At 39.8% G+C, this 72,089-nt stretch overlaps 1 protein-coding gene across 1 annotated transcript; it reads right to left on the bottom strand.

Moving 5' to 3' along the window:
• Positions 1-14,974: 14,974 nt before the first annotated feature.
• On the bottom strand, positions 14,975-71,220 carry STMN2 (stathmin 2). The gene is made up of 5 exons (XM_043484103.1): positions 70,833-71,220; positions 41,798-41,893; positions 36,944-37,116; positions 25,471-25,662; positions 14,975-16,325 (listed from the first exon to the last, which is right to left on the bottom strand). Exons 1-5 carry the CDS (start codon positions 70,849-70,851, stop codon positions 16,266-16,268), a joined length of 540 nt encoding a protein of 179 aa, XP_043340038.1. The 5' UTR covers positions 70,852-71,220; the 3' UTR covers positions 14,975-16,265.
• Between the last annotated feature and the right edge of the window lie 869 nt (positions 71,221-72,089).

The following is a 72,089-nucleotide window of genomic DNA, read 5'->3' as shown; positions in this document are numbered from 1 at the left end:
ATTGTAATTAAGAAATAATTTTTGAAATATGTCTATTCAAAGTGTTACCCTAGATTCATAACACAACAATCTGTTCTGATACATTATGTGCAGACCTGCCCAATGTCTGAAAAATCAGTTTGTTAATCCCTTGAGATTACTTTTGCTTCTGAGTTTTGTTTTGTTTTTTTACCCTCCAGAATTTAAAATGTCATTAGTCAGGTTTCTTCACTGAACTGTGAAAGGAGGAAATGAATCAAATCACTCCCTTTGTTTTATCCATTTTCTTTCATTTTTTCTCACTCCACAAGTGTTTTTGGGCTTCTGTTATAAACCAGGCACTCTATTAAATGTTGGGGAGAGAGAGTTATGGTATTTTCCAGAAACTAAAGAAACTAAGATTGTCACTTAGATTATAGGGTTGTAATGATAAGAGATGAAAGCAGTGAGACCAAAAGTTTGTAAATTATACTAGGGCATTTGGAATAACTTAAAGGCAATGAGACACCACCAAAATATTTTAAGTGGAGAAGTGACCCAATCATATCAATTTTATGGATTTCCACCTTGACTGTAGTACGTAGAACAGACTAGAGGTGGGTAAGATTTTTTCTTTGCAAAAAATGTCCTATTCTTACACTTTTTTTCTTGCTCTTCTCTTGCATTTGCGCTTAGACCATTTTACAAAGGTCTTCCTAGGTGGCTGACCCCTGAGTGGGGAAGATCCCCTGGCAGAGGAAATGGCAACCTATTCCAGTATTCTCACCTAGAAAAGCCCAAGGATAGAGGAGCCTGGCAAGCTACAGTCCATAAGGTCGTAAAGAGTTGGACACGGCTGAGTGACTGAGCATGCGCACACACCATTTTACAAAATTGAAACCCTAGACAAAAGAATAAAAACTAGTTTAACAAGAAGGTTGCATGTGATTTTGTAATAGACTTTCTATAATAGGCATTCTACAATCGCTCATGTTGTCAATGCAGGAGACACGAGCTCTCCCCCTGGGTTGGAAAGATCCTTTGGGGAAGGAAATGGCAACTTGCTCCACTATTCTTACCTGGATAATCTCATGGACAGAAGAGCCTGGAAGGCTACAGTCTGTGGGGTCACAAAAGAGTTTTCATGACTTACCGACTAAACAACAACAACAACAACAACAACAATAAATTTTTCCACTCCTTTTGAAATAATATATAACTAGGTTTGATTTATAGCTCTGGACTAGAAATGATGTTTCTTTCTTCCATAACCATCAATTTCATATTAATGTAGCAACATTAAAAGTTTCCCAGAGAGGTATTACTCAAATGTTAAACTCCAGGGGAAAACTTTGAGTCATTTTGTTGCTCCTTATTATTTTTAATACTGTATAATTTAGTAATTAACTGTTCATCTCCCAGTATATAATAAAAAGGGCTTATAGGCAGAATATTGTGGCTACATGAGTGTTTGTTAATGAGTAAATAAATAAATTACTGACAGAAAATTATTGACAACTGCTTTAATTTATAAGTGGTTCTTATTGTTGGGTTAAATGTTGTGTTCCTTCAACAGATTGCTTATTTTACTAATATGTTTGGGCTTTGTGGCTGCAATAATTGTGAGTGGAAATATATTTATTTATACCCTATTCTATACAACAGACTGTTCAAAAATGGGAAAGGAGTATGTCAAGACTGTATACTGTCACCCTGCTTATGTAACTTATATTCAGAATACATCATGCAAAATGCTGGGCTGGATGAAGTACAAGCTGGAATCAAGATTGCTGGGAGAAATATTGATAACCTCAGACTTCCCTGATGGCTCAGTTGGTAAAGCATCTGCCTACAATGCAAGAGACCCAGGTTCAATCCCTGAATTGGGAAGATCTCCTGGAGAAGGAAATGGCAACCCACTCCAGTATTCTCACCTGGAAAATCCCATAGATGGAGGAGCCTGGTAGGCTACAGTCCATAGGGTCGCAAAGAGTCGGACATGACTGAGAGACTTCTTTCTTTTTTCTTTCTTTCAGATATGCAGATGACACCACGCTTATGACAGAAATCAAAGAGGAACTAAAGAGCCTCTCGATGAAGGTGAAAGAGAAGAGTGAAAAAGCTGGCTTGAAACTCAACATTCAAAAAACTAAGATCAAGACATCCAGTTACATCACTTCATGGCAAATAGATGGGGAAGCAGTGGAAACAGTGACAGACTTTATCTTCTTGGGCTCCAAAGTCACTGCAGATGGTGACTGAAGCCATGAAATTAAAAGACACTTGCTCCTTGTAAGAAAAGCTGTGATCAACCTAGACAACATATTAGAAAGCAGAGACATTACTTTGCCAGCAAAGGTCCATCTAGTCAAAGCTATGGTTTTTCCAGTCATCATGTATGGATGTGAGAGTTGGACCATAAAGAAAGCTGAGCACCAAAGAATTGATGTTTTTGAACTGTGGTGTTGGAGAAGACTCTTGAGGGTCCCTTGGACAGCAAGGAGATCAGACAAGTCAATCCTAAAGGAAATCAATTCTGAGTATTCATTGGAAGAACAGATGCTGAAACTGAAGTTCCAGCACTTTGGCCACCTGATGTGAAGAACTAACTCATTAGAAAAGACCCTGATGCTGGGAAAGACTGAAGACAGGAGGAGAAGGGGATGTCAGAGGATGAGATGGTTGGATGGCATCACTGACTCGATGGATGTGAGGTTGAGCAAGATCCAGGGGTTGGTGATGGACAGGGAAGACTGGCATGCTGCAGTCCATGGGATTGCAGAGTCAGACATGACTGAGCAACTCAACTGAACTGATACCCTACTCTGTCCCCAAAATCACCATAGATATTTGTACATGTAAATATGGCTTCCCAGGTGGCTCAGTGGATAAAGAATCCACCTGCAATGCAAGAGACATGGGTTCGATCCCTAGGTCAGGAAGATCCCCTGGAGGAGGGCATGGCTACCCACTCCAGTATTCTTGTCTGGAGAATCTCATGGATAGAGGAGCCTGGTGGTCTATAGCCCATGGGGTCAGAAAGAGTCGGACGTGACTGAGCATGCATGTGTATGTAAATATAATCCTTCATTGCAGGCAGAGAGGTGTTTCAAAACTAAATCTATAATAGAACTTATATAACAATCAAAGTGGTTCAGGTGTAACTATAGAATGTTTATCAAATAGCTCTTTGTGATGAATTTAATATAAAGTTCATGATAGAAAAATTTGCATTTCAGTTACTTCTAGATAAACATAACCAAAGTAACTAATACTTTTAAATAGTATATACTACTTCCTAGAGGTTAGGTTTCCCTGGTGGCTCAGATGGTAAAGAACCTGCCTGCATTGCAAGAGACCTGAGTTTGGTCCCTGGGTCAGGAAGATGATCCCCTGGAAAAGGGAATGGCTACCCACTCTAGTGTTCTAGCCTGGAGAACTCTATGGACAGAGGAACCTGGAGGGCTGCAGTCCATGGGGTCATGAAGAGTCAGACATGGCTGAGCAACTAACACTTTTACTTCACTTTGAAGTTGCTAATCCTTTTTAATTTTCATGATACCTTAATGAGGTTGGTACTATTATCATTCTCCAAATTAAATCTGAATAAATAGAGAGAGACGGGTTAAGCTGCTTGCTGTAGGTTGTAGGTTTTGAGACTGGTACAGAACACCAAGGGAGTAATAGTGAGAAGTAGATCTGTCCAGGGACTGATCCCTGGGGGGGCTCCAACACCTAGACGTTGGGTAGAAGCAGAGGGTCCCACAAAGAAGATGGAGAAGCAGCAACACTGAGATAAGAGGAAAGCCAAAATAACTCAGGGGGGCAAATGCCAAGTGAAGAAAGATGTCATGGTGGAGAGAGTCATCAGTTATGTCAAGTAATAGGTCAGATAAGAAGAGGGTTGAGTATTTACCATTTTGCATCTGACACCTGGAGATCACTGATAACCTGACCAGAACAGTGTAGATGTAGTTGAATGGAGGTAAAAGCCTTATTGGAGAAGGTTCATGAGAGAAGAGGAGACACAGGGTAGTGAGGGGACCCTTAGGAATTTTGCTGCAAGAGGGAAATGTCAATAGCTAGTGGGAAAAAATCAATAAAAATTATTTTTTAGTGGGAGAAATAATAGGCCATTTGAATGTTGAAACTGTAGAAAGAAGAACATGATGAACTAGGAGGGAGAGGAGAGAATACCTGGAGCAATCTCTCTGAGCTGGTGAGAGGAGGTGGGATCTAGAGCACAGATGGAAGGGCTGCCTTTGAACAGCTCACCTGTAGTAACAGACAGGACGGCCGAGCAGAAGTGTGGAAGGTGGAGTGAGGTGTTAGTGGGAGTGTGTGGAAATGATCGTATAATTATTTCATCTGCTCAGTGAAGGAGACTTATAAGCTAAGTGTGAGGACAGGTAAGAGGAGGTATTTGAATTTTCAGGTGGTTTGAGAGAGTATAAGAACAATAAACTACTGTGCTTAAAACAGATAGCTAGTAGGAACTTGCTGAATAGCACAGGTTGCTCATTTTGGTGCTCTGTGTTGACCTAGATGGGTGGGATGGTGGGGGGGATGGGTAGGAGGGAGGTCCAAGAGAGAAGGGAGATATATATATATATATATATATATGCATGTGTGCATGTGAAGTAGCTTCAAGTCATGTCTGGCTCTTCGTGACCCTATGAACTATAGCCCGTCAGGCTCTTCTGTCCATGGAATTCTCCAGGCAAGAATACTAGAGTGGGTTGCCATGTCCTTTTCCAGGGGATCTTTCCAACCCTGGGATTGAACCTGACTTTCCTGTGTCTCCTGCATTGGCAAGCAGATTCTTTACCACTAGGGCCACCTGGAAAGCCCAGATATATGTATAGTTGATTCAGTTTGTTGTAAGGCAGAAGGTAACACAACATTGTAAAGCAATTATACTCCAATTAAAAAAAAAGAATAAAGCAGGAGAAATAAAGTGTTATTTCTGGGGAAAATTAAGGGCTCACTTGGGGTTCGTGTTCATGAATTTAAAGAAAGACCAGTGAGAATAGCTGTGTGGTATCTACAGCTGTGTTCATCTACATGGGTCCAAGCATGGACTAGATAGAATTAATTTAGCTAGCATGTGAGTCTGGCCAACTGAGGACAACATATTAAGGGAGGGAGTTGTAGGGAGGTGTAAGGTAGAGATTACAATAATTGTCCATGGAAAATAAGCTGGTAAGGAGGGAAGGGATGATTAAGGAAGATAAGGAACATGGAAAGGTTCCATCAAGGATCTGGAGTCTCAGAGTGAGTGAAAGATAGGAGTTCAGGTACCAAAGGGATTTGACTGGAAAGATAGGAGGTGGTGATCAAAGAGTGGGATGGTAGAATGGAGATAATGAGGGGATTATGATTATTGATGATAACTGATAATAATATGATTATTGATGAGGTCTAGGAAATATCCAGTAGACTGAGTGACTGAGGAGCAAGATCACTAGAGGAGGGGAGGTCAAGGACCTCAGCAGAATGTGGGAAGTTCATCCGGAAGGATATTACCATTAACACAGAAGTAGAGTTGAAGAGAGCAACAGTGATCCAGGAAATGAGGGAAACGCCACCTGGGGGTTAGTAGTGAACCCTAGCAATGAAGATAAGAGGTTAAATAGTCTGGTGACATGAGATGCAAGGGGGCTTCCCAGGTGGCGATGGTGGTAAAGAACCCGCCTGCCAGTGCAGGAGACAGAAGAGACCCAGGTTTGATCCCTGCGTAGAGGGCATGGAAACCTTCTCCAGTATTCTTGCCTGGAGAATCCCATGGACAAAGGAGTCTGGCAGGCTACAGTCCATTGGGTCTCAAAGAGTCAGACACAGCTGAAGTGATTTAGCACGCATGCCCATGAGATGCAAGTGTGGGTGTTTTAGGGAGGAGTTAGAATGATCAGAAAGTGGAAAACAAGAGCACAGTCCTTGAGAAGCCTACAGGGGAAGCAGAATCCTCAGGGGAGAGAGGGAAAGACATTGTTTCCACTGGGACTTTCCACTGGGAAAGACATTGTTTACTTGGGGAATTTAAAGCTTAAATGGAGACAATGCTCCTACAGTACTCAGCACAGAAACGCCAGGGATTTTTTTTCTTTTTCTTTTTGTTACCAAACCCTGAGAACTGTGCCGGTGCTGGACTTTCCCATTTTGGAAGAGAGTTCAGTTCAGTTAGACTCCATTTCCTCAGGAACAAATGGTAGCTTCAGGCTTCAGAGCGCGGGATGAGCTGCTGACCGAAGTGGCATGATTAGCAAACAGAATCAAAAGCCTACGTGGTGTGACCTGTTGGGACCAGTGTTGGTTTCATTGGTGCCAGTTGCTAAAAGTGTTACCATTAAACTCCTATCAAGGGGTTGCCTCTGAGTGATTTTATTCTGTTTTTCCTCTGTGTGCGTGCTAAGTCCCTTCAGTGAAGTCCGACTCTTTGCGAACCTATGGACTGTAGTCCACCAGGTTCCTCTGTCTATGGGGATTCTCCAGGCAAGAATACTGGAGTGGGTTGCCATGCCTGCCTCCAGGGAATCTTCCAGATCCAGGAATCAAACCCTAGTCTCTTATGTCTCCTGCATTGGCAGGAGGGGTCTTTACCACTTGCACCATCTGGTGTTTAAAAGTTTTCCCTTTTCTGCAGAGGTTTATTTTTCTGATCATCTAAAATGGTCTTTTGTATACCTAAAGCTTAATTTCATACTCAAATAATTTGAAACCAAGAAGAAACTGTTGGACCATGGAGGAAGGAAAGAAGATGGGAGCTCATATTAAGTGCTGACCTATGCCAAGCATTGTGGTAAGGATTTTCCACATTTGAATTCTTTGATTCATGTGTTCATTCATTCATTAACTCACCAAAAGTGTGTGTGTGTGTGTGTTTGTGTGTATGTGTATCGAATCCTTGCTAAATACTAGGGATTCAGCAATAAAATAGACAGAGATTCTCCTCCTTGGAGGAGCGTATGGTTAAATGAGAGAAACAGCTAAGCAAACAGAAATTATAATGGGACATATGTTATTAATAATTAAAGAATATTCAGTAAGCACTAGATACACTGTAAAGATCCTTTACATTGGTTCATTTAATCTTGTCAGCAGTCTTCTCAGACGCTATGTTAATCATCTCATAATAATGCTGTTATAAACCATTTCAAACCTCAGTGGCTCATGACCATAAATATTTACTTCTCTTGCATTTTTTTTTTTTTTCTGCTTTAGACTATTGGTCAGCTGGACTTAGCTCCAGGCTTCTGACAGGATTCTGGTCTGCTCATGTGTCTCCGTGTTCTCCCTTTTATAGCAATTCTTCCAGGACATATTGAAGCCCTCACTCACGGCAAATCCATCAGCACTCCACTGGTCAAGGTCTGAGGCATGGTCAAGCCCAGCATCAGTGGGTGGGGATGTCTTCTGCCTCCTCCAGTGAGAGTTCCTGCAGTCACCAGGTGAAAGTGAAGAGTTGAGGACAGTGATTCGATCAAGTGTAGGTGCTGACTATTGTATCATCCCCAGCTTACCGGTGAGGACATTTAAAGTAAAGAACTTAAGCAACTTGCCCAGGATAAGCGAGCTAGGAACCTTAACCCTTGGATCCCATACCCTTGACCACTACACTATTTTGCACAGGCTACTTGGGGAGGGCATAGGGGAGGTGGCTTACCAGCCTGTAGAGGTATAAAGTGTTTAAGGAGGATCTGTAGGAAAGGAAGGGCCTGGAGCTGATCCTGAGTAGGATATGGCCTGACTGGCAGTTTCTATCCGGTTTAGCAGTGAGCGGGGTATAGGTAGTGGTTAAAGCAGTTTCACTGGAGAGGTGAGAGCAGAAGGCAGGTGGGTGGGTTAAATGGTACATGGGAGGTGTCGAAAGAGAAACAGGCTCTGGAAGCTTGGCTAAGGTGGGTAGGAAAAAAAAATAAAACAACAGGATGGGAATAAGATAGAAGATTAGCATTTAGGTTTTTTCCTTCAGAGACCTGAAAGTTAGTAGAGAGGTCCTGTTGGATTATGGTTTGATCTCTAGAATATCCATCACACCCTTGCCCTTCTGTATAAGATGGTCCTGCTGGATGGTGGGAGGTGAGGAGAGAGGAGTTGAATGTCACTCACAAAAAGAGGGAGAGGGAATGATTTCAATGAGTGTGTGTGCTTTTGCACGTAACATGTAGTCTCCCTTAGTGTCTGTCTTGTACTGAATCAATACATTTATTTAATTGGCATTAAATACAATAAATATGAGGTAACATGTATATTGCAAGCAGATTTGAAAAGACTTTCTTGAAGTCCCCATTGCTTGAAATGGAATCCTACACAATATTCCAAGCTCATGGTAGATTAGTAAAACTTACTCCTTCCTTTCACATACAAAAGGGTCTGCTGAAGCCTCAGTCATGGAACTATGTGGGTTCAGTTCAGTTCAGTTGCTCAGTCGTGTCCAACTCTTTGCGATCCCATGGACTGCAGCATGCCAGGCCTCCCTGTCATCATCAACTCCCGGAGTTTACTCAAACTCATGTCCATTGAGTTGGTGATACCATCCAACCATCTCATCTTCTGTCGTCCCCTTCTCCTCTTGCCTTCAATCTTGCCCAGCATCAGGGTTTTTTCAAATGAGTCAGTTCTTCACATCAAGTGGCCAAAGTACTGGAGTTTCAGCTTCAGCGTCAGTCCTTCCAATGAACATTCGGGACTGATTTCCTTTAGGATAGACTGGTTGGATCTCCTTGCAGTCCAAGGGACCCTCAAGAGTCTTCTCCAATACCACCTCAAAAGCGTCAATTCTTCCGTGCTCAGCTTTCTTCATAGTCCAAGTCTCACATCCACACATGACTACTGGAAAAACCACAGCTTTGACTAAATGGATCTTTGTTGGCAACGTAATGTCTCTACTTTTTAATATGCTGTCTAGGTTTGTCATAACTTTTCTTCTAAGGATCAAGTGTCTTTTAATTTCATGGCTGTAGTCACCATCTGCAGTGATTTTGGAGCCCCTCCAAACTAAAGTCTGTCACTGTTTCCACTGTTTCCCCATCTATTTGCCATGAAGGGATGGGACCAGATGCCACAATCTTAATTTTCTGAATATTGAGTTTTAAGCCAACTTTTTCATTCTCCTCTTTCATTTTCATCAAGAGGCTCTTCACTCCTTCTTCACAAGGGTGAAGGTGGTGTCATCTGCCATAAAGGTGGTGTCATCTGCATATCTGAGGTTATTGATATTTCTCCTGGCAATCTTGATTCCAGCTTGTGCTTCATCTAGTCCAGCATTTCGCATGATGTACTCTGCATATAGGTTAAATAAGCAGGGTGACAATATACAGCCTTAACATACTCCTTTCCCGATTTGGAACCAATCTGTTGTTCCATGTGGGTTAGGAAATTATAACTTTTAGAGGTAGTTGGTATATGCATGCATATGAAGCTTTTTGCATGCCAGAATTCATACAAGGATTTTTTTAATTGGAGTGTAATTGCTTTACAATGCTGTGTATCATACAAGGTTTTGAACTTTTACTTTGTTATCTTTTAAAACAATGCAGGTGACTACAGCTCAAAATAAACCAATGAAGAAATTCAATTTGCCTTTCAGTATTTGAGATAAATAGTTCAGTAGGTTAGGTCAGGTTTGCTTCCCAATATCACAGCTTTAATTGGTTTCTTTGACATTTAGGATTCAAATGAATTGAAAATATGTGAGTGACTTGAAAGTAGTTGAAACATCCAATTTTGGACCAGGGATGATGTGCCTGGCTAAGAGATGCGTTATGTGATTGTGAAAAGAATTTCAATTCATTACTATTTATTAGTGAATAACAAGTAATCTCAAAGTTAAAGGGTCATAAAATAAAAAGAGCTCATCCCATTCCTGATATGTGTCTCTCACAGATGGGAGCTGTGCTCTGCTTTATCTTCTTCCAGGTCACCATAGGAGGGGGAAACCAGGCATGGTGAATCGTGACTTTAATTTTAAGGTTTCTGCCTGGAATAGGCACAAGTTACTCCAGCACATATTACAATGAGCAGAGCAAGTCACACAACCACACCTCACTAGAAGTGTCAGGGAAGTGGAATCAATCCCAGAAGGAAAGAAGCCAAAAAGATTTAGTGAATAGCACTAATGACAAACAAATGGAAGGTATCCTACTTGTCATTAGCACTATTCTCTGATTCTGACTGTGGTCTGGACTGCAGGTGGCCATGGCCTCTGCTCACCCCTCCTGATTCTCTTTCCATCTTTCTGCACTCTGCTCAGCTCCAGAGGCTGACTTCTACGCAGTGCATCTCCTGGGCTCTCTTGCCCTCTGGTTTCTCATTAGATTTGACCACTGCAAGTCTTTGGCTACAGTTTGAAGAGTTAAGAGAAGAAAGATGCCGAGATATCTGTTCTATGGATCCTTCCTTGCTGGGCTGCATTTGTTAGAGGCTGAATTCTTCTCTTCAAGGTCAAAGGCCCTAATCAGACAGGCTTCTTCTATAGCTACAACTGTCTCTAGTCTTCGGATGGAAATGGCTTCTCTCTGGTGGTACACCCAAGGTCCTTCACCACCCTTTGTTGATTTCTTTTAATCTGTCCACATCCTCATAAAAAGAGAATCTTCACTAAATATATGTCATTTACCCTTTATAGTATGTTGTTTCTTGCTAGGGGGTATGATCAGTAAAAGTGTAATGACTCTTGGATCTACAGTTTTGGTGGGCTGCAGGCTGGCTAAGAGCTGCTCAGATTCCACTGAGGGTGGAATGCCCCAAGGAGAATGAAGGAACAGGAAGATCTGCTTAGGTGACAGAGCAGAGCCATGGACTGGGAAGCTCCTCTCTGGGAGCAAGGTAGAAGCAAGGAGTGTTCCCTATCCTCAAGGACAGAGGAGCCTCTCAATGACTGGTCAATAGCACACCAGAATTTCTATCATCAGTGAATGCCATGTGTTCCCTATTGTTTCCCCTTTGAACAAGCTTGTTTATTATTGATTATCTGTCCCCATTTCACCATTGTATATTGACTGTGTTAGGGGAGATAAGCTGTCTTTTTAATTTATTTGTCTCTGGTCAAGAGGACTCATGTCCACATCTGTTGGAGAGGGTCCTGTGCATCACAATGGACATTGAGCTTGATGTCATGGCCAAATGTGACTTAGGGATTTTACATCTTAGGGACAGAGTGAATGTGTTTACATGAAGGGAGAAGAGTGAACCTGCTACTTGGTGACCAGTAGGGTGATAGTCATTGGTGCTGGCTTTCCTTCTGAGCTTATGATGGAATGACACTTTCTTGCTCTTTGGCATTAAATGTGGTTGTATCACTTACTTGGTAGAGCAAATGGTAAAGAGTGTACCTGCCAATGCAGGAGACACAAGAGATGAAGGCTCGATCCTTGGGTTGGGAAGATCCCCGGAGAAGGAGATGGCAGCCTGTTTCAGTATTTCTTGCCAGGAAAATTCCATGAACAGAGGAGCCTGGTGGTTTACAGTCCATGGGGTTGAAAAGTCAGACACGACTGAGCACTCACATGCCACACCATCACTTACTTTGATCAATAACTTGTTCTACTTCTGGGTGGAAGCTTTAAGAGAACCAGTGTGTGAGTTGACATGTTTAAGTAACATTCCAGATATGGGTCACCCCACAGGTCTTTGGCCCCAGAGTGAGGAATACAGCAGAGAAGCGTCCTCCATGACCTACGTTGAATTTGTACAATTGGAGTAGGAAATAAATCTTTGTGGTTTTATTTCACTGAGATTTGAAGGATTTTTTTTTTTTTTATCACAGCTCAGTCTAGCCTCTGCAGACTCATGTTGTAGGGAAGATGATTCTAGACAGAGTACAGTCTATGCATGGAGGCCAGAAATTGCATGTCATTGGTATGCCAGGATGAATAATTTGGTGTCTTAGGAGAGTAACGTACTTGAGAAAAGAAAGGAATGGTGAGAACACTTTAATGACACTTACAGAAATGCAGATTTTATCCTGATGATAAAGGGGAGGAGGTAGTGGATTATGGGAGAGATTTGATCAGAGTGTAGAGGAGGCTATAGATTGGAGCAAAAGAGACTTATTAGTTGGTTGCTTTAAGAGTCTAATAGTATCCAGGTTAGGGCAGTGGTCATGGAAGTCGAAGCGCAAGGAAAGAGGAGCAACTTGGAGGTCAGTCAGTGCTACTTGATCATTTGGAGGTGTGTGGTGGGGACAGTGAAAAGTCGAAGATGATCTGAGATGATTTGGGGGAGCTTGGGGATGTTAGTTTTGCTTTAGCATCCATGTTTGCCTTAGTAGTTTTCAGCAAATTGCCTGATTAGAAATCAAGGACGATTGTTTTGTCTTATCCTGGGAATGATCCTTTAATTGCTAAAGTCAAGGGTGGCATGTCTCCCCCTTCTCATTCTCTCCTTCAGTGGGAGGAGTGGTGGCAGGGGTGGAGTATGATGATCAGCACACTTTTACCTTTGCCTTCTCTGAAATGTTGTAAAGTCTGATGCGCCTGATCCAGGGAGGAGAATCACATTTACCAGTCCTCTACTGTTTCACACATTATTGAGATTAGAAGAGATGCGAGGAGGGTGAACCTTCAAATCAATGGGATTATGTGAGTTTTCTTTAAAGAACATTTCAAAGTTGTATGCACAATTTAAATGTAGTCCTGAGGAAATCAAGACGCCATGAAAAAAAAATCTGTAAGTGTACTCAGGCAAATAAACTGTGCGTATTTCACAAAATGGCACCATCTCTAGAAAGAGCTCTTAGTTCATCTCTTAAAGGGACAGGAGCATCTTCAGGTGTTTCAGTGTGTGTTAGTAGCTCAGTCATGTCCAATTATTAGCGATCTCATGGACTGTAGCCTTCCAGGCTCCTCTGTCCATGGGGATTCTCCAGGCAAGATGGGAGTGGGTTGCCATGCCCTCCTCCAGGGGATCTTCTCGACCCAGGGATTGAACCTGGGTCTCCTGCATTACAGGCATATTCTTTACTGTCTGAGACACCATGGAACCCTACTGAAACCATATGCTGTATGAGAGAAACAAGACCATTGGTTCCCTGACCTCACTTGTCTCTTAACCCTACTCCAGCCCCTAGGTGCCTTCTTTCTCGTTTTAGTATTTTGCAAGTGTAGTTGTTCATTTTTTCTTCTTCTTGGATTCCTTTGTGTTCCACTCCCACTTTTTTGAATGGGATCGAATGTTTCATTTCATGGCCACCCCACTCCCCAATGGAACATGCCCTGACCGAAATAGATGCTCTGTGTGGCTGCCACCAAGAATCTCCACTCCCTAGGTCCATTTCATTGTTTGTCTTGGGCTTCTCAAGTGGGTGTGCAGAAAGGAGCATTAGTGTCACCTGGGACCGTGAGAGAGTGCACATCCCCAGGCTTCTACAGATTCCAGTAATCAGAAGCTCACCTGTTTTTCTTTTAAACAAACCCTCCAGATAGGACTCTGAAGCATAAATGAAGCTGAAATGAGGACCACTGGTCTAGGGAAGTCCACAGAAATAACCTGTCTGCTCTGCTGTGGTGAGATTTGGGGATGGTCTGCTGATGAGCTATTTACTAGTAAGGAGTTTAATTGTGAGAAGTGGATGTTGGGACCTGGAGCAAAATCACTATCCCTCTCAGGGCCTTAGTTTCTTCATCTTAGAGACTAGGCAGCAGGCTGGCTGGCAGCTCCAGTTTAGGCACCACAGAGGAGCACCAGGAGTTTGTTGATCATTTCTAATATTTCAGAAAGCTTCAGAGAACTGATGGGATTATGCTTTCCCTCAATATGTTTCGAGGACTGAGCACTTCTGGGCTAAAACAAGTCATGAGACTATGAGCTTCTCGCAGTGATTTGTTTTCATATTCCTAGGGCTTAATCATAGGCTCTGGCCCAGTGGAAGCCCTTCAAGTAATGTTTTCCAAACTGAAATAAAAATCACTGTGAGAACTCACAGATACAGAGAACAAATGAGTGCTTGCTGGAGGGGAGGAAGTTGGGGGTGTGTGAAATAGGTGAAGAGGACTAAGAGGTACAAACCTCTAGTTATAAAACAAATAAACCACAAGGATGTAACATATAGCACAAAGAATGCAATCAATAATACTGTAATAACTTTGTATGGGGACAGATGGTTACTAGACTTTTCGTGGTGATCATTTTATAATGTATGCAAATGTCAAGCCTTTATGTAGTACACCTGAAACTAACATACTATTGTAGATCAAACTGTATTTTATTTTTTTAATTTATTTCTTTTTTAGATCAAACTGTATTTTAATTAAAAAAATAGTAAATAAATAAGGGAAAAGTATCACTGTGAAAATACAGCTTATTTTCTGTTCATCAGAAGCTCTGATTGATTTCAAAGGAAGGTCATGGAATTCATGTTTTTAAGGATGCGTATCAATGGTTGCAGTATTAGATTCCCACAAATAAAGGATATTCAAGATAGGGACCAGCTGGCCTCCACCTTAAACTTGGCTTGCTATCACTCCTATGGATGAGAGCCCAGTTTGCTTATTCATAAGTCTGTGTGGTTTCAGTTATTTATGATTTTCTGCTGAAACTGGATGTGGTTCCTTTGGTCCTGCAGGATCCATCTGGGTCACTGACAGGCCCCCTGCTGTGTCCGTGTGTGCAGTGTTTATTGGCAGTGCAAAATTAAGCAGGATGGCAGGGAAATTGCATCTTAACAGGCTGCGGAAGGTGTCCAGTGGCTGCGTGGGAGAATGTGAGGCTGTTCCAGGACCCTTCCAAGCGCTTTGAGAGACTTACTGGTCTGAAACCGTGGTGTCTCCTTCAATCTTGACTGTTTGCAAGGGGAACAGATTGAAAACTTCTCCCGCTGTGTTGGGCTGTCAGAAGGAGAGAGAAAAGTGACGCTTCCTGCTGCTTTAGAAGGGAAGTGAATCAGCAGGGGCCCTGGTTTCCTCCAAACTCTAATTATTGTCTGTTTCTGAGACTGTCTAATCCAACAGCCACACTTGTAAAATCTGAACTCCAGGGTCAGACACACAGAGGGGCAAGAGAACAGACCAAACCTGTATTAGTTCACAGAACTCCAATTCTTTATTAATCACAGCTTGCTCACAATGACATACAGGAAAATAGCACTAATGAAGAGTAAATATGCAGGCAGCAACCTTCAGGAGTTGGGAGTTGGGGGAGAAACGACTTCAAAACTGCGATAGGTACTCACGGTGGGTATTTGGTGATTCTCTTAGTTGGCACAAACGCCCTGCCTAGCCCCCTCGACTGCATCAGCCCTCACAGATGGAGTAAATTTTTTTTTTTAATAGGCAGGATTGCCTCACACTGGGGAAGAAAGACCAGCTTAAGTGAAAATCCGCAGTGTTTTTGATTGTGTTTGTGTGTGTGTTTGAATGCAACAACCAGCTCACAGTTTCCAAGTGGAAAAATATTCAGTAGCATCATGTACTTGTACTATAGGTAAGAGCTTAAAATGAACATCATCAATCATGGCATCCACAAATAAGCCACCTGACACATTAATTCATTCCATCAAAAGAACTTAAACTAGAGAATTAAGCCCACTTCATGAAAAGCGATTTCACGGCTGCTTGAACCATTTGGGTTGGGATCTGTGTTCAGCGCTTTAAAAGGTTCAGCTTTTTGCTTCTACCCAGATTGATCTCAGAGCTGTCTTTTTCATCCATCCCTTTCTAAAGCCAAAGCACATTTGTAGCACATAATCCAGTAGAAGCAGAAGTAAATGCTATGAGTAGTGGTGTTACTTAGCCTGGTTTTGTAGTTTCTAGGCAGTTAGTAGATTATGAGCGAACAAACGTGGTGGTTTGTGTGGAGTTATAATACCCGTGATCTAAGTATGGCCTCAGTCAAGTCCAAAGATTACCAAGCTGTCTAGGTCATTAGGCAATGGTGGGTTTCTAGCACCAAAGACTGTCTACTGACCTCATTTCTCTGTTGGAATGTAAAGGGCAGGGAATGGAGTCAGACGTGGGGAGCTTCCAAAAGAACAGACCTAGCAAATTCATTTGAGTGGAAAGACACATCGAAAGCCTGTTACAGGGCATGTACGCTTATGAAATAACTTGCATAATGCAATACTTGTATTTTTTAACAAAAATGTAAGTATTTACAAAATAAGATCCAAGGTATTTTTTAAACATCAAGCAAAACATTCTGCAAAGAGACCGCATTGATTTTTTTTTTTTATTTTTGATTCTGTTTTTTGTTTTTTATAATGAGTTCTTTTTAAACCATGTCATACATTTCCCATACTGATATCGCATGATCCATTATAATATAGGCAGGGGGATTTACTAATGGTGGGGCGTGCCATACCCTCCGTCGCTTCAGCCAGACAGTTCGACCTGCAGCTCCTTGTTCCTGCGCACCTCCGCCGCATGCCTCTCCTGGAAAACATCAGAGGGAGGGGAGACGTCACGCGCCTCGCCGGGTCCACAGAGAAGGAGAGCCCGCCCACTAATTTACATACTCTGCGCTTGACCGAAAGTAGCGCCTCCTCCCGCAACCTCAGCTCCTTCCCATTTAGTGTCTACCTTTAGGAGACAACGTCCTCATTTCACAAGAAAGTAAAACATGGAACCCAGTAAGCATCTTGTCACAGAAGATCATGGAAGACTAATGGTGTCTATAAAACACTATCCATGTATTTGATTAAAATAGTGATCAAAAGATCACATGATTAAGACAATTTTCTTTTTCATTTTTTTCTTTTTTGATTGAGAGAATTTTGACTCTCAGGACTGTCTAAATCTAGAGAACAGCAATAAAATACCATACTGTCTCCTCTGTCTTTTGAAAAATTTGCCATTGTATTTGATTAAAATAATGACAAAACGATCATATGGTTAAGAGAATTTTGACTATTAGGGCTACTGTATAAATCATCAGAATAGCAATAAAATAGCACACTGTTTTCTCTATTATTTTTGACGGTCTTTTTCCTTTTCTCTAACACTTTAAGGGATTTATAATTGACAATGGACACTTTGGGAAGATGAGATGTAGGAAGAAGACCCTATGTATGCTTCCTAAATTCTTAACTTCTAATCAGTCTTTCAAAACTTGAGTCCTCCAAATGATCTCTCCAACCTTACCCTCTACCCTTTTCCTACACCTACTTGATCTCTTAGTTTAATGGAATTGTCATGAGATTTTCAATTGTTGAGATTCCTAGTCTTTCATCTCCATCCGTCAGGAGAAGACTCTTTAAATCCCTGTAGTGGTTGTCTCTTTCTTCATGAAGATTTTCATGAGACTGAAAACTATCTCACTTCTCATTTGTAAATGTGCATAAATCTTCTCTTTCATGGGGCAGCCATTTTATTCTAACGTGTACTTTGGGCATTGCTGCTGGCAGGCCAGGGCTAGCAAATGCTAGCAAATTTGCTAGCATTGCTGCTAAGGCCAGGGCTGTACTTTTTCAGTTTTGTTCCATCTGCAGGGCCCAGCAGAGTGTTTTGCATATAGTATATGATCAATGAATGTTTGTTTACATGAGAAACTGAGCTACTAAACTTATTAAACTTTCTGAGGAGGGAGTTGATAGGCAATGCTATTTTTAGTGGAATGCTATTTTTAGTACATCATTCTTCTGAGCACATGATTTTGCCTATTATTGTTTATTTTCTAAGTTATGTCTGACTCTTTTGGGACCCTGAGGACTGTAGCCCACCAGGCTCCTCTGTCCATGAGATTTTCCAGGCAAGAATACTGGAGTGCATTGCCATTTCCTTCTCCAGGGAATCTTCTTGAAACAGGGATTGAACCCACATTTCCTGCATTGGCAGGGGGATTCTTTATCACTGAGCCACTGGGGAAGCCCCTTGTGCATTATAGGGGCTAACTAAGTGTTGGTAGGTATAACTAATATTCTAAACAGAAAAATAAATGGTGATAATAATTAGTATTTTTCAATTTTAATTTAGCCCCTTGCCTATTATAGGAGCTAAATGTTTATTAAATTAAAATTTAAAATGATAATTATTATTATTATTTATTTTCTATTTAGAATATTATTTATATTGCTATTTCCCCCCTGTAGCTCCAGAAATTTCTTGTAGCTCTACAAATTCCTTTAGTTTAGGGATTTAGTTGACCAGCCATAAAGTAAATCTTATCATTAAGCTCTATTGATCTCAAGAAGTCTTTGCTTATAGATTCTTTCTAATACTCAGCATTTACTAGTCACTTAACATGTACCAGTTCTGTATAAGCACAGATTTTACCTGTATTAATTCCCTTGATTGTCACAACAATCCTGTGATGGAGACTATTATGGCTCCCATTGTACAGATGAAGAAATTGAGGCACAAAAAGACTAAGTCACTTGCCCAAGATCACATAACCAACAAGCATCAGAGCTGAGACTTAAACTCAGAGAGCCTGGCTCTGCAGCCAACCCCACCCCTCAAGCACTGCTATGTAGTCTTAGTGTGAGTGCACAGAGAAAATTTCATAAGTTTTGTGGAAAAAATGTGTCTTTTCAAATGTAGGTTCTGGGAGAAAAGGCATATATATAGCCATACACTTCCTTCAAAAATAGAGAATTACAGTAAGCAGCAAGTTGATTCTAGAGAAAGAGTTTAAAAGCAATTTTATGTAATTGGTTTAAATGAGCTTTTTGTCTGCATTCAAAAGCCATGAAGAGAAGGGTTGAAAAAAGCATGCATAAAGAAATCATATCCTGTTTGGAAATGTCACAGGGGAATTAGCATGGATGCAGCTGACTCTTCCTTCTTTTTGTTTTGCTCTGATGAGGAAAAAGATGCTGTAAAATCTTTTTCTCATGCAGGAAGAAACTAATTAGTAAGAGCTCAGTTCTGACAAAAATTGAGAAAAAGCCCAGACCATCACTATGCTAGGAAAAAAACCAGCTTCAAGTCTAAAGATTCAGGTAAACCCAAATCTACAATATAACAGGAAAGATTATAATTAGTATTATTAGGCTACTTTGGAGCACACTTCTTACTCAACTTAAAAAATTAGTTGTAAAGAAATAGATTTTGCCATAGGAGAGAACAAATATAATCTGTGAACTGAAAAAATAAAAACAGGAAATTTAAATGCTGTGCCCCGAGGAAAAATATTGTTTATTTTCAGGTATTTTAGTAAGTCTGTTATTTGAAAATTTTATATTCAAATCATCAAATATATACTTAAAATTGTAATGCAATTCCATGTAAAAATAAGGGAGAATCAAATAGACATATGCAGTGGGCTTGTCATTTTCAGCATAGTCTGTTTTTTCAATCAGCAAAATGTTGGTAATTGTCTACAAGACCTTCTAGAACTAACACCCCCAAAAGATGTCCTTTTCATCATAGGGGACTGGAATGCAAAAGTAGGAAGTCAAGAGATACCTGGAGTAACAGGCAAATTTGGTCTTGGAGTACAAAATGAAGCAGGGCAAAGGCCAACAGAGTTTTGCCAAGAGAATGCACTGGTCATAGCAAACACCCTCTTCCAATAGCACAAGAGAAGACTCTACACATGAACATGACCAGATGTTCAATACCAAAATCAGATTGATTATATTCTTTGTAGCTAAAGATGGAGAAGCTCTATACAATCAGCAGGAACAAGACCAGGAGCTGACTGTGGCTCAGATCACGAACTCCTTATTGCCAAATTCAGACTTAAACTGAAGAAAGTAGGGAAAACCATTAGACCATTCAGGTATGACCTAAATCAAATCCCTTATGATTATACAGTGCAAGTGACAAATAGATTCAGGGGATTAGATCTGATAAAGATTTCTGTCATTATACAGGAGGCAGTAATCAAGACTATCCCCAAGAAAAAGAAATGCAAAAAGGCAAAATGGTTGCTGAGGAAGCCTTACAAATAGCTGAGAAAAGAAGAGAAGCTAAAGGCAAAGGAGAAAAGGAAAGATATACCCATTTGGTAATTGTCAGAAGACCTTAAATCAGAGGTTACTTAAGCAACTGTGATACTCTGAGAAAGCTCATCAAAAGGTCAAGTCTATTCTTTGATAATATTCATTTCATTATTGAGCTTGTCATACTTGCGAGGCATTGTCAGACACACTGGGTTAGACAGACTGAAACAGATCTAAAATTACAATGTTCTCTGCAGTTTATCCCCTCCCTCCCATCAATATAATAGTGTTTTACCATGGAATGCAACTATTCCTTTGATATGAAAAATGTGTAAAAGGTAGTTTTAGGAAAAATTCTGATTCTGTGGAGAAAATGTGATTAGAGAGATTTCTGTACTGGAAGCTAAGAAATGTGAGGTTTGGGGGTTTTTTTTTGGTTGTTCTTTTTTTTTTTAACCTTTTAATATCCCCCTTCCTTTCTAGTTATCAAATTTAAACAAGCACTTGAACTAGATGACCTAGTGTATCAATTAGAATCCATGAAATCCTATTATGTGAATATTTAACTGCAAGACGAGATATCATCAGAATCCTCCTCTTTAATAATAACTAAGAGGGGTCAGGAGTGAGTCAGGAGGGAAGGAAAGTATTTTCATTCTTGAAGATGATGCTGATCATGGGAGCACTATAACCTTCCAATGCTGCTACCAGTCTGCTTACTGTGCAGAGTTGGCACAAGTTAGTTTTAACTTAGCATAAACGTTCGGAGTCAGAGAGACTTGGTCAGACTCCGATGTCCTTAGCTTTGTGATCTTGACTAAATGGCTTGATTTCTCTAAGGACCGGGTTCCTTAGATGTGAAATGGGGATGATTACAGGATTTCCTTCTGGAATTAAATTCCATAGTATTTGCCAAATACCTGACTTACGATGAGAAATCAATGAAGGATAGTTTTAATCCTCTTTTTCCTTTCATGATTCATTTATCAGACATATTCCGTAGGAAATAGTTACAGAGATGTCACTTGTGAGTCAGAATGACAACCCCCCCCCCACCAAAACCCAAATATCAGATAAGAAGGATGAAAGGTTACAATAAATGGAAATTGATAATGGTTGAAATCTCTACCTAAACAGTTATCTGTTATCAAAATTATCTCTGAGATAAAAAATCAAAGAATCTTACTCTCTTAAAAAACTTTTTATCTTTTTAAACTAAGTCATATTAGTAACACCGTTATCACTAAAATAGTAACTATAATGCTTTCATTTGACCTTTCATCCATTGTTAGAGGTGAAAGTATCAATTATATTGAAACAGTGTTTCATTTCTGTACTTTGTGGTTGAATAAGGTATAGTAGTTGTCAAGGAAGTCTGTTTTCTTTTCTTTTTTTTTTCTTTCACTTTTTTCTTTTTTTTCTTTCACTCCTAAACACCTAAAACTCCTTCAGTATTTGTTACAAAGTTTCAGGCTGGGAGGTCTTGGCATTGGCTAGTGAATGACTCAGTAAAATTTTGAAACCAAGACGTTTTACAAATTGGCTTAAGAGAAGATTTCAACAAGATTCATTAGAAATCCTCTTAAATGACCTGCTAGGTTAGTTAGTATTCCCCATTCACTTTATGTTCCTCATCCTATCTCCTAAATCTAGCTATCATCTACATTGTGTTGTTTGGTTGCTAAGTCATGTCTGACTCTTTTGCAACCCCATGGACTGTAGCCTGTCAGGCTCCTCTGTCCATGGGATTTCCCAGGCAAGAATACTGAAGTGGGTTGCTATTTCCTTTCTAGGAGATCTTCCAGATCCATGGGTTGAACCCACATCTCCTCCATTGCAGGCAGATTCTTTACCGCTGAGCCATCAGGGAAGCTTAATGAATATATGTATTGTTAAAATGATTAGACCTGCCTTAACTGATTTTTCATGATTAACTATTCACTTAAGTTCCTGGTTGGGTTTGATAACAAAGCTGCTACTACTCATGATGCCCAATGTGTCAAACACTGAACTTTCTGAGGGATATAGTCTAGTGCATGAGGGGAAGAAAGAAGTGTTGGGTGAGGGAAAAAGAGTCTCTTATCCTCTCTGCATGGTGTTCCCCCTCCCCCTCTTTTTTAGAAATAGAAATTCAAAGAATAAGAACATTTTCAATTTCACCTCAGTGTTTGTCCTAATCCCCAGGTAACATTATTGTGCCCCGGGCATGACTGTTTATATCAATTTGAGTGACAAAAACATATCAGCCTACTGTAAGTCTTTGTGGCACAGATATCTTTTTGTCCACAGCCTCCTCATTTAACTCTTTTCTGTGTAAGTGGGAGTGTTAAGATGTAGTGCTAAGGAAAGAGAAATGGAAACTTAGAAGGCGAGTAACATTCAAAACTGTACTGAGCACAAAGCTAATATGTGTCATAATATGTGTTTGGTAAATGTAGCATCATTACAACTACATTTATTATCATTAGTAATGATAATGATTAATGATTAATAGTCATGAGGATAAGTTCTCATACAGGAGATAGTGGAAATTGTGGGAGGCAGGAGGAATCCTGGGAAAAAAACGAGAGAAGAGGGACCATGAGCTAAATTATGTATGCATGCATTGATGTGTATGTATGTATTCAAAAATATTTGTGCAGTTCTTCCTCTGTGTCAAGCAACAGTCTAGGTGCTGTGTGTTCAGTGGTGAACCATATAGACACAGTATTTCCCTACATATTACTTACATGTTGGTGATTTTATATTTTTATGGTTGCTCATTTATTCAGTAAACAAATAGTAATATATGTTAAAAAAAGTGTAACATTATTCTTTGAAGGAAGAAAGAACACTTTTATGGAACAAAGATGAAAATATTTCAAGATAACTTATGACAACAAAATAAAACATTTAAGAAGCCTTTAACTCAGAGTTTCTTAACTCTGGCTAAATGCAAGTGTCTACTTTGTTGTTCAGACACTAAGTCATGTCTGACTCTTTGCGACCCCATGGATTGCAGCATGCCAGGCTGGCTTCCCTTTCCCTGTCTCCCAGAGTTTGCTCATGTCCACTGAGTTGGTGATGCCATCCAACCAGTGTCTCCTGGTAAGCTTTGAAAATAATGCTGATCTCTGGGTTCTGCCCCAGATGATTACATCAGAAGCTCTCATTTAAAAGAGCTCTTCAGGAGGTTCTAAGGTGCAGCTGGAACTGCTTTTGTTTTAGGCTTTCAGCTAAAGGCTTTGAGGGGCTTCCCTAGTGGTAAATAATCCTCCTGACAATGCAGGAGACGCAAGAGACGTGAGTTGGATCCCTTGCTCAGGAAGATCCCCTGGAGAAGGAAATGGAAACCCACTCCAGTATTCTTGCCTGGAAAATCCCATGGACAGAGGAGCCTGGCGGCCTACAGTCCATGGAGTTGCAAAGAGTCGGACACAACTGAGCGACTGAACATGAGCTTTATAAAGGCTCTGAGCGAACGTGGCCGGGACTCTGAGAGGCTGTGGGAATCCATGAGCGAATGACACGGAGGACACCATTGTAGTCACCACTGAGGGGCAGGTTCTGTTCATATACTCAGTTCAGTTCACTAAGGAGGAGGGGGCTGAAGGCTGGGTGGGAGGCAGATTGTTGCAAAACCTCATGTGGAATTTCATCACGTCTCTTGGCTAATTGGTAGGGCCAGGGAAGACTGTCAAAACGGTGGGCAATTAAAATGTATAAAAGGCACTTAGTGTGGTCACTTCATGACAACTTACTAAGAGGTGCCATTTCAGTAATGACCATCTTTTGATGTGGGAGATTCCAGAAGAGCTTATGTTATATTGGCAGTTTCATACAGTTTCAGTATTATTATTGACTCTCTTTTTAATTCTAACTTCACTGTAGTAATTTCATTCAGACAAAAGGCTAGCTTTTGGCCATAATGAAAGTAGTTTTAGTATATACAAACATATATACCATATACAAACAAAAAACAGTGTATTTAAAATACATCAAATGGAAGTAAGTTTGGTATTCTCTAAGGAGTATCTCCACTTTACTGAGAAGATAACAGATCTTGGCTGTCACTGGTCAGAGGTTCTATTAGATTTGAAAAGTGTCACTAGCTGTGGAATAAGGGAAAATGTGGCCCTACAGATGATGTGAGCTGCGCAATTCAGCACAAGATAGAAAGCTGTCAGCTGAGATTTATATCAGAACAGACTACAAACCACTAGTTCTCAGACCTGGCTGTGTACTAGAATCATCTGGAGAGTTAAAAAAAAATATGGTTGCTTGAGTCCCACACATGGAGATTCTGCAGCTTGATGTAAATATTAAGAATTCCATGGGCTGAATATTTATAGGACAAATTGTATGTATTCTTGCATATATGTATGAACGTATGTATGTATGTATGGAGGAGCCTGATTCTGGGTGAGAGTGGTAAGAGAGAAAAAGGAGCTGGTGGAAGGGGGTGGGTGGGTGAAGATAAATATGCAGAGAAAAATAAATTGCCCATTAAAAACCAACACTTCTGGAAATACTAGTTAAATATGCAAATTTTATGACCTCTTTTACAATTGAAATCAAGAAGGATGTGCTGTGTGTTTGAGTGTGTGTAATTTTAAAAAAAACAGTAATGCTCCTGGATTGCCATGGAGTGAGATAAATCTTGCACTGGAGATTAGAGGTCTAACTGCCAATCCTGGATAAGATCAGCATGCCCCACTCCCAGCAATGCCATTTTATTTTATTTTTTTAGGGCCTAGGATGAGAGATGAAGGTTGATTCACAATTATCCTGAATAAAAGATATTATAGTTCTGAGAGAACAATTTCCAGATGATTTTCAGTACTGCTCATCCTGACTGATGGGGATGACAATCATATATTCAGACTGCTGAGAAGAAAAATACCAGGGTGCCAGATCTGTAGGTAATGAACTTCCTCTACTGGTTTTCCATGTTGTTTTTTTTTTGAAAGTCGCTCACTCGTGTCCGACTCTCTGCGACCTCATGGACTATCCATTTCATGGAATTCTCCAGGCCAGAATACTGGAGTGGGTAGCCTTTCCCTTCTCCAGGGGATCTTCCCAACCCAGAGATCGAACCCAGGTCTCCACATTGCAGGTGGATTCTTTACCAACTGAGCCACAAGGGAAGCCCAGTTTTCCACATAGATTTTCCTACCTGGGCTTTCCACTATTCATAAATATTCTGTCCTCTTTTGACAAATATATTTTTCCAAATGTATGGAAACATGTCCAAATATATTTTGACCATAAGTTACATATTTAATATTATATATTAATTAAACATTAGACAAAATATTAAATACATTATTTTATATTATTTTTATAATATATTATTTTAAAATATTCATTATATTATTATGTATTATTGTTTATATGAAATAGTTAACATTTTCAATTTAATATTTTTCCAGTAGGTGAGTTTCTAAGATTTGTACTGAAGCCTTTTATACATTTGAAAAGCAGTGATCGGCCTCCCTCAGTTTATTCACTACTGGAAAACCTGAAAGAATTCCACCTGTAAGTCACACTTATATTCCTCAACCACACTGAAGAGTGGGAGACCCTGCCTATGGGGTTAGGTGCCTTCCGCACCTGCAGCAGTTAGATTAAGTCTCTGATGCCGGGTATCTGAGAATTCACTCACTGTGTGTTGCATATGAATGTGCATCTGCTTGGTTCTCTGTTACGATTACCTTTTCCTGCAGACGTTCAATAATAGCAGCTAGATTCGCCTCACGGTTTTCCTTGATTTGTTCCATCTTCAGGATCAGCTTCTCCTCTGCCATCTTGCTGAAGTTGTTGTTCTCCTCCAAAGCCTTCTGGAGGACCTCTCGCTCATGTTCCCGCTTCTCCGCCAGTTGTTTCAGCACCTGAGCCTCCTGAGACTGGGGAAGAGAGACATCCATCTCAGAACCATCACAGCCATCTCAGAACCACCCAGACAGAAGCCTGGCAGAACAACGGTCCACTGATTCAAAAGAGCATTCTTTTCAAATGAATAGTACTTCTAGCCTTGAGCATTATTGTCAATTCCCTTCTCATCTTCATGCCTTTGAGTTTTCTATAGAACATGTGAGTTGGGAAAAGTGGTGAGCTGAATTTTCAGCTGTCAATCTTTTGGACAGACTTTTAAAGAAGCATTTAACCCTGCTGGAAGAGTTCTTGTTTTCGTTTTAATGAGTTGCTGCTAAGCATTTATGCAACAGGGAATACAGTAATCAATCAGTGGATGACAACATCCATGAAAGCCTGGGGAAACTAGGCGAGGATTGGGGCAAGCTCCCATCTTTTCCCTGCCTCACTGTTTTTGATCAGCTGCAGGCTCCACCCTGCAATGAGCCTTTCAACTTTCCTCAGTAAAATTGTCAAATTCACTTTCTTGTTTTATTCTGCACCTACACGCACCCTTTCTTCCCCTGCACCAAACAGTCTTTGGTGACTTGTGAATACTGCAAACTTCATGGCCATGTGGCCCCAGACAGCAGAAAGTCCTTTTATGGACCCGTTTTGAACACGCCAAGGCCACGTGGGTCATCTTTGAAACCCTGAGATTGCTCAGGGATTACAGAAGAATCATCAGAGCCCTGTGTACCCCACTCCCTCACACCCCCCACATTCTGTGCACTGAAATTCTCCTGCAGCATCAGGAAGCTGAATGGTTTTGTATGTTAACAATTACAGGGGTGCTTGGTAAATACGGAGAGGCCTAGTATCTACCTCAAGATTCTAACTCTGTGGTTCTTTGGTGAGACCCAGGGATCTGTATTTTTGATCAGCATCCCCTGTGATTGTAATGCTAGCAGTTCAGACTACTTTTTGAAAAACACACTGGCATGGGCTTTGGTGTCAGGCCTGTGTTTAAAAGTCCTATGTTGGTTGCCCTGGATATATTAACATCTTTCCACATTCCTCTTTTTCTCCACAATCAAGCAGCTAAGAGAAGCCTTACCCAAGACTGAACTATCCAGGTTTAAGATTAAATTATTACACATCCATCATTCTGGGATAATTCCTTGGGATCAGCTGGTCCTCTGAGGTGAGCCTTCATAGGAATAATTGTACATGTGAATATCTAAACAATAGTAGATCAAATATCTAAACAATAGTAGATCAAAAATATTCCATGGGCTAAGTATTGATTACCATTAAAAACATTAATAGATATTTCAGTTGATGGGAGTGGTTGTGGGACCTTACTGGAGAGATCTTGATGTATAAAAAATTTGAAGTCTGAGAGGGGAAGAAACTTCTCTTTAGATAAAATTCTACAGGAATAGTAGAATCATATAACCTTAGGAGTCTTTGTGGATGTGTTTATTCTGACATTTACCAGGAATATATCTAGCGACTCACTGGAGATTAAACAGACAGTTTTGGGACTAGCCCCACTTCTTTTTGTTTTAACCCCATAGTAGTTTCATTGACATCTTCAGTAGACCCAATTTCCTTCTTTCTTTGTTACAGCTTACAAAAATCTAATATGAAAAATGATAAAAATATGAATAGAAATTCAAGATCTAATGGAACTCTTCTGGAAGAAGCAAAAAAATATTTTCTAGTTTATTCATCCTCCTGCCTCTAGGTGGGACTATTGGTAAAACATTCTGCATTGATTTTGCTTATCTCTTGCTACCAGGATTACAGAACTGTGACATGGGGCAAGGGAGACTGGCTAAATGTGTGTGTGTTTCAAGTTTCTCTCTGAGAAAAGTCTTCATGGGATGATTATTATTATTATTATTTGCATACTGGTAAAGATAGTACCTGTTTCATAGGACTCTTTGCCAGCATCAAATGAAATAATGTTTGCAAAGTATTCAGCACAGGGTCTCATATCAAGGAAGCGCTGAGGACATGGCAGCCATTATTACTGAAAGTAAAACTCAAAACACACTTGTGACTGGAGCTGATGGCAGCTGAGCTTCCTGCTACAACTAAACTCAAATGTAGAATCTCGGTCATCTCACATGTGCAGGATATTTGTTCGAATTCCCCTGGTTATTGCCAGTTAGTGGAGTCAGTGTCCTCATGGTGCCAGTCAGCCCTTCCCTGACTCTTGTGTCTGCTAGTACACTGAACAGGGCTGCGTTGATAGAAATTGTCACAGTTAAGGAAACATCACAAAAAAGTGAGAGGAAATGACTTGGACTTTTCATTTCAGAAAGTTCATTCAATCTATATAACCTCCAGTCCAGAAAACCTTGTAGAGGGAAAGAAGTCTGGGTTATCACAAAACTAGAGTGTGATGTATCCAAGAATTAGAGATAAGTTTAGGGCCTCACATTTTTCTTGTATGGGGCAGAAAACCATGTGGCAGCTTCAGGAAACCAAAGAAAACCAAATCAATCAAGATAAAGCAAAACAAAGCTTAACTTTTCAAAATCTGCTACAGCAGTGCTTTTAGATTGTTTTTTCTGACAACAAAGTCTATCAGCCAAGGCTGCTGAAGGCAGTAGACATGTGAACCTTCTGCTCAGTGAGTTAATAAGTCCCTTTCCCCTCCACCTCCTCTCATAGATCAGAGCTTCCAGCACTGCCCAGAGAGGGTCTACCTGGACTTCTTTGTGTCCATTTCTTATGGAGAGAGTTACCACAGACAGTTATCAAGAGGCAATTGTGTCATTTCTAGTTTTAATAGTTATCAAGAGGCAATTGCATCATTTTTAAATTTCAGATGCTTAAGTTTGGAACTTTGCGAAATTGCATTGTAGGTTGAGGTTTATAGTTGCACTTTTACTTTTCTTTTATGAAAGAGTCGAAAGCAGCCAGGAGACAGCAGGGGAATAGGATGGAGAAGAGAAGGCTTTGGCATTAAAAGGGTAGTAGAGCAACACATTCCTTTTCAACTCTGTTACCGGAATGGGACACATTTGGTCTGTGTGAACACACTTTCCCACGGGGCCCATGAACAGTAATGGAGGGAGGCTTATTGCCCTGAGAGGAGTGTGGCATTTGGCTCAGTCTGAAATGCCTCAATTAACAGTGTTAGTACTTTTGCAGTCCTTGGGGCTAAATGAGATTACCCAGCCTAGGTGTCAAATGCATTTCTTTAGTTCAATTAATGGGGTGAAGCAGCAACAGAAGGTAGAATAGAGTGCTCTCATGTGAGGCCGCTGCTAAATGGAGACCTGCCAAGCTGGGCCAGGCGACCCTTCAGGCCCGCTCACTTCTGTGGGGCCGTTCCTTACGCCCTGGAGGGGTTGTTATAGCCACCATTGCCTCCACTGAGGTGTTCGTAGGACCTCATAATTATATATGTTTCAAATATAGGATGAGAAGATTATGGAGAGAATTCCTCACTGAGAAAATGTCTTTCTCCCTATTTTGATCCTTCCTCATAAATGCTCATCTCTTAAATTCTTCCATGGAGCTAACAGACCTGAGGGCCTCAAGCTCAGTTTCTAAGATTTCTGGAACTGCATTGCTGCAGAAAGTGATAATTCTTCCTTTCTACAAAGCCTGGCATTCAGATATCACTGCCTATAACTTCTCTAACCTTATTCCTGGGGATAAATAGCTTCTCTCATGAATATAGCTTAATCTCTCAGTCACAGCCTTGCTGGTTCTGATTCTAACATTTCTATCAAGGAGAAACTAAGCATTTAGTCCAGAGAACTGCCCTAAAACATGACATGAAATGAGTGTGAGGACCGAGTACACAGAAGTGGAAGCACTTTCCTTAATTTCAGTAGAAGTGAGGATTTTGCTACATGGTTGAGTGTGTGTGGGGGTGCTCAGTCACTTCAGTCGTGTCTGACTCTTTGCATGCAACCCTATGGACTATAGCCCACCAGGCTCCTCTGTCCATGGGGATTCATTAGGCAAGAATGCTGGAATGGATTGCCATTCCCTCCTCCATGGGGAACAGCAACCCATCTTCCCAGCCCACGGATCGAACACACGTCTTATGTCTCCTGCATTGGCAGGTGGGCTGTTTACCACTGGTGCCCCTGGGAAGCCCTAGTTGAGTGGGTATTCTTGTTTCATTTCTCGCTTGAGCACATTAGCAGAAAGGAATCTTGATTGCCTGATGGGGAAGCTGGAGAAGTGGGATTTGTTGAAAGTTGTTAAAAATAAATTGCTTAAGGAGAAAAGATCTGACCCTGGAGAAACATTTCTGAATAGCACGTACCTAATGTTGAAGGTCACAGAATTTTGGAAATAGAAAATGAGGGCATGATAATGATCAGCTGGTATAATGCAAATGTCAAGGCAAAGTATTTATAGAACTAAGACATCCAGCATGACGTTCTGGGAGATGAAGGGACGGATGGTCTCCATATTGCTATTGTGATAGTGGAGGCTCGTTAATGATGAACAGCCTATTCAAGGCATAAACTTCCTCACACTGAACTCGGTACCACTGAAATAATTACACGAGAGGTATGTGAAGGGAAAAATAATGAGATAGTGAGCAGAGTTATTGTACATTTAGGAACACTTTAACTATATAATTTTCCAAAGAGGTTCATTACCATTTCTTATATTACTGAGTATAAGCATTTAATTACTACATAAATGAAATGAAAGATAAATTTGAGTTAAGTGGTATAATAAAACTCATTTTACTTTGTGTACACAGAGGAGATTTAAGGCTATAGTTTAGAGAATGCTAGTGTCTATCTCTACATGTTCTGAAGTAAGCATATTCTAACTTGTTACGTTCCTGTCCCCTTGCATCATTGAGCTATATTATTATTCCTTGCTTTCTGAACCATTTATCAGACATTAGATCTCCTAGTTCTTAAGTGCTTTTGTGGTAGTAGGTTAGAGGATGTGTATCTAATTATTTGCTTTTCCTATTAACAATGAAAAAACAGTATTAACCCAGCTAAACTCACAAATGAAGCCTGGTTAAATATGATGATTGAATATAATTATGTAAAACAAGAGAGTTTACTGTTCACTTTGTGTTGAAGAATCAGATGTATCAGATGAAATTTGAAATGATTAAAATCCAAAGACCTTTAGAATGAGCCCTTTGCCAGACTCTGTAATGCATTCACTGTGGTTAACTCCCAGGAAAAGAATCACAGAAGGTGGGGAGGGAGGGCACTCTACATGGAGGGGATAACATGCATGAAGAGTCTGTAGGCCACGTGTCATGTTCTCTAAGGAGAAGAATGCTTCCTGAATGTTGAATTGTGAATAATCTAATCCTTTGACTCACAATCCATTGTTATACAAAGCACCCCTTCTTTTTGTGACTTCGACTTGAATTGCTGTCTGCAATGTGAGATGCCCACAGACAGAAGAGGCAAACCTATCAGATTTGGTGACAAATGATCCACTTTGAGGCCATATTATTAAGAATAAGCAACATGACTTTCTTTCAGAGCTTCAGTGACTTCGGAGTTGATAATGCCGATATCATCGGTGTGCCAGTTATAGCTTACTGGAGTGGTTGAGGAGCATTCTTTGTAATTTAATCTATGTTGTCATGAGATTTTATAATGTCATCCAATTCCTTAAATGTTCATCATTTTTTTATGATATGAATCTTTTTCAAGCTTTTAGTTAGGCTGAACTATTTATACATGTTACCTATCAAACTGTTCTTATAGCATGATAACTGGTATTTTATAATGTTTAAAAATATTAATGAAATTTATGTAACATTTCAATATCTGTGTAAATGAGAAAATTTATAAAATCATGAGTTTACTAGATTGTCATCTCTGTGAGGCTGGGAACTAGATATGTTTTTACACAAAAGTATCTCACACTTTCACAGTGCTTGTGGTATGCCTTTATGTGGAGTAACTCTTCTAAATCACCAGTAACTCCAGGATGTAGGTCCTATTGTTAGTTTCATTTTACAGATGGACAAAATAAAACAGAGAGAGGTTAGTGACTTGCCCAAGGTCACACAACTAGTAGGTGGTGAAACCAGGCTTTGATCAAAGGCATTCTCTTAACCATGTGTTCTTAACCATAATGTTTTAAAAGATATTCTTAAACACTATGCTTGGCTTACAGTAATCATATAATTTATTGTTTAAATTGAGATCCTTATGCAACTGAGACGATATTGATATCTGCACAGCAGGAATAAGCTGGAGTTGTCCTGGGCCAACTGGGACATAGGGTTGACCTAGCTGTGTTGCCTTTCACTAAATAAATGTTTGCTGTGTAAATAAATAAATGGATGGATGGATGGATGACTGAAGTGTTCATATCATTTCATCCATGTGGGTAAGCTGCTGGATGGAATATTTAACTTCAAATAATGAGCTTTATGTTGACTTCATGAGGTAATGTGGTCTGATGGAGATGAAGACTGATTCTCAGAGATAATCAAAGAAGGAAAAAAAAAATCAGGAAAAGGACTTCTTCCCTTTATAATAACCTTCTATCAGCTCACCAATGGAGCATTAATTCTGGTTCAGAGGAACCTGATGGGAGGAGCATTTAATGTAGTGACCAGATGGTCAGTGCTGCCATATTATCAACAGATGGAGGGAGGAGTTGGGGAAACTGCCAAAGCATTGAACACAAAGTGAATTTAAGCCCACAGGGAGATGCCCCAGAGGCAGCCCTCCAGCTCTAAATCCAGCAGTCTCCAGCAGCACAGCCTAGGTCACCGCTTCCCAGATGCGATCCCTTGACTCAGGTCCCAGGAGCAAATCTTTCAAGAGTACCAATGGAGGGGGAGTACCAATGAGTATCAATGTTAATAGATCAGTCGTGTCCAACTCTTCATGACCCCATGGACTATAACTTTCCAGGCTTCTTTGTCTATGGGATTCTCCAGGCAAGATTATTGGAGTGGGTAGGGGACCTTCTCCACCCAGAGATCAAATCTGGGTCTCCTGCAGGCAGATTCTTTACTGTCTGAGCCACCAAGGAAGCCCAATGGAGGGAGAGAGGTCTCATAGCCTTTTTGTTTTAAAGGCCATATCAAAAATCATATTTCACCTTTGTGTCTATATTTACTTTGAGGTAGAATTATGTCAGTGTAGTGAGTTAATGCTTATTTTATGATATTCAGTAATATTAATTGGTAGTTATAGATTGAAGGCAGGAAGAGAAGGGGACAACAGAGGATGAGATGGTTGGATGGCATCACCGACTTGATGGAACATAAATTTGAGCAAGCTCTGGGAATTGTTGATGGACAAGGAAGCCTGGCGTGCTGCAGTTCACGGGGTCACAAAGAGTCGGACATGACTGCGTGACTGAACTGAACTGATAGATCGCTTTGATCATAACCATGACAAAAGGAATTGTTTAATACCTATTTAAACGTCCTGTTCGGCCGGTGGAATCTTTACAAACTTTTAGCTTGTAGGAAAGGAAATGAACTAGGGCAAAACAAATGTTGCTGGTCACTAACTAGGTTGGACATCCGTGTATTTTTGAAAGCTTTCAGTGACTCCTCATTTCTCAGATAAAATGGAGTTTGAGCACCTAACTTGGCATGCAAGGCCCTCCACAATCTCACCTCACTACTCTCCAACTCCTTACCCAAGTCCACCAGCTCAAACGATTAGGTCTACCCACTGCCCTGGAAACAGACTTTCTGCACTCTCACCTCTGGGTATCCTTAGTTCTGGAACCTTTCTTTATATCTAGAATGCTTTCATGTCTTCTCTATTTATCTAAAACTATTTTTCTAGTCACTCAGATTTTAAAAGTAGACATTTCTCTGTAAAGATGCTGTGATTCACAAGGAATGAACGGGTTTTTATCTTTCTAATGACCTCCTTTTTCATTTGAAGTCAGTCTTTAAAAATGCTACCTTCTGACCTCAATTTCTACCATCTCCCCTTGTTCCTTCTGCTCTGCCATTCTGTCCTCTGTGTTATTTTCAGAACAGTCCTAGCAAATTGCAACCTCAGGACCTTTGCACTTGCTCTTTTCTTTACTTCAAATTCTGCCCCCAGAGAAGAGTCATGTGGCTTACTCCTTACCTTCCTGCCTTTTTTCAAATATTCTCCCTCACTCCCTTCATACTTCCTTTCAAATGTTCTCATATTCAAGAGGCCTTTTCTGACCACCTCATATGAAGAGCACTTTTTACCACAGAACTACAATCCCCCTCTGTCCTCCATTATTTAGTACAATCTTATTGGGTTGGGCATGTGACCCAAGACAGGTCACTGAGACTCAGCTCTATAACTTTTGTTAGAACTATAAGGAAAGAGAAGCTCTCTTTCTGCTGGAGTTGCTGATTTGTGAGAAAAATAATTTGGGACTGACTGAAATAAAAATTCCTTGATATTGAAACCAATTAGTTGCAGAAAGAAAAGAAATATGTAAAAAGAAATATCGATCTCCTGGATCAAGCTGGTTTTTAGTCCCATACTCTCTTCTGCTTTGGCTAGTTGGTGTTTGGTTATATGTTTGACCTTAGTTACTGAGATATATGCACTTGCTTTTTGAAGAGAATTATAAGTTCTTCAAATGAGTGCTAATTAAGTCAGCACAACCCAATAGAAAAAAAAATCAATTAATGATTTCTTAAGTTGGCACTTTCTGTTAATTAGTTACATTTTCTTCTAATTTCCACTACCAGGATATAATCTATATAATAACTTTTTGCCTTGCGAATTTTAATAAAAGCAGAAATGTGAAGGAATACTGCTGTTTAAAGGGTTCCAAAGAACTTTTTTCCTTGGTGTCACAATGTTGAAAGATTATATTTGTAGATGTCTTCTAGTCACTCAGCCAGTTTCTAGTTCAATTTAATTATTTAAATGTAAAAGTGTTGATAATTTATTGTCATCAGGGTACATGAATTTTACCATAATCAGTAATTAGTTAACTCAGGGAATTTTATGAGAATATCCAGTTAATTTTGGTCATCTCTATGTTATTTTTCTTTTAATATTTTCCTTCTAATTAAATATGCCAGCAAAAAAAAAAAAATATGCCAGCAACACCTTAAACCATGATGTTGAATTTTCATCTCTAATTTTCAATTTCAGCTCAGTGAGTGACTTTGAATTCTAATCAAGTCATAGCATCCCTATATTTCAACGTATATCCTATAACTATACCTGTTACCCATAAGATGCCAATGCTTTGGAGAACTTTAAATTACCTTGACTGTAACATGTTCTCTACTACTGTAGTCAGTTATTAATATATGTTGGAGACAGACTTGAAGGACTGTAACTCAATACTTTAATTCAGTTTTACTATGAGAACAAAGTTATAAATGGCAGCAAAAAGTCTGATAAATTTTTCTAAAACAACTTCCTGTATATATACATTTGGGTTAGTAGCTTTGTTTCCTCCTTTTGAAATCCAACTGTATAACAACAGCAATTGGTCAAATATGATAAATAATATGTAAAATACTCATTGGATGTTAAGAGAACTTCACGAGTAAAAACTGAAATTGTGATCAGGATTGACGCAATATAGGAAGACTTTCCAACTATAAAGGTTAAGACAAAAAGTAGTTTTGGGTTCAGAAAATTTAATCAAGGATTTACAATCTTTAAGTCTTGTTATTTGATGATATACGGCAACCCACTCCATACTCCTGCCTGGAGAACTCCATGGACAGAGGAGCCTGGATGGCTATAGTCCATAGAGTCTCAAAGGGTCTGATACAACTGAAGTGACTTAGCACACATGCACAGGTGTGTGCATTTGTGTGATTGTGTGTATATGTAGGTATATATAAGCACATAAACACACACACACACATTCGGGTTTGCTCTGCACTCCCTGTTAGAGAATTCAGGTTTTAGGAAAAGTGCTATCTTCATTTGCTTTGTAGGTATCCAACACAGAAGTGTTTAATTTATTGGCTGACTTTTTACAAACATCTAAATGAAATTTAAAATTATTATAAATGCCATTCCCAGTCACATCATAAGGTCATGAATGCAGCATATTCTTAGTGATGTGGTTCTAAAAATGTACCATGATAAAGTCAGTGAAAAGTACAACATAGTAATTTCATTTGAATTAATCAAGAGCATCTTGATGGGATGGACTTCCATAATCACAAAACTGGTCCACCCATATTCAAGCATAATTTCCGTCTCTATGTACATAGTCCTTGGGGTTTCTGACGGTCTTCCATTTTTAATACCCTTGGCTTTTTTTATTCAGCTGATTGTGGAAAATTAAAGATTTAGTTCTGTAAGAAAAAGCTCTTGGATACAAATAAAGACCAATGGAAAAAAGAGAAAAAATGCCATCAAGGCTTAGATATGAGTGCAGGAAGATACTCATAGATTCCAGAGAGGGTACTGATCTTGGATGAACCAACTTCAAGGACAGGGAGTGAAGCCTAGGGGACAGGGGCAAGCCCCTGGGGTGAACAGCGTTTCTGGGCAGGAAACATCTCAGCGGGGGTATCTGGTGCTTTTTGGTTCTGAGGAAAACCATCCACCACGCAGATTCCAAGAGGGAGGGCTCACCACTTTGGCCCCTCACCCCATGCAACGCCTGGAGGCACCTTATCTAAGGCTGTGCTTTCCTGACAGTGAGGATAGGCTAAGGCAGGGAGGCTTTTATCAAAAGCGACCAAGACAGGGAACGGGCACTAAAGCATTGAAATTCAGTGTCTGAGACCTTTGGTTTTAACTACCCTCAAAGCAGCAGATTTTACTTGACTAGTCTGGATCTATGTCTAGGAGACCTACATGTGTTGGAACAGTGCAGGTTCAGGCATCATTGTCTCTTGGAGCTTCTGCTAGAAGTGTGTGTGTGTGTGTGTGTGTGTGTGTGAAAAAGGGAGGGGGCAGGAGAGGGAAAGAGAAGAGTAGAGAGAGAAGGCAAGAAGGGACAGCAGAATATAAAAACCTGTGGATATTGAAGCTCCAACTAAATCTTAATTTATCTACTTAAAAAGTAACTGTAATAGATAGCAGAACTATATGTAACTTTGTTCTGTATTTTCCAGCTTTAAATAAGTGTTAGTTCACTCAGTCGTGTCCAACACTTTGTGATCCAACAGTCTATAAACCTCCAGGCTCCTCTGTCCATGAGATTTCCCAGGCAAGAATACTGGAGCAGGCAGCCATGCCCTTCTCCAGGGGATCTTCTTGACCCAGGGATTGAACCTGGGTCTCCTGCATTGCAGGAAGATTCTTGACTGCCTGAGCCACCAGGGAAGTCCTCTATTTCCCAAGTCTCCTATAAATGTGTTATTATGCTTTCATAATTTAAAAAACAAACAAAAAAAATCTATGAAAAAGTTACCTTTCTTCTTTCCTCTGCAGCCTCCAGTTTTTTCTGGATCTCCTCCAGGGACAGGTCTTTCTTCTTGGGAGAAGCTAAAGTTCGTGGAGCTTCTGAGATGGGAGATGGTGGTTTTAAGATCAGCTCAAAAGCCTGGCCGGAGGCACGCTTGTTGATTTGCTTCACTTCCATATCTGAGAGATGAATATTTGAGAAGGTTAAGCCTACCAAACACAGGCACACGTTTACTTAAATAATTTGCACTCTGGCAATTAAAAGTAGCCTTGTTATTCTGATGAAGATGAATAAAATGCTACATGTGACCATTTGCTCTACCTTGTTTTGAACATATAAGACCTCTTTCTCTAGTATATTTATGGATCTATTTTAACTGAATTTATATTTACAGTGTTAGGAAATTCAACAATGTCCATAGGGAGTTAAATCATGGTAGGCATGCCCAGAAAACAGTTAGCCTGACTCAATTTTAGATTCAGCTTTATTTTCCTCTTGAATAAACATGAGCCTCATGTGAAAATCAAGAAGCACAAATTAAGGTTTATTTATTTTTTTTTGGAAATCACCATAGTTGGAAACCTTTGCATACTAATTAATGAGGAAAATAGCAAAGTCCTCCAGTTCTCACACCTAATCCTATGGTTGGGAATCACAGGAGCTGGGTTACAGCCAATGTAGCTCCCTGAATGGCTGGAAATACTGGGTTGGCCAAAAAGTTTGTTTGGGATTTTCTGTAAGATGTTACTGAAAATCCGGAACAAACATTTTGGCCAGCACAATATTCAACCCATTCAAGACTAATGTGCAGGGTTTTCTACTGGTTCCAGTTTTGCCTTCTAGTGAGTCTGTTGATCTGAGTCGTCAAGCAGCATCATGTCAGCCCTGGGGAGGACACTGATGGGAGCCCCTGTCTAAAGGTGCTTACAGTCTAATGAAGACAGTAAGGCGGAGTCCCACAGCAATGCCTTTGCCTGTACGTTGCTGCTACTTAGAATGCCTTCATCATTCCCCAGCTGTAGATATGAGCTGGTGGGGGAAGAGGCATTGTGGTGGTTATCTAATTTATACACTCTGTACTTTTAAACAATATTCACATTCAATAACTGCATAATATGCATAATAGTTCAAAGGGAAAAAACCTGAAAATAAATGTCTAATATGATTTAAAATATAAAAATATAATTTAGAAAATAAAATAAAGTGACAGCTAGCATCTGCTAGGACATTAGTGCAATTACACAGCTCACAGCTTAGGGAAATATACTGATTTTTAAAAGCTCATTAGACAACTCTCTCTTTTTTAGATGAGTGTTTTTGATTTTCATCCCCAGACTGCAGCCCTCTCATTTCAGCCCCCTATTTCTTGCTCTGTCCTCTGAACCCACCCAAATTTAGGCTAGTCTCTGTTGTGCATCACCATCTTTCAAGTATTTGAAAATAGTTATGATCTTCCATTTCAATTTTTTCCCCAGCTTAAAACATCCTCAGTGCCCCAAAATGATACTGTTTTTAGATCCTTACTGCTACATCACTCCCTAACCTCACAGGGCTTGCTAATTTATTAATGTCCCTTGAAAACTGTGGCAACCAAGCTGGCCAGGTTTCCAGGCAAGTTCTAACTAGAGCAGAGCAAAGAAGAAATATCACTTCTCTTGATGTGACTATTGGCTTCCTTTAAATTCTCTTAGCAATCTGATGAGTGTATTTTGAGGTTGTGGTCTACAGTGACCCCCGGTGAACAGGAACTGAACTTATTTAGATCTATGAATGTTAACAGATCATATGTGTGTGCTCAGTCGTGAATCATCTCTTTGTGACCCCATGGACTGTAGCCCACAGGCTCCTCTGTCCACGGGACTCTCCAGGCAAAATTACTGGAGTGGGTTGCCATTTCCTTCTCCAGCGGATCTTCCTGATCCAGGGATTGAACCTGCATCTCCTGCATCTTCTGCATTGGCAGGCATGTCTTTACCACAAGCACCACCTGGGAAGTGCGCTCGTATAGACAAAGTCAATTCAATAAGTATAATAAAAATGATGTGGGTTTTTTCACAATTATAAAAATATTCAAAATCTTTGTGAAGGCATCCAAATTTGTACTTATACTTTAAGTACAATTCTATAAAAAATATGTAAACTTATGGAAAAGGATTTCAAGAGAACAGTAGCAAACAAAAATCACTTTGTTTGATAAAGTGATGGGATTTTAAATGGATAGAGTTAGAGACTACAAAATCAGAACTGCCTGAATTTGCATCCATATAGTAATCCCTGGGTCGGGAAGATCCTCTGGAGAAAGGAATGGCAGTCCACTCCAGTATTCTTGCTTAGAGAATCCCATGGACAGAGGAGCCTGGCAGGCTACAGTCTGTGGGATTGCAAAGAGTTGGACAAGACTGAGTGACTAACACTGCTACTACTACTAGTAAGCCCTTCTTACTAGTAAGCATGTGATATCGGGAAGATGAATTCACTTCTTTAAGTTTCCATTTCCTCATCTAAAAGATGCAGATGAAAAGCACCTTTCTCACAAGACCATGGTGAAATTAAAAGATAAAAGATACTTGTCCAAATTAATTAAATTACATACATTAAATATGTGCAGCCTTTTGTATGTTACTTCAATACAGCAGTTAAAAAAATTAAATTGTGAACCAGTTCCAAAAAGATTTATAAAGGATACTAAATGTAAAGCACAGGCTTTATAAATGTAAACAATTATTATTATTAATTCTTATTATAATTGTTGGTCTCCAGTAAATGCTTGTTATAATGTTGTCTACAGTAAATATTATCCAGTACAGAAACACAAGACAAGGTTAAAGACTTTGGGAATTTGAAATTCTCTGCCAATTCTTTAAGGAAATAGTGCATGAGCTATGGTAAATTGTCTTTCTGACTTCTAAGACTCAGCTTATACACAACTTCTGATTTTCATTTCCCCCTCTCCAGTCCCTAAGAAGGCAGACACCATCACTATCTTCTGTGTCCTACCAGTAAACGTGTATAACCTCTGTCTTAACCGCACTGTGCTCCACTCACTGGCTATCTGCATGTTGTAATTCTCCTCTCCAAGGCCATGAGTGCCTGGAAGAGGCCTTAGCTGTACTTGTCATTGGTGCCTTCCTGAGCCGTAGTCATCATTGAAGCCTCAGTGACAACACATGGAGACACATTAGTGTCTCAGAAGAGCAGTCCAGTGTATTTGTTGACTGAATGAACTTATACAAAGTAAGCATGGGCCTGCATTCTAATGAGAATTTTGGTTGGAAACTGAACTTTATTTGCATGAAAGGCATTCCTTTGTGAAACAGTTAATTCATATTCATGATGGTTATGCCACGAAAGAATCAATTTGGAAGAAAAACTCCTTTGAGTCCTGGAATATTTTAAAGGCAGAGAAGCAGTTAACTGCCATAGATCCCTTTGCCTTACCTGTAATGTATTTCCTTACACACATGTAAAAGAAAAAATTGTCATGAGCCAAACAGGTAGCCAAACATCCCTCATTTTTACTACACATATAACAGCCCCAAACATTTTGATAAATGGACAGAATTAAGTGAAGATGGGTTTCCCGGGTGGTGCTAGTGGTAAAGAATTTGTCTGCTAATGCAGGAGATGCAAGAGACGTGGGTTTGATCCCTGGGTCAGGAAGATCCCCTGGAGAAGGAAATGGCAGCCCACTCCAGTATTCTTGCCTGGGAAATCCCATGGACAGAGGAGCCTGATGGGCTATGGTCCATGGGGTCACAAAGAGTGGGACATGACTGCACTGAGCACATATACATCACATCAAGTGAAGATGGCATTCTTGATAATAACGGCTACCATTCTGAATGCTTACAAGAGGACAGGCTCAGTGCTAAACGTGAAACCATTTAAATGCCACAAACTTGCATTAAACCATTTAAACTCCACAAAAACACTGGTAGGAAGATACTAGAGTTAAATAAGGCTCAAAGAATCTGAGTCACCTGCCCAAGGTCAGGCAGACAGTGGCAGCACCAGGATGGTCATCAAACTAAGCAGAATGAACCAGGATAAATCAAACCAAAAGGTTTTCACTGCAAAATAAGGTTCATAGCTATGCCAATCATTCAGGATTTTCATTTAAAATCCTCTTTATCTGGACTTCAGTCATAAGTCAGTTTTATTATTGGAGCGTATTAGGTTGTTGAGATGCATACAGAAAATACGGGGATTTTATAAAGACCATGTGTACTAAGTTGTTTCTGTCGTGTCTGACTCTTTGCAACGTTATGGACTAGACTACAAGGCTCCTCTGTCCACGGGATTTCCATGGCCAGAGGAGCGATAATACTCCAGGCAATAATACTGGAGTGAGTTTCCATGTCCTTTTCCAGGGGATCTTCCCAACCCAGGAATCAAACCCACGTCTCTTATGTCTCCTGCATTGGCACTAGTGCCACCTAAGAAACCTTTATAAAGACTACATTAACGCATAAACTGCTGGTGGCTGATTTTCTTTCCTGAGTTTTCTAACTATAAAGCATTTTCTTGCAAACTGTGATCTTCTCTAATTATAGCTTAGTATATTATGTTATTTGCAAAGAGAAGCTTTGAACGTATTGCGGATGTTGATATGCTGGATAAGATGGCTGATAACAACTCAGCCATCTTTCTTAAAAGACATGAATGTGCTGTTATTAGCATCAAACTCATATTGTTTTCAGCAAATAGCAATCAATAAGACCCATTAGCGAGACCTGGCAAGTCAATAGCAAGATCTACAAAATATTGATTTCATTATATGAGGAGCTGTGAGAGAGAAGCAACCACATCCAAGCTTTTTAAGCTGGTCCAGCCAGCAGGGGCATTTTGTAGGCAACTCACCATCGTAAGTATAGATGTTGATGTTGCGAGGTTCCGGGTAGAAGCAAGAGCAGATCAAGGACAGCATGGACAGTTCCTTCATTTTTTCCTTGTAGGCTGAAACAAACAGCTCAAGATTAGCAAGTCTCATTTCCTGAATTTCCTCTGAATGCTTCATTTCATCTGAATAATTGTTATAGCCTCTTGTAGAATTAAAGTTGGCAGGGACTCTCACAAATTCGATGCAAACAGAACTCTGGGGTGCATATTTCTTATTACAGAGGACATAAAATGCAAATTACTGCAGGTTAGGTAAGAAGTGAGGGGAAGGGAGCTAGAGAAAGAAAGGAAGGTAGAAGGAATTGAGATCCAGCAAGGTAGGAGGGAGAGACAAGAAAGATACGGAGGAAACGGAAACAGAAAAAATGGACAGATAGGTTCATTCTATACACGTGTGCACAGGTCTGTTGTATGTAAGTCAGCTTCAGGAGGTGTGCTTTGTTAAATCTGAATGGCCACATATTCATTTGGGAAGAGGCAGAGAATTCATCAGGACAACTGTTAAGCAAGTACATCTTCCAGGGACCAGTGTGCTGCCTTCTCTTCATCCCCAAGTGCAGTTTCATTTATCTCTCTCTTTACACACAACAACAAACCTGGACCAGAGATCTGATAAGGATCTCCCTTCCTCTCTGCGCACTCAGTTCAGATGCCAAGCAGCTGCAGGGATTCGGACCTCCTTCCTTCTTAATCCCTCCCAACCCCTATTTCATTTTTCTCTTTTCCTCTCAAGAAGCCTCCTGCCTAGGTGACCATGGGGGCCTCTTATCACTGTTGGCCATCACTGAGACAACAGATGGGGATAAGGAGGTGGGATTCTCTAACCTTTGTTGATTATTAATTCTCAAGAATAATCAATTAAGGAAAATGAAAGAGGAATCATAGAGAGATTTTGTTCACTAACTTATGAGAATGTATAAACAGATGGTGAGGTCCTAACATATTGAACCTCACAGGGACCTAGTGCCTCTTGGCAGGGTCTTCTGATGGTTATGCATCCCATGGGAGAGGAGTGCCTTGGGAAGGTGAGAACTCGCAGAAGATTGTTTGGGCATTATTGCCAGGTGCATCTGTGGTTAGCCAGAAGAAAATAGAGTCAATATCTGGATGCTTTAGAGGTACACAAATTTAGGTTGGGAAGGTTCTAAGAGATCATTTAGTCAACTGTCTACCCACCTTACCATCAATTTTGCAAATGAAATGGACCACAGAGGCTGAAGTCATATATTACTAGTGACCATGTTAGGGTCTTGATAAAATGTAGTAAATCAAGGTCTTAACTTGCTAAGAGGTTTCTAGCTCTACTTTCAAGATGAGCTTTAGTGTGTTAAGAGGGCTGGACATGCTTGTGAAATTGTCTAGGCAAGAATACTGGAGTGGGTAGCCATTCCCTTCTCCAGGGGATCTCCCCAAACCAGGGATTGAACCTGGATCTCCTGCACTGCAGGTGATTCTTTACCATCTGAGTCACCAGGGAAGCCCTGTGAACTGCATACAAAGGTCAAATATTGCCATATTGCATATGGTTCAACATAACACACCTTGAGCCTCTCTAAAAGAATCTCCCTCCCTATTTAGCTTATTTCTTTAAAATAAGCAACACAATTTGCCTTGTACCAAAAGAGCTCTGCTAATACCCATTCTCAGAGATTTTATTGAATGCCTTTGGAATTTTAGAAGGCTGAAACTATATTTCTTTGTCTTATGTGTCTATTTAGTTAATAAAATTATGTCCCTTATAAAGGTTCAAGCCAATCTTCACATGGATGTTCAGTGCGAATCACAATATCACATGAGAACATTCTGAGGTTCAATGTGTGTAATTCCATGAGCTGATTAAAACCAAACAGCAAAGCTTTGTAGCTTATAAGTCTTTTAGTAAGAGGACGCCATATGGTATCTGAAATACTTTGCAAAATTAAGCACATATTAGAAGCACATATTAAAGATTATCAACCTTATTAAGGAAGGGCAATCAAAAACCAAAATAAAAGATATTTTGTCTAGGAAAGGGAACCCTCCTACATTGTTGGTGGGGATGTAAACTAGAGCAGCCACTGTGGAAAACAGTATGTATGGAGTTTCCTTAAAAAAAAAAAAAAAAAGAGCTACCATATGATCCAGCAATTCCTCTCCTGAGCATATATTTGGAAAAGATGAAAACTCTAATTGGAAAGATACATGCATCCCAAAGTTCATAGCTGCACTATTCATAATAGCCAATGCATAGAAACAAACCAATTTCCCATCAACTATATATATATATGTATTACATTATTCTGATAATATATATTATATATATAATAAAAAAGAATGATATATTGCCATTTTCATCAACATAGATGGACCTAGAGAATATCAAACTAAGTCAGAGAAAGACAAATATTATATGATATCACTTATATGTGGAACTTAAAAAATAATACAAATGAATCTATATACAAAACAGAAACAGTCTCATAGGCATAGAAAACAAACTTACAGTTACCAAGTGGAAAGGAATTGGGGGCAGGGGTAAATTATAAGTATGGGATTAACAGGTACAAACTACTACACCTAAGATAGATAAGCAACAAGGCTTTGCTGAATGGCACAGGGAACAATATTCAATATCTTGTAATAATCTATAATGGAAAGTAATGTGAAAAAAATATAATGGAATCACATTGTTGTATACCTGAAACTAACACAATATTGTAAATCAACTATACTTCAGTTAAAAAAAAGACTTTCCTTCTTACAGCGGTTACAGATTAAAGGTGTAGAAGAAAAAGATTTCCTGCAAAAGAAAATACTCCTCACCATCAGTCCTTAGTTCCTTGGAAATGCAGTTCACTAATTTTCAGGAAGGTCACTCACTGCTCTAATTGTACTTGATATGGGTGTACACGTTGTCAGGAACCAACACGTTTGGCGCCCATGTGTAATGTATAACTGTGACTGATAGAAACACTTGTTCTTTCTTCTCTGAGGTGGTCTGGGGACAGCCCCAGTTTGTGGGTGATTTCTTTCTTAGCCTCCTTCTTTTTCACTGGGGTATGGTAGCTTTAAAATGTTGCTAGTTTCTGCTGTAAAATTAAGTGAATCAGCTATCTCTATACAGATATCCCCTCCCTTTTGGTCCTCCCTCCCTCCCCCATCTAGGTCATCACAGAGCACCGATGAGCTCCCTGCTGTATACAGTAGGTTCCCACTAGCTATCTGTTTTACACATGACAGTGCACTTTGATTATTTCTAAAAATCAGGACCTGTGACTCTATATGGCATGATTGACTGTCTAGCAGTAGATATGGCGTAGAGTTTCACTCCTACAGTTGCTCTGAATCCTGCTGCTGCTGCTGCTGCTAAGTCGCTTCAGTCATGTCGGACTCTGGGTGACCCCATAGACAGCAGCCCACCAGGCTCCCCCGTCCCTGGGATTCTCCAGGCAAGAACACTGGAGTGGGTTGCCATTTCCTTCTCCAATGCATGAAAGTGAAAAGTGAAAGTGAAGTCGCTCAGTCGTGTCCGACTCTTTGTGACCCCATGGACTGCAGCCTACCAGACTTCTCTGTCCATGGGATTTTCCAGGCAAGTGTACTGGAGTGGGGTGCCATTGCCTTCTCCGCTCTGAATCCTAGGGAACCCCTTAAAGCCAGTTGAAACCACAGCCCAAGCAAATTCTGATGGTTGCCAAGTAGCAAAGGCAGACTGTGAAGAAGGGTCTCTTCCTCCCTGGCTCCATTACCCACTTTCCCCCAGGTGACACTTCCCTTTCTAATCCTCTCATCTACATCCTTCCCAAGATCTGAATCTCAATTCAGATCCCTGCTCCTCACTGTTTCCCTCTCTTAGGGCTGCTATCCACGTTGATCTCCTATTGTCCTTAGGAGGCTGTAATACCTAATCTTTATTATATTGTTCTACTTGATTATATACTGCTTAGGCCCCTTCACTGGAAGGACTGATGCTGAAGCTGAAGCTCCAGTACTTTGGCCACCTGATGCAAAAAGCCGACTCATTGGAAAAGACCCTGATGCTGGGAAAGATTGAAGGCAGGAGAATGGGGTGGTAGAGAATGAGATAAAGATAGCATCTCTGACTCAGTGGACGTAATTAGAGCAAACTCTGGGCTTTCCAGGTGGTGCTAGTGGTAAATAACCTGCCTACCAATGCAGGAGACATAAAAGACACTGGGTTTGATCCCTGGGTCAGAGAGATCCCCTCAGGGAGGAAATGGCAACCCATTCCAGTATCTTTGCCTGGAGAATCTCTTGGACAGAGGAACCTGGTGGGCTATAGTCCACGGGGTTGCAAAGAGTCGGAGATGACTTAGCAACTGAACAAGACTCCTTCATTACTACTTTTGATGTGTACTTTTTGTTTACTAAACTAAGCTCTTTAAAGGCAAATGTTGCATCTTACTCATTTATAAACTAATTTACAGCATAGTCCTGAATGGAACAGAAGGCAGTTGCTTTGTGAATCATTGTTGGCTATTTTGTTCATTGATTTTGAATGTCTCTCAATTAAAAAGTGTTTATGGTCAGTATCCATGGTCAACAGTTTCTGTGAGGCATTATGAAATTACAAAGAGATATAATATATGTGTCCTCATTCTTAGGAGCTTTCAAGTCAGGGAAGTGAAGTATACAGATGTAAAAAGCGATAGTGTGAAACTGAATGTGTTAGTTGCTCAATCATATCTGACTCTTTGCGACCCCATGGACTATAGACCACCAGGCTCCTCTGTCCATGGAATTCTCTAGACAAGAATACTGGAGTGGGTTGCCATTCCCTTTTCCAGAGGATCTTCCCAACCCAGGGATCGAACCCTGGTCCCCTTCACTGCAGGCAGATTCTTTAACATGTGAGCCACCAGGGAAGCTAAAAAGTGATAGAAACACATGCAAAATAAGCTAAGTGTCAAATAGAGGCACAGATGAATCGTACTAGAAATTCAAAAGAACCTCCAAGTCCTGGGTTTGTGGAGAGGGTGGTCAGGAATGACTTTATAGTTAGAGTTGCCGTATTTAAAGCAAATAAAAATACCAACATCTAGTTAAGTTTTAATCCAAATATTGCATGGGACATACTGAAAGCCATTCTATGCTTTTCTGAAATTCAACTTTAACTGATTATCTTGTATTTTATTGGGTTCACCAAAAAGCTTATTTGGGTTTTTTTTATAACAAGTTCCCAAATGAACATTTTGACCAATCCAATATATGGCGGCCAGAGCCAAGTGGACTGTAACTGTAAGCCTGAGTAGAGGAGAGGGAAGCAAAGAAGAGAGAAGCCAAATTTATTATTGTTGACATGGAAATGGTCTTCTAAAGAGACCGTATGGAAAACTTTTATGGGTGGAACAGTGAGTTCACTTAAGGATGAATGACGCAGCTCATTCCAGGGAGCATCTTTCACCTCCTAATCTTTGTGAATGGCGTCTCAAAGACTCTGCCACAAAGGGGTGTTAGAAGCTGTGCCCTGATAGGAAGTCTTCTTTGAGGTCAGCTGTGTGCCAGGATTTTCGGTAAGATGTTTTGAATTTTTGCTCATGTAAAAGGATGGTTGTGACTTAAACCATTATGTTTATATTAAAACAAACATGAATATATACTAAAATGTTAGTATTTTAAGAATTTTAAATGTGTAAATGTAAAAGAAATTTGAACCTGAGAGTTTGACCCCACCCTTAGGAATATCTACTTCCCTTGTGGCTCAGATGGTAAAGCTCTCCTTAGATAGATTTGGCCATTTTATTGAGGAAAGACACAAGGAGACGCACTGAATAAAGTTAAGAAACAAGTCTGTCTGCAATGCAGGAGATCTGGGTTCGATCCCTGGGTTGGGAAGATTCCCTGGAGAAGGAAATGGCAACCCACTCCAGTACTCTTGCCGAGAAAATTCCATGGACGGAGGAGCCTGGTGCAGGCTACTGTTCATGGGGTTGCAAAGAGTTGGACACGACTAAGTGACTTCACTTTTACTTTAGGAATATTTATGTGAGAAAGTTTGAGAAGCACATAGTTGGCATTGGTTTGATTTTCGGTTAAGTTCTGGTTTGCCTGTATCACCCTGGTTTAAGCCCATTAATGACATCCTCTTTCATGGTTGGAAAATTTGTCTGTTACAAGTCATCCTAGCAATAGGTAGCCGTTGAACATTTTGAAAGTGGAATTACCTGATAAAAGGCTCTTCTTAGATCTATTTGGCCATTTTGTTCAGGAAAGACACCAGGAGACACATTGAATAAAGTTAAGAAACAACTGAATAAAGTTCAGTAGAGAATGCAGTGTGACTTTGGGAAATGGTAATGCAGAGGAACTGAACTGAACTAAACGCAGAGGAAAAGGAAAGAGAAGATGCAAGGGATTTTATGAAAGGTGAATTGATAGAAATTTGGAGTCAAGGGTAGATGGAAGAGGGTGAGAGAGCCTCATGGCTGGGTAGCCAAGGGAAGCTTTCCAGAGAAAGTGTTGCTAAAAATGAGTCCAGTAAGATAAGTTGGCTTTGCAGAAAACAGACCATGGGTTGAAGTACTGAAATATATATAATTTGGGTAAACTTTTTTATTACCAATAAACCAAATCCCAAGCAAGTGCAAATGCTATTAGAAACATGTTATTTCTATTGAATAGAAATTGAATTTCACTATTGAAATTTCACCCTTTGAATTGACAATCATTTCCTTCATTGGTTTTTGGAAGTCAGCATATATTAATCTTTTCACTATGCTCAACACCAAACAGAGTGTGCGTGCTTGTAAGGATGTGGGCGGAGGCAGGTAATTCCATATAATAGTTTTCATTGTTGGCTGCATTTGCTATTAACTATTAATGTTTTCAAGTAAGTGTATTTCTCTAGTAAATTCATTTAAAATTCAACCCACAAGATGTATAATGATTTTATAGCAATATCCACTTAACCTAATGGTGTATGAACACATAGTTTTCCATTTTTTCCAAGTGGCTACAATGAACTCTGAATAATAGCAATGTGGATGCTAAGTCGCTTCAGTCATGTCTGACTCTTTCTGACCCCATGGACTGTAGCCTGCTGACTCTTCTGTCCATGGGATTTCCCAGGCAAGAATACTGGAATGGGTTGCCATTTCCTTCTCCAGGGGATCTTCCTGACCCAGGGATCAAACCTGGGTCTCCCGCATTGCAGGGAGATTCTTTACCATCTGAGCCACCAGGGAAGCAGATGGTAAAGAATCTGCCTGCAATGCAGGAGACCTGGGTTCAATCCCTGGGTTGGGAACACATAACATTTATATTATATATGTATAAAATTGTTTCTCCCATTCTTCTAAATATATATCAGACTCTAACCCTTTGCTTAAACTTTCAAATACATCTTAATTTTATACAATTGTGTTTCAACAAGAAAACGATGTATATTATTCATGGCAATATACTGCATTGTTTTTGAAAGGTCCAAATAATTAAAAATGAGTTTTTAAAAAACGTTCAGTTTTGTATTTCACCTGGCTTGTGTGGGAGTGGCCATTAATATGACTTCTCATACTCACTTTGTTATTTGACTTGGAATCAGCAGTATCACAAAAACATCATTTGCTTACTCATTCTGAGAAAAATTTTATTTGACTCCTCAGTTTTGGCTAATGCTGAGTGTAAAAAAAGTGATATGTATTAGACTTTCTATTAACACATGAAAGACAGCTATGGAATGCTCTGGAAATATCATTTATATACTATTTTGGGAGGAAATACGTCATAATCGCTGAATGGGCTGCTTGTCTGTGTCCCCACAGAACAGTGTTCTTAACATCTGTGTGAGCAGACATTCAGGGCATTGACCACTTGGCTATGGACTTGTGTTTCAGGGGCCCTGATGAAGGAAGCTCAGGGTCTGTTAGCACCTTCCTTTCTCATGTTTCTCCTGTGATCATCTTAGTCCAGCAGAGGTTTTTTTTTTTTTTTGCAAGTCCTAAAATACACAACTTGGAGTCAACCTAAATTTCTTCTTTTGAAAGGTCTCTAGGCAGAAAGTAAAGGGCCAAGGTAGATGATATACAGAATGTAGGATATAGTTCCCTAGCACTGGTTTCACAGCAAGTATATTTGCATTGATTTCTAAGAGATTTCATTGACATTTGAAGCTTTCCAATTTGTTACATATAAACAGTAAATTAAAAGCACTCTTTCTTTGGGGGAAAGAAGCATTTCCAGGTAGGGGAATCTTTAGAATCTGGAAAATGGGGGTGACAGTTGAGGATATTCTTGGTAATACTCTGGGTGCTGGTGACACAGTTTCAATGACATAAAGGGAGAAACAAGGTCCTCGGCTAATCAGTTCTAAAAAGACTCATTTATACCCACAATCATTAAACATTGAACCCACACTCTACCACTGATCTTCTAACTGTCTTCCTCTCTAGCCCTCCTATTTTCTAAGTCTTCAAATAGGTGAGAATCAGTTACCTATAAGCTCTTTTTTTTGATGCTTTATTCATGTCATAAATTAAGCTCCTGCTGCTCACTTTAACTTGATTTTAACTATATTGTGTGTGTGTGTGTGTATGTGTGTGTTTGTGTGTGTGTTGCATTTGGTAGTCTGATTGTTTTGGGGTCTTAGAATCTCAGATCAGATTATTTTCTAAAACTCAGATTTATCATCCCATTTAGAAATACTTTCAAGAGCCCCATCACTGATTTTCCTCTTGAAGGATGAAATGCATGAAAATGACTTTATTTAAAGCATTTGCATACTATATTGGCTTCTATCTGGGCCCTAAAAAAACTTTGCTTGATGAATACATAATTGAGAACTCAACATTTACATGAAAAAGAAATCTCAGATTTTTCAAGATCTATTTTAACATCCCAGAAGATCTCTGATATGAGGTAATGGTCTAGATATTTCTGCCATGATGATGTAATGCTAATTGGCTTAGAATAAATATGGATTCAGCTGGTATTTATTCTATGCACATCTCCCCATAAGAATTACGATCTCCTAAGCTATAATAGCCACAGAGGTTTTGAAAAGTTAATATTTTGATCAGCCAAAGCAGCATATTTTTTTCTGTAGGAATAGATATCAAATCAAATCAAGGGACATTTAAGAAGGTCAAAGCTGTACAACGCATCATTGGATTTTACAGAAGCATATGAGACTCTTAAATTTCAATTCCATTGATAACTGGTCAAATAGTTGTAACAAGGAAAAGAAACTGGGTGACCTGATTCAGTCCCTGGGGTCAAAACTGTAATAAAAGCAGTAAATTGTATCAACTTGGAACTTTACACCTTACTCTTACTTCCAAGTCAAACGTCTGTTGAGTTTAATGGGAATTTAACCATGCAGGGTGCTATTCTTTTATCTTTTCCTGTGATGAAAGAAATTCTTGTAGTCTTACATGGAGACCAAACTACACTGTGGTTTACACAAGAGTAATGGAAGCACTTTATTTTGTCTGCAAGTCAAGATTTTATTACCAAGCCTAATTTTAGGTATCAAAGGATATATTTTTCTTAAGTCTTCAGCAGTAGTCACAAGCCTAGGATGATAGCTAAATTAGTTGGGACTAAAATGAGAGAAAACCAGAGTGAAAGAACAGTCTGTTCATGTGACTGAGTGAAGTTCTCATAGTGCAATGGGTTTTTTCCTCCCTTTTTCCCTAGTCTTCCCTGTGGTCTCCTAAACCAGAAAGTGTTAGTTGCTCAGCTGTGTCTGACTCTTTGCAACCGCATGGACTGTAACCCACCAGGCTCCACTGTCCATGGAATTCTCCAGGCAAGAATATTGGAGTGCTTTGCCATACCCCTCCGCAGGGGATCTTCCTGAACCAGGGATCAAACCTGGGTGTCCTGCATTGCAGGCAGATTCTTTACCATCTGAGACACCAGGAAAGGGCCCTTCAGGGGCTGCCATGATGTTCTCTGAATTGTGTCTCCAAAATGGCTAAATGTGACACCCAACTCATTTAAATCTTGTCCTATTACTTTTAAACTTTTGACTGAGAGTAGAAAAATACTTTGTACCCATTCTTAGTTCAGCAAAACTCATACTTCTTATGCAGACTGACTATGGTATAAATTCTAGAATCAAAAATGTTGTGTCATCAATGAGGAGGATATTGGTTTCTTTATTCTTTTTGTTGTAACATGTAGCCTTTCTCTAGAAAATAAGCTCTGGGTTCCCCTTCCCATGGATTTTAGAATTAAGTCTGACTATGATTCATGTTTCTGAATTGCAAAAGGAAGTATAAAATTGCATATATGGTGAATTTCCTATTATAGTCTCAGTCCAAGCAAGAACTTTCAGAAATGAAAAATGCAATACTTTTCTGACAAGTGAGAAACAAAAAAAACTAATATAAGATTCACATAACTTTATCTCACTTAATAGGCCAGTTGACTTTTCTCTTGAATTGATCAGTGGTTTAGATGCTGAAGATACAATGAATTAAAAGGGAGTCCTCTCTGTCATTACAAGATGGGGTTGCCTATCTTCAGATAATGGAATATGCTAATTTATACAGAACATTAAAAAGAAAACAATCTGATTAAGCAGGGATTCTGCAATAATTTGTGGGGCAATTCGTATTAGTTGTGTGTGTGTGTGTGCTCGGTCGCTTCAGCCATGTCTGACTCTTTGCGACCTTATGGACTGTAGCCTGCTAGGCTCCCCTTTCCATGGGATTCTCCAGGCAAGAATACTGGAGTGGATTGCCATGAGCCACCTGGGAAGTCCCCTGTTAGTTATATCCTGATTTAATTCCTCTATCAATCTGAAAATTTGCTAGAAGTTGAAACCATAGTTCTTGAAGTTTTCACACAAACCTCTACTCCCTTGGAATGGTGGAATGTTTCTATGCATTTGAAGAGTTCCATATTGTTGTTTTAGTTCTGAACGGATCTTAAAAAATCCTTACTACTTGTAATAGTTACTAGCATCAACTGAGAATAAAAGAAGCATTTAACTTACTGGTATTGTTAAATAATACTTAATAAGTTTCCATTGACTAGAATTCCTATCTGGGTAGTATACAAACTGTATTTATAGCAGTCTCCCTAAAATTTTTCTTCGGAAATGAATGGTATATAAATGATTAATAGACAATATTTCAGGAAAAGGCCAAAAAAGCCTCATATAGGAGGTATTTTGCTTGCTCCTCAAAACCTAAGGAGAATTCTAGAGTCTCAATGTAGGTAACATTGACTCACTAGTGCTCTGAAAGTTGGATTTTCAAAGCAAGTTTCTCAGAGTTCTATTCTAGTCAACCATTCAAAACCTGTGTATTAAATGCCTAGGTAACTGGAGGGGGGAACAAAACCTGAGCAGCCGGGTAAATTTCTTCCCCCGAGTGAAAACAAATCTTGTGACCTTGCTAGTCACACTTAAGTAATATGTCCTACAGTCATTTTGTGTCATAGAGAATAGAACAAACAAATATATATTTAAAGAAAAACAGAAAATAGACACATTATCAAAATTTAGAACTCCTACCAATATTAAAAGACAACAACTGAGTGATATTCTTCTTGAATATCTCTGGGAATGGATGAAAGTACCAGAGCATTTGAAATGAAGGTGAAGTCTCTTAATGGTACAGCTTCCACTGGGTGATTACCTTCAGCATCCATTTTCGAGGCAGCCAAACAGTGTGGAAGGAATTTTGAGGTTAACCTAAATATGCCATGGAAATTGCTTTCTGTTTTGAAAATCAAATGCTACTTCCTCAAGCTTGACCACCTAAAGACTCATTTTCTGAAATAGGATTCTTTCCATCATATACTTGAACTTATGTTAAGTATAATTTCCTGCAAGGGATGCAAAGCAATATAAAAAGCAAGTAAGTAAAATGTCAGAAGCTTCTGAATTCCCCAGTCAATTTTGGGTCATGACTGTTACAAACAAGATCAAAATATAAAAGGCAACGTGGTCCAAGAGAAGTTTTCTAAGTTTTCTTTCTTTCACATCTTTTTGTTTCTTCTGGAAATAAAAGCTCTTCTAAGAAATGGTCATTTTCAGTGGCACAAAAGTTTTATATGCTTATACTAAGATAACTGTAGCTTTGTTAAGTTATTGTTCTTTGCGTGACAAAATATCCTTTTGCCTTTTTTTTTTTTTTTGGTAATAAAGCAAATGGCTACAGAAAGGCTAAAGATACTGAAATTTCGGTTTTGATTATTTGAAATAAGCAATATATGTCATGAAAAGTCCAGAAATGTTTAAAAAGTAACTGTATGTTCTCTTAAGGGTGGATTTCATAACACATTTAACCTATAAGATACAAATAAAAATAACTGAGTGATCAGGAGAGTTTGTTCATACTTTGAGGAAATATATTATTACTGAGGAAATAATGTAACAAAACATTATTATGTTCTGGTTATGCATTGTTTTTCTGCTTCTATGAAATCTGGTTGACTTGAATTGGTGAGCACTATTTCTCAAAAACTTACTTTAAGATCATCAACATAAATATTATTAGGTCTGCATTTTGTTTAATGCAATTGGAATCACTAGCCATAGCATCTCAGAACTGGAAGGAAGAGCAGAACTTTGAAGTTATCTCAGAACTTAAGATTTTTATGTTAAGACTTTGGACAAGCTATTTAATTTCTCTGGACTTTTTTTTTTTTTCCTTCTCATTGACAGTTAGTATTCCCAAGCTCTGGAATTGTATGATTCTACAAATTTAGCAATTTTGTCTATAAATGGATTAGCTTTCTCATTACATGCTGATTCATTCTTTTGTGTTTTCTCCGCTAAGGGTTTCCATTATCTACCTTCTTTTAAACAAATTATTTTAAGCTATTACATTTTTAAAGAAAAGGAAAACTTTCTCTTCATATTTTTTCTTTGTAAATTTTCCTCTTACCAAAACTTTGTATTTAATAATAAATATTTACATGATAGACACAAAATGTTATATATAATGTGATTCATAAAGCTACTCATGGATTGAATTTCAAATTGTCTAACTATTTGAGCAAACAACTTTACCCCATACTACATGGAAGATCAATTTTTGGCTTTAAATATGTATCTATTTTCACAATGAGGCAGACTAGGTGATGCATAAAATGTAAAGTTTTGGATGCCATCTGGAGTTCTTTTTGAGTTCATAATACTCATTCTTAAGATATGAGAAATATTACATATAATTATAACTGGTTGAGTGAGATCAGAATAAACTAGCATCTTATTTTCTTTATGTAGCAAGTAGCCCTTGACTTGGTCATAAACATTCCTAATTAAAAACCTGAAGGCAAAATGGTATCAAGTGTTTGACCTATATAGATAAATATGAATTGAAATTTGGCATAATAAATTGCTGATATTATTTTAAAAATCACAGCTTGGTAATACATAATACTTACAGGCACAATATGGGATTTCCTTTATGTTCTGTTTTCTCTAGATTTGTTCAGCCTAAACACATTCATAAAAAAGTGTACTTGTGGTTTGGGATATTATTCACAAGTTCAAAGAAGTGTCTAAGTAATAATATATAGAGCAGGACAGAGGATCTGAATACTAGGTTAAGGTGAAAATTCAGAAATGGCTCTAATGGTTGTGACTTCCGAAACACAGGAGGGACTCAAACTTGATGGTTTCCATTGCAAGGGGCTTTGAGTCTCTTCTCCTTTCAAAGCCACAGGCATATTCCTGGCTTGTTTCATAAAGCTTAGCCGTTATTCCTCTACTGCTGTGTTTGCTGTTAATCATTTCTCCCCAAGCGTATTTAAGGTTTGAGGGTGAGAGACGGCGTCTTATTTAATGTGTGTACAGAGTTGTGTGAGGCGGTTGCGCTCAATTGCTCAGCTGTGTCCGACTCTTTGCAACTCTACGGACTGTAGCCCGCCAGGCTCCTCTGTCCTTGGGACTTTCCAGGCAAGAATACTGGAGTGGGCTGCCAGTTCCTTCTCCAGGGGTGTGGCAGTTAGTGTTCTATAAATGCTAACCTTTTGGTGGCTGAGCAGGGAGGAGCTGCCACCAGCTGCAAATGACACCAGCCCGCCCCACCCCCACCGTTTCCCTGTCCCCCACCCCCCGATCTCTCTGTGGCTCAGCTGGCTTACCCACAGAGAAGAGGTGAAGAGTGGGGGGTTAAGAGCCCAGATGTTGGACCCAGACTGAGCTCATTGATTCTCTCCAGTAAATTGACTAACTTCCTTTTATGCTATAGACAGGAATTGCTGTGGTTTGCAGTGGCCTGCTTCTGTCACTTGGCCCTTATCCCACAGCTGTAACTATGGCGATAGTTTCAAATGGTGCTAGTTAGTAACACAATAACTGCTCAGTTTCAAGGCAAAATTTAAGCAACCCGCTCAGCCTGTCTTTCATAAGGTCAGCTTCACAGCTGGTAATCACGTCCCTCTATGTAAGGAGAAAAAAAGAGGTAGGTAAATGTTTCCTCTGCATTCATTTATGGGTTCCGTTGCTTTTCTGGGCTTTCCCGGTGGCTCAGCTGGTAAAGAATCTGCCTGCAATGCAGGAGACTCTGGTTCGATCCTGGGGTTGGGAAGATCCCCTGGAGAAGAGAATGGCAACCCACTCCAGTATTCTGGTCTGGAGAACTGACTGCCAGGCTCCACTCCACGGGATTTTCCAGGCAAGAATACTGGAGTGGGTTGCCATTTCCTTCTCCAGGGGATCTTCCCAACCCAGGGATTGAACCTGGGTCTCCTGCATTACAGGCGGACTCTTTACCAGCTGAGCCACCAGGGAAGCCCATAATACTGACTAAAGATGAATAAATATTACCTTGGCATAATAGAAAAAATGTGAGTAAGAACTCAAGACTTACGCTCTAGTTCAGGATCTATCTGACTTTAACAAATATATTAAACCTTCTAGATATGAGTTAATCCAAAAAACAGGGGTAGGATAGGATATCACTGTAGACTCAATTAAATGACGTTTCATGAAACTGAAGCGCTAACTAGTACAAGATATTGTTATAAAGATTAATCCTCTCTAACTTGTTCTTTATTTTTTGACTTTTGAAGTCCTGCAGAGTGTGGCTATAGTGAAATGCTGTGGCATCTTTCTTCTTGTAATTCTGAGACTTCTCTTCATCCTTATCTCATAATTACTGAACACAGATGGAGCCCCTGCTGTATCCAAGGGAGGCTGTAGGCTGTGTTGCCCACGCAGGTTCCAGGGTCAGATTGATTTGTTTCAAATCCTCGCCCGAGCGCCTACTAGCTGTGGGTGACTTGCCCTCCCTCCCTTGCTCACCTGTGAAGTGGGGATGGTAATCATCTTAAGGTATTTGGCAGTTTCACTACACTCAGCACACTAAATACTCAATGCACATTAGCCAGCAGTATTATTACTGCCAGCCGCGAGGGTGCGGTAGGGGAGATGAGGTACAGGAAATGTGGTTCTGGCCTAAAAGAAACCCTTAGTATAGTTGCATATAAGACAAATAATGTCTGTAGCAAAACACGAAGTCAAGAACCATTCTTGGCAAGGCAGCTGGAGCAAATAGAGACAGCTTGAGACCTGAAACCTGCCTCTGCCCTGAACAATGTGTGTGACTTCCAGAAAGTTACAGAACTTCCTGCGGCTTCTCCTTTCCTTCCTTGTCAAGCGGGGATAATAAAACCTGTTTAAAAGTTGCCATAAAAATGAAATAGGAAAAAGGGCAGAGGGGTATGTGACGTGTCACTGGTTTCTGCATAGAAGGGAGACAATAAATGACAAGGAATATGATGACCACAAAAAGGTGCTACCAGTCAGTATACGGCTAATTGCCAAGCGCATTGCTAGATGGTAAACCTGTCGAGTTCACAGCAAGAAAGATCAAGGAGAGCTAGATGTGAAGTTGATTTGCAAAGCCTGCTTGCTTCTTTTTGCTTCTAGGAGACCAAATTCTTTTTCAGAAGCAGTTCTGAGAAATCTTATTTGACTTAGCTGACTGGTCCTTATTCCATGTATTCAGTGTTCACTTCTAAAATTTATCAAAAGTGATAAAATGTTGGCTATTTGTTGTCAGTAGCAGCAAAAGTGGGTAGGCATTTATTCTTTTCAGCTATGTAAGCAAGTCATAAAATTCATTGCTCTCTCCCAATTTATATATTTTTCTGCAGTTCTTTTACTGACAATGAATGTGTGTGAGTGCGTCAGTCACTCAGTCATGTCCAACTCTTTGCAACCCCATGGATTGTAGCCTGCCAGGCTCATCTGTCCATGGAACTCTCCAGGCAAGAATACTGGAATGTGCTGCCATTTCCTTCTTCAGGGGATCTACATGACCCAGAGACTGAATCCATGCCTCTTGAATTGCAGGCAGATTCTTTACCATCTGAGCCACCAGGGAAACCCCAACACACACAGAGCAGCAAAAGTGGGTATGCGTTTATTCTTTTCAGCTCTGCAAGCAGGTCATAAAATTCACTGTTCTCTCCCAAGTTACATTTTTCTGTGACTCTTCTCTTGCATATGTTGGAATGTAGCTTCCTGCAACTCAAAACCAATACAGACTGCTACTGTGTAGGTTTAAAAAATTCATTTTAAGAAAAATTACAGCGGATGGAATCCAATTCTTTCAAAGCAGCTTAATTCAATATTTCTTCAATGTTAATGCTGAGCTTATAAAAAATGTTCATCCTAGATACTGAATTGCATTTTCTTTTATTTGTTCTACTACTAAGCTCTTTTTAAAACCAAGTGTTCTGTTAATGGAAGAGATGTAGGTCTTTTCTCTGTACTTTCATGTTTTGGTTAGGCATTTGGAACTTTGTTTGACTTTTTAAGGTGAGAGAATATCTACATTTTCTTTACTGCTGAACTTTTCTACTCAGTGTAATATATTATGACCTCGCGAGTGTTTAAATTGTATTGATGCTTTCATATAAAGCCCATCCTTTGTCATTATTTCTTGTTTATAAGAAGGTAGGAGTATATTTTATCATCTGCATTTTATGGCCTATAAATGTGAACAATATGGGGTATTTTTATATGTATATGGTAATCATCAACAGTATCTAATTTGTAAAAGGACTATACTACACTTGTAAGTATAAACATATTTCTATTAATATACCTGCAATTATGTCATAAATATAATTCCAGGTTTATGTACCACATATTTATATGAATTGATGGTCTGGAGGCAAAACAAAATAGTGCCCCTTTAAGTCAGTAGTCAATTATGATCCCTTAAGTCTCTGTAACATCAGATGTCAGATGAATGCTAATCTTACTTATTTATCTTAATTATTTAAATAATAACATTCCACTAATATTTTACAGTGTTTTACTGATCAGTACTTGGAAAGCTACTGATTGGAAAGGTATTATTTTCACGAATGACTTGGAGAACAATACTAAACTGTACATTTCTGTATCTTTTTCCCTACCAGAGTTATCGAAGGAGTATTCTGTTTTTACTGCTTGGCTCTAGTTATTTTTGTTGTGCTTATTTACTAATGGGTGGAGAATAGGAGGGCTAAATTGGTCCAGATAAGAAATATTTGGTTATTCCTGAAAGAAAAGATCTAGCTGAAGGATGGGTGTTGAAAATGGAAGAGAGCAGGAGAGTTCCAGGTAGGGAGGAAATTGAAGAAACAGGAAAGACAGATTATGAAACAGTCAAGTGATGTCAGATTTGGATAAAATTGATGGGCTGATAAGATTTTAAGAACAAGAGACTCTGTGTGTGTGTCTGAGTGTGGAATGTGATATAATTTCCCCCAAAACTGATAGGTTAATAACCTTTTTAAGAACAAGAGACTGCTCTCCAAGAAAATTCAGTGAAGACTTCTACATTTTAATGCTTCTGGAATCAGTTTTTATTTCTGTCGAATATGATATTTTATGTTGATGAGCCTTACTAGGTAGCAAGAGGGTTAGTTTTATTGATGCTATATGTATATTTGAAGGAGGATGAGATATGAAATATAACAGGGAAACATGAGATGAGAAATAAATTCAAAAGAAATGTATTGAATTGGCCAAAAGGTTTGCTCAGGTTTTCTCTAACATCTTATGGGAAAACCTGAATGAACTTTTTGGCCAACCCAATACTTTTGATTCTGGCATTTCCTGGAATGGATTTATCTTAGAGATATATGATAGTGGCATCTGTTTCATAAATATTGTTATCAGTTCTCCCTCTACCACAAAGAATTATTGAGTAATGATCATTTCCTAAATTCCAAGTAATTCTAGTAGATTTGTTATTATATGTAAAATTTACAAAGTAAATTAATATTTTTGTTTGCTGTTTTCATCATCCATTTAAGGTGTCAGGGAAGGGGATTACTATTTGGATTGTGAAGTGAAAGTCATTTAGTCATGTCCGATTCTTTGCAACCCCGTGGACTGCAGCCTGCCAGGCTCCTCTGTCCATGGAATTCTCCAGGCAAGAATGCTGGAATGGGTAGCCATTCCCTTCTCCAGGGGATTGAACCCAGGTCTCTAGCATCGCAGGCAGATTCTTTACTGTCTGGGCGAGCCACCAGGGAAGCCTGTGGTGGATCTGGATTATGAAGTGCTTAATATTGAATTGTTTACTTAATCCTCTCAGCAACCATGTGATTTTCTAAAAGTCAAAGTATAGTTGATTTCCAAGATTGCAATAGTTTCGGGTGTACAGTATAGGGATTTAGTATTTTTTCAGATTATACTCCATTACAGGTTATAAGATAATGGCTATAATTCCTTGTGCTATACAGTATATCCTTGTTGCTTACCTATTTCATACACAGTCATTTGTATCTGTTCATCCCACACCCCTCATTTGTCCCTCCACTCTCCCCTTTCTCCTTTGGTAACCATGAGCTTGCCTTCTATGTCTGTGAGTTTGTTTCTGTTTTGCATATACACAAAAAATGTCATTTATCATTTGTATTTTTTTTAGATTCCACATATAACTGATATCATACAGTATTTGCCTTTTTCTGTCTGACAACAACCATGTAATTTAGGTGGTATTATTTTTCCCTGAGATATATTGTGTGATATAATTGGGAAAATGGCAGTAGATGATAATTCACTCAAGGATTATCAGTGAATAGATGGGGCAAGATTTAAAACTATGTCCATCTAACCCCCATATCCACTTCTGATCTGCCAGAGGTGTCTTAACAGTCTTTGGTTATATCTCTGTGCTTCCTAATTGATGGTCTTAGTGTATCATGTACTGTCTTGTAATAATATTGCAGGGTAGTATAGTAAAATTGTTAAAATGATGGACACTTCTATTTATAGTTATGTTATTATTACTGGTTATTTTTTTTTTTTGTATGTTCAGGGGTCTGTTTTCTTCAAAAGACTAAATTCTCCAAGGGTGAGGACCATGATTATTTATATTTTCACAACACCTAGCATAGGTTTCAGAATGGAGTGGGTGCTTGAATCTATTTTAATCAATGCCATTAACCATTAATAACTTTAGACTGAAGGCAAACCCACTCAATACCTGCCTTTCTTCACTTGTGCATATTTCATTACTGGACAGGAGAAAGTGCTAAACTTTATTAGCTTATTTAATCACATATTATCATAACCTATCTTATATAGATGTAATATATATGATATATATCATAGATATCATATCTAATTTAATTCTACCTAATACATATAATATTAAGATATACAATGTATATTAGATATCTACATCTTTTTTTGCAGTATAATTGACTTTATTTTATTTTTTTTATAATTGACTTTAATATTATATTACTATCAGGTGAACAACATATTGATTCAATACTTTTACACATTATAAAATTATTCCCACAGTAAGTTTAGTTACCATCTGTCATGTATAACAAAATTATTACAATATTATTGACTATATTACCTATGCTGTACATTATATCCTTGTGCCTTATTTATTTTATAACTGAAAATTTGTACTTAATGTTTCTCACTTATTTTGCCCAATCCTACACCCCCTCACCTATCTATGAATTTCTATTTTGTTTTGTAGATTTCATATATCAGTAAAATCATATACAGTTCTAATAAAGATGTGTATTTTTACTAGACCTGTGTTCTAATAAAGAGTTATGTATATAAAGGTCTAATAAAGATATGTATAATAAAGATATGTATATTATATATGCCATATATATATGTTATATATACTATTACATATATAATGCAATGTGTTCTGGCTCCATCTCTAAAATTTATCACATGTAAACTTGCTTAAGTAAATTTTTTGAGCATTTTTAAACAGAGTAACCTGTATATTATGCTCATTTCATAGGGACTATTTGCAAGTTAAAAAGGATGGAGTTTGTGAATATCTTCTGAGAACCACAAGGTCCCATACTGATAGGTCACGCTAATTCTTCTTTTGAACATTTTCAATGTTTATCTGCTTCTTTTTTTAATTCTAAAAGGAAAAAGTAGGTCAGAAGTAGAATGAACAGATGATTTTTAAAGTGACAGGAGTCTTGGGATCATGTAACCTGGACATCAAAAGATTAGAATCAACTCGTGATGTTTCACGTGTTTGAACTACTACAGTGAGAAGGATGCTAACTGACACTGCTCAGATAAAGCTGAGACTTAAATAACAATAGACATTAGTGTGTTAGGAAAAAAAAGAACCACGGAGTAGTAAAGACAAGTCTGAATGTTCTGAAGCAGGGTTCCAAGGCAGCTGCATAGCCTCCCTCCAACAGCTTGACATGATCGGTGCCCCTCCCCGTTAGTCTAGAACTGTTAAGAAGCAACATCTTGATATGATATTCTCATCTTCTCATCTCAGTTCTGAAACAGTCAGTACTTTATAGATTGAACTTTATCATGTGAGTTAGGCTTCTATTTACTAGAAAGCCCAAACTGAAAGACTCTTATTAGGCTTACTGTAATCAGTTTTGTTCAGTGGAACAAAACTGGCTCCATTATTGTTGCTGTTAAAGGGAAAAAAAATCTTCCAAGATAGGGAGTAGAATGAAAATCTAAATTTTAAAATACTTTCTTGTACAAGTATTTGTGGAACTAAGTCTAGATGAATTTCATCAATTTCTTTTTATACTGATATAGACATATAACCAAAAGATTGACAGATTCATATCACTGATGATTTATTATTATACTAAGTACTTGTGCTAACGAATGATAAACAATCTGACATCCAGAGTACAATTATTCCAGAAGAATAACTACTAAATAAGCATTCTTATAGCCACCACTTTATAATTTAAAAAATCAATTCCAGAAAGCATTACATTTAATGTACTATACAAGAACTATAACTATCTATTTTTGGTCACAAAAACAAATTTTTGGAATCTTATAATTTTTCAAAGTATTAAATATTTTAAACTGGAGGTCAACAAAATTACAAATGAGAAAAACCTTAAAATTTTGGTTATGGTTTTCTGGTATAGTGTGTGGCTTCTTTTCTTAAGTACAATTCCTCGAGAAGCTATATTTCCAGATGACTAGCAAACTGATTGCTGAGATGCATTAATTAACCTTTACATTCACATAAAAGTGTTTTGCAAGAACAAACGAACACAAATTGTTATCTTTAATCATGACTAATAAAAATGGGCTATATAAACACAGATTTTACTACTGCAAATGTCTCCTTGACTAATGACAGGACCTGATTCTTTTATTAAAAGATAATTAAAAATGTTTCACAGGGGATTCAGAATCTTCTCAATCATTCCTGCCTGCCTGTCTGCTTTTGAGATAACAGGATGGAGAAGTCTTCAAGTAATGTCTAATGGTTATACTAAATGTGGATACCATTGTTGTATCTCTCTTTTAGCTTTAGACTTATTTTATAAAACAAAATATTAAAATTATACATCTAGGGCCTATGGAGACAGCTGAGAGTCCATTTGAAATGTGTCAACCAGGATGATACTGATTAGCTTAAGCTTTTTTTTTCCAGAGAAAAAATCATTGTGTCCACATGAGAGGTCCCTGCTGGCTCTTAGCTGAGCCTTCAGAAAGCCGGGTGGTTTCATATGTTCCAGCCCCCATGGTCTCATAGCTCTCTTTCTCCAAAAGCCTGAATCGTGGCAATTACTGTAATAAGCCCCAGGTTAGCTATTATAACGAGTCATTAATTTGAAGGTGTTTCATCTTCAAGGTGCTTCTGTGCTCAGAAAGGATGAGACCATTGGGCCTGTTAAACAAAATGGCGGCATCACTGGTTCAAACCCCATGATGAGAAAACCTCTGACACGTAAGGTTACTCATTAAAGATGAAGATTCTGGAGCCAGAACACCTGGGTTCGAATTCCGGGTCTGAGTAACTACATGACCTTGGGAAAGTCATTCCTCTTCTCTGGGCCTCAGTTTCCTCATCTGTAACGGTACTGACTTTTGAGGATGCCTGGATAGTGAAATGTGTGAAGTGCATAGTGTCCAGCATGTTATATATGCTATGTAAGGATGAAATCAATAGACTAAAGTAATTTCTTATAGACACTCTGAAATTTACTTCTATGCCAGAAGAATGACTCTTGAAAACAACCAGCATCATAGGAAAACTATTGCTTGAAGGACCAAGCAGGAAGTTTTTTCGGCTCAGTCTTCAAGGGCCCCTAGTTTAGATTTTTTTGATGTCTTAATGAAGTACAACATACAGCTATCAAGACTGCTAGGATTAAATGTTTAAAACACGTATTACTTTAATAATGCTGTCTTCTTCCTTTTGAAATGTACTAGGAGTTGCAAAAATTGAAGGTTTCCTCGCTTTTGAGAGACCCTGAAATGACAGGAGGAACAAAGGAATGGATAACCTTGAGGCTTACTCCAACTTCATGGAGAAAAACAGTGTATTGTACTATATCTCTGGTCAGCTTTATTTTGAGACCATGTTTTTAATGCCCTATTTGGGAAATAGTAAAGCTATAATCTGAGATATTTCATGCATAGTATCATTTCTATGCATAGTATTTCATGCATAGTATCAGGGTAGCATTTCCAGAGATGTGGTCATGTTGGCATGGTCAGCAACCCACTGTGTAGAAGGACTGACATAGGGTATCTTTGATGATATTCCTTGATGGCACATTTCTTTACCTCTAGGTCACATTTTAGGAAGTCAGTATTGAGTAACAGAAGTCCCTTACTAGTTTACATAGGCAGATAACACACACATAATTTGTTTTCAAATATCTATCCATACTCAAAAGATTATTAATAATTTGCTAATATGGTATCCAGAAAGAAATGCTCTTAGATAATTTGGTAAATGATAAATGCAGGCTGTATTGAGAGACAATTTTAGTGCTGCTGGATTCTCTTTGTTAATTTCTTTAGTGTGTGGAGTACTGACAATGAATTAGTCAATGTGGTAAATGGGGTTACAGACTTTTGCACAACATTCCACAAGTAAAAGGTTCTGAATTGACTTTTTTTTTTCTGCATATTGTTTTGGGAATGACAGGAATGAGCATTATTGATTTGTCATCCTTCTTAACTGTACCACAAGTAACATTCCATTCTTATACACACACAGGTACATACACATGCACAAATTCTTATTTCCACATTCTCCTGAAGGTCTTCTGCTGAGTCCTGCAATCCGAATATATTTTAAAAGTCTAATTAAAAGAAAATGATGGCACAGAACACAAAACTCCCAGAGGAATAAAATCCCTAAGTGTATGAGATTGGAAGTGAAATATTTTGTAAAGATTGCCATAGACTTGAAAATGTTAGGACATAATGTCAGAGCTTACTGTGGAAGGTACACATATATCACAGTTTTATATTTCTTAAATCAATGTATTTGGTGGTTAGAATCAGCATCTTCTGGGAACTTGTTAGGAATGCAGAATATCTGGCTTCAACCAGACCTACCATATTAAAATTTGCATTTTAATGAAAGTCAGGGGTAATTCACATGCACATTAAATCTGGGAGCATAGTAATATGAACCAATTAAATATTTTATGGTTGGATTATAGTTATATGAAATATAAGAGAAAAAGAATACCCTACCAATGCAAACATTTAAAAAAATCCAATTTTGATAATCTTAAAAATTGGCTTATGCTTATCTGCTTCTTCTTATTTCATTAAAATTAACATCAATTTTCTACTAAACTAATAAAACTACTATAAGGGAGTACTCAATAATTATTGAAAGCTAACAAAACATTAGATTTAAATATTCGAGCTGAAATCACACTGGATTTATTTAAAAGAGATATCCTTTAAATGGAAAAAAAGCTGAAAAAGTAGGAAACAGAGGAACAGCCAACTGCGGGGGGTGGGGAGGGGGTTGCGGGGTGGAGTTCTCTCAGTATCACATTGTACCTGTCTGCTTTAGTCACTAACTTGCAAGATCCCTGAAGGTGGAGAGTGACATTCAAATGAATCCACAACAATGAGCACATTTCAAATAAATGAATAACTAAACAATATTTTTGTTTAATTAATTTATTTAAACATTGAAACATTCTGTACCTATAATAATCTTGATATTACTACTGACCACTGTCTACTATGTATCCACTCCCAAAATAATATAAATGACATTACAATAACAATGTAATGATACTAGAAGAGTAAAATCATCAGAGAATTAACCAGGACCTATACCTACTTCCTGAACTGAACACCTACTTTCAGATTGTTAAGATGGCTCATTTCATGTCTCCTTGAAAAAGTGCACAAACCCTTTTCATTCACTAGGTTAAGCATGGCATTAACTTATCCAATAAGCAAGTGAATGCTTTTATAATAAATAGCAAGTTTTTGAAACAGGGCTTAAATAAGCAAATCTACTTTTTTGAGAACATGATTGCCCTCTAGTGGTGTGAAAAGTTAATGCAGGCACCAAGCTTTTCCAGTTCAAAGAACCAGCAAAGCGCCTTGGTTCTAGAAACATCTGGGTCGCTGGCTAATTCTGTATTTTTTTTTTTTTTCTTTTTTTGAAAATTTCTTGTGTTTTTCATATAAGGTCACAGGTTGTGTGACAACAGAATAATGTGTGTTTGTCTAAGATCACAAGGGAAACTAGAGTGAATTGGAGTTAAATATCAGCTGCCTGGGGTGACCACACCCAAAAAAGGTAGCCCTCGGCTCTGAGACCAGCTTCCTCCAGCCTATGTGAACAATAAGCTGGTGGGAGTGGGGCTGGGGTGGGGTGGGTGTATAGTTGGCTGGAATAAAAAACACAGTTATTGATAAGTCAGGCATTTTCTTAAAAATGGTTTGGATTTATCAATGACAAAAATCCTCAATTAATTATGCCATTGACTTATCTTCCACTTCATTTCTAATTTTACAGATTTAGCTTACAAATTCTGCTTGATAGCTACAACTAGATAATCACAGAATTGAGTAATTATTTTGATCCTAAATTACAGGGAGGAAAACTATTTCACTGCATGAACCGGCTTTATGACACTGGGAGAGGACATTTCCTGAATCAGGGGAAAATGTAACCTCTTGCAGCATTTCACCACTGAAAACGAGTTATTTGATGGAAGACATAATCTGTCAAATGCTTATTCCATGATCTATCCGTTAATAATTAAAAAATATGAAAGTAAGCAAATGCATTTTGAATGTAACAATACAACTCAGCTAAAAATGTTAATGATTAAGGGCAGAGACAATTGCTCTAACAATAAAAACACTCCTTTTCTCCTTAGGATAATTTAGTACAAATCTGTAAGTCACACCACAAAAGCATGGTTAATTTTAATTAACTTTAATTTAAAAGTTGTAGATTTTAATATGCCAAACCATCCAATCTTAATTATCACTGAAAAACTTATTTTCTTTCAGGTAAGACAACCACCAGCAAATGTATTAATTTATATCATTAAACCAGCTACTTGCCTTTGGCGTCACTGGGTCAGTAATGCTTACTGCAGGCTCAGCTTACTCGCCTGGTATGAACTATACATATAAGACTAAATGATAAGCTACTGCTATTTCTCTTTCCATCTTATCCTGAAATTTTGACCAAATCCTCCTCTTTCCACTTCCAGTTATTTATGTATCCATTTAGAAGGTGTCCACTTCATTAGAGAAGATAACAGGGAGTATTATATGCAGCTAGTACAATCATGCTGAATACAATAATTGTTTAATGAATCAGGAGAAAGCATCCGCCCTGGTGATTAATTGATTATGCGTTGCAACTGGAATGATTTCAAAATCCATTATTTTAATAATGCAGAGGTTGTACTTCTTTCCCTGATTTGCTTACTCATGGCAGAAAGGGCCCTTGCATTTGTCGTATTTGGGGTGGAATTTTTATTAATGGAACGGTGGCTACCGTTTCACAACCCACGTTTCTGTGCAAAATTGAAGAGTTTTGAAAACAAAAAAGAAACAATTAAAATTCTGTGCATAATCTACGTTGAAATGTTTATAGATATGGCCTATAATACATAGGAATACAAGTGCTAATATCATAATATTTCAATTATATATGCATATTGCAGCCACAAACAATTCTCTGCGGAGAATATTCCAGCAATCTTTGGCACACAAGCCCTGCCCTTAGCAAGTACCTTCACTTATGAACATACAAAATCCCTACAGCAACCAAACATTTACTTGTTTTATAAAGTATAATTAAAGAAGAAATGCATTCTTTTCTGGGGAGGGGGGTGGGAATAGGAGGAAGAAAAGCTAGCGCAGCAAGGGTTAATCCTCATTGAGATGCGATCATTCAAACCGTTTGAACAAATATGGCACCTGAGTCATCAAACAATAATAATTTGAAATAACAGCAGTAATACTGATGATGGTGATGAGTTTGCAGAAGCCCTCCTGCAGCAGAAACCTCTCGGGGTGGGGGGGTGCAGAGCGCAGAGCCAGATCGCCCCCATCCCCCATTCTCAGACCCTTTCCCGACTTGAGGGCGAAGCACGACTGTGGGGAGCTGGGGTAGTTCAGGACACTGCGTAGAAACCGGTCTCCTGGGCTGCACCCGCAGGGGCGAGCGCCCAGCTCCGGGGAGGGGCGCGCAGGGCGCGGCGCGGGGCTCTGCAGGGCTGGCTGCGATCCACGCGCCTGCTCGCCAAGCGCGCCCCCACCCGGCCAGCCGCTGTCGGGTCTGCGTCCCAGCTGGGAAGGGTGGGGCCGAGCCCTCGCTCTGGAGCGAGGGTCTCTCGCACCAAGACCACCCAAGGGGTCTCCACCTGAACAGGGCGTGAATCGTGTGCTTCGGCTGGGGGAAGCAATCACAGGCTCCCTGGACTGTGGGAGGGCAAGAGAAGCGCCCCCCGCACTCCTGGGAAGGGGTCACCTCTGCGGCCCCGCGGCCGGCTGGGGTGGGGTCGCGCCTTTGTGTGGCCGGGCGGGGCTCGAGCCGGCCTCTCTGCAGAGACACTCGGTGGGTTGGGAGCGGCTCCGAGCCCGGACTCCGAGCAACGCCCGAAGTCTGCGCACATCGAGGGGCGTCCTGTCTGTTCTAGACGCCCGGGCTGGAAAAGAGGGCTCTAGGACTGCAGATCGCTCTAGGGCCCCCCTCCCCAAGACCCCCTTCCCCTTTGCCAAGAATCTGAGCCGGAGGTCTCCCCGGCTCCGCCTGGGAGGGTGGGGCAGGGCGGAGTGGTCCAGAGCAAACCTCTTTCGCCTCTTTTCCCTTCTCCGCATCCCGCTCCGGGGGAGGGGTGCTTCCAGCCGCCGCCCGAGCTTCAGCCCCTCCCTGCCTGTCCCCGGGGGCCACGGAGGGGCCCTGGAGGCCCAAGACCCAGGGGTTGGGGTTGGAGGCCTTGGATCCGGAACCTCGTTTGGTATCTGTCTCTTGATACCGGCTGAGCCTATGAAAATTGCGGATATTTGGCCCTGTTTGACCTACAAAACTGTTATATCACTTGGCTCAGTTAAAGACCTTGACCTCTTTTGTATCTGTATTATTATGTGTACTCATATCTAGCTTCCAAAAGGTTTCCTCCCCACCGCTCAAATGCGTGAAAGAAGAATTTATCGCGTTTAAGTCTAATCAACCCTAGGTGATGTGGTTTTGAAAAGAAAAATGTTTAACCCACTTTTCTCCTCTTCTCTCTACAAACAGAACAATGAGGCCAGGGTGGGGAGGGCGGGGGCATGGTCAGGTCTCGATCGGAAGCCGAGGCTGGGAGTCCGGAGCGCGAGGCGCGGGGCGTGGCGTCGCTGTCTACCTAGGGCTGGGCTCCAGGCTTCGCGCTGCGCTCGGCACCCGTGCCCCCCTGTAAGCCCGAGATGCTGCAGCCGGGGCGGGGGGGAGGGCGCCGGCGCGGCTCGCTCAGGGTGGGGCAGTCCGCATTGTGTGCCCCGCGCTGCAGGTGCCTTCCCCCCACCCCCCGCGGGACGGCTCGTCTTCACACAAAGAAACCCCACCCCAGCGCCTGCGAAACCGCGGTCCCTCCCTAACCGCGCGCTTCCCCGCCCCTGCAGCTGCCCGCCCGCGCCCTCTTTGCCCTCCCGACTTCCTCTCTCCATCCCCTCCCTCTCCCTAAAACAAAGGAGTGTAGGTCTCCCCGCAACCCCGCCCCGCGCCCTCGCCTCCCCACACCGCGCCCCAGGACTAGCGGTTTTTGCCACCAGACAATACCATAAAATTTGCCCGGTTCTTCACCCGCCTCCCCTCGTCTCCACCCATCTTTCAAACAGCCTAGATGGGACCACTTGGACTTTACATTTTTCTTTTTCCTTCCTCCCATCCCCTTTCCTCTTCCCTATTTTCTTACTTTCTTAATCTTTTAACTAGAGAAGAGATAAAGGACGTTACAAAGCACTTTCCAAAATGTCCCTTAACCCCATTTAAGGCATATAGTTAAGGTAGCCCCCTCCCCCAACGGCTAAGCCTTAATTTAAAATATGGAAACAGAATAAATTCACTCCCCGTGGGACGGCAACTTACCTGCTTCCACCTTAAAAAAACACACATATCCTTAACTTTAGATTTTCAAAGACCCCCTCTTTGCCCTCCCTCAAACCCCGGAGCTGCCTCCATCCTTCCCAATTCCTGTGTTACCAATAATGTCTTTTCTTCTAGAAAATATCTCCGAATGCCTTCCAAGCTCTACGAGAAAAGGTAAGAGGTGGGCTTCAGGTGGAGCCGAGGAAGAACGAGGCGCGATGCCTTACCCATTGCTGTTTTAGCCATTGTAGGGATGTGCAGATGCTGAGCGGTGGCGAAGGCGGAGGGTCCGGCTACAGCAGCGCAGAGAGCGAGAGAGAAGACTGAATAAGGCACTGAGTCTGCAGAGTGGGGCCGTGCGAGAGAAAGAGCAAGAGGCAGGAGCCCATGAATAATTATCACTCAGAAGCTCAAGCAGATTGGCTCCCAAGGTCCCCTGACATGACTCCCGCACAGTCAGAATCTCCAAGCATTAAATATTGATCGGCCAATGGTGCTGGAGTACAAAGTACCAGAATGCAGTTTGAAATGGAAATCAGTCCTTCCCAGGCAGCTCCCCCCATTTTGGGGGCCTGATAGTACAGTCCAAGTAGAGTGGAGCCTTAGCCCAGAATCCTTCTAGGAGCTAAGAACTGGGCTGCACCTACCTAGGAGCCAGGAGGCTTGACTTGATTCGCACTTGTTTCATTGCACAAATAGACACAGGAAAAAGGAAAGGGTTTCAGAGGCCTGAGAAGTCTTCACAACCTGCTGACTGTGGGAAACGTCTATTTAAACGTTGTTTTTACTTGCTCGTGTTTTCTCTTTCAGCTTTGGCCATGTCTTTGGTAGATTCTAGTCTCTCAGGGTGACCCCATGTCTGGTGTGGTGACAACTTAAAGCAGAAAGGCACGATTGTCATTTGTCTCCCAGCAGCTGAACTTAAATGTCTCTGGACTCCTGGGGATCTCTCAGCAGAGCAAGGCCTGCTGCTTTCTACTTTTGGCACCAAGAAAGGGCTGCTGGGTTGCTAGGGAGTAGGGACAAGTAGTTATCGTCTCCCTGGGGACTTTGGGAAGAAGATGAGAGTTAACGTCCTGTCCAGCGGGTAACAGGGCAGACCCAGATTGACTGGCTGACTTGAGCATTGGAGTAGCCACAGGTGGGTGGATGCTATGGTGCCCTGGAGATATAGGATTACACTGGTTGAAACCTCAGTGACCTTTCCATGGCTCTAAGGAGAACCCTTTATACTGAAAGCTTAGTGGAGTTGAAAAGTGTGATCTGGAGCAAGATTTTTTCCCTGAGATCCAGAGTCGCTGTTGATACAGGGCAGAGAAAGGTGCATCCATGTTTCAGACTGAGCAGTGTGAGGACCTCTGAGACCAGGTGCAGACAGTGATTTTTGATTATGAGCCAGATATTCATTAATTCCTTCCTACTCACTAAATGAATGCCATTCATTAATTCATTCTTTCTCACTTGACTCCCATGAATATTCATTG

This window comes from Cervus canadensis, chromosome 12, assembly GCF_019320065.1.
Source record: "Cervus canadensis isolate Bull #8, Minnesota chromosome 12, ASM1932006v1, whole genome shotgun sequence".
Classification (NCBI taxonomy): Eukaryota; Metazoa; Chordata; class Mammalia; order Artiodactyla; family Cervidae; genus Cervus; species Cervus canadensis.
Note: the sequence above shows the minus strand (reverse complement) of the source record. Positions and strands in the feature narration are given on the sequence as shown.

What these genes read in the sequence shown, in the direction of transcription:
- STMN2 (XM_043484103.1), bottom strand. An exon ending in CAACATCTATACTTACGATG is followed by an intron (nt 37,117 to 41,797) that starts GTGAGTTGCCTA and finishes TTCATCTCTCAG; the next exon opens with ATATGGAAGTGAAGCAAATC. An exon ending in TTGAACGTCTGCAGGAAAAG is followed by an intron (nt 16,326 to 25,470) that starts GTAATCGTAACA and finishes GATGTTTTCCAG; the next exon opens with GAGAGGCATGCGGCGGAGGT.